Raw genomic sequence first — 72089 nt, 5'->3', positions numbered from 1 at the left:
CCTGAAAGGGAAGGTCTTAGACATTTACACTGTTGGTGAAACCCACGAGCACGGGCATGGTGCTGACGAACTTAGAAACATACTCAGGGCGAGCCGGGATTCGAACTCACAGTTAGGTTCCTGGCTAGGCTAAGAGCTACAACTGTGCAAAGCGAATTGCGACGCCTTACACCACTGGCCCCGAGTGCCCCCGAGTGCCCCCGAGTGCCTCCGGAGTTTCTCGAAAGGGTATTCAATAACAACCTACTTCGTCATACAGAAAGTCTAATTAACAATATTTCATTTGTATGAGTAACTCACTTAACCTCGAATTAGAATTAAGAATTAAGAAATCCCTTTAACAGTATGACATACAAAACACTCGTCATAGGCGCGGTGCTGTCACCTGTAGTATGAAATAGGGGTTTCCAGGATAGCGGGATGATGATTAAAGGGGGTTTCCAGGCTAACGAGATCTCTTAATGAGTTTTCCAATACGTTTTACTTAGACAGTTAGAAGTTTTCCAGACAAACAGGGTTCCTGAAAAAAGGTTTTCTCAAATAAAGGGGGTTTCAGATTGATGTTTTTGTTTACTGACTAAAGCGAATTCAACATCAAGGGGTTTCCTAATAACCCGATTTCACAGTAGGTGACTCATTCAGTTTAATCTGCATTGCAATAAATAAAAGCGACAAAACACTTTCCATATTAAATAGAAATCTCTGCCAAAAGCAGAGTCGATTGTACGATTCCGACGATATCTTGAGCATGTGTTTTTGAACCATGATCAAATAGTCATGATACCAGGTGACCGCGAAAAGGTGAGCGTATCCTGCCCAACACCCCTCACAAACACATGCAAAGGCAAGTCAATTGTTTACCTAAAGAAACACGAGAACATATGGTACAGGACAAAATAGGGAATTGCATCGGACATCATGTTTGTCACTGACGAGTCAAATTTCGAAATATATGTCCTCGATATATGTCTATCATAAAACTGTTTGAAAGCTTCGCAAGGTGTTGTAACATTGATCAAACAACTTCTGAGCAAGAGACGTGTGACGCTCTTTAAAATCTTGCTAGAAAGAGCGTGCTCAATTGTATCTCAAAAGTTGTGAAACGTAAACACCAAGGCTGGAGCTGCTGGAATATTGCTTAAAGGGGAAGTTGACTATTGGAAAGTTGAAGTCATCCCTCTTGCCATACAATCTTGTGGAGAGTGTTTTGTCACTCTGAAACATTATGAATAGATCTAAATATGAAACCGATGAGGCGGTCTCATTGGTCGGCTTTATTACTAGTTTAGGTCATAAAGTTTGTTGTTGTTGTTGTTGTTGTTGTTGTTGTTGTTGTTGTTGAACCCTGCAATATACCAGCAGTCTGTAAATAATCGAGTCTTGACCAGACAACCCAGTGACTACCGGAGGCGGACTCTTCAATGACAGATGCTTAAGGAATCATGACTCAAGATATAATAGATATCTCATTTATCCATCTACAGCGACCACAGATGAACTGTCCGTCCCAGCCCTTCACTACTGTAGTCGCTTGAATGACAAGAATGTCAATATTGGGAAACGTGTCAAGCTGTACATCCTGCAGAACCCCGTCAACACATACATTGGATAACACGTGGTGTTGCAATCCCTCCCTGACCAGGTTTTCCTTGTCACCCAGTCAGTGTATTTTGTAAAACTACAGATGAATGTGTTGTAGTTACCAAGGGAGGTTGGCGTAGGGCGTTCATCTTACAGCAGTCCAAGGCGGGGGTACTCTGTGACGTGAAGACACTGATGAGGTGTGGCTGGTAAGTGAACTTTCCTCGTGGGACCATTGACAGGGAGTGACAATGGGCAATATAGAAACAGGATCTGAGATAATATTAATGTTATCCTGTTGTGGCTGGTTTGACACGAAATATGCCTTTTCCGTTGTTTGCTGTTGGTCTGCAAGACTAAGTGCGCCATGAAACTATTGCGAGTGTGTGTCGTTCGCAGTTTTCGCAGTACTCTCCAGCTCGCAAAACCTTCCAGATGTACATCACCATCGAATAACCGCTTCTTTTTTGTTTCATCTTTAGCCACCATCAAACATGTGTATATACTTTCTTTTGTCCGTCAGTTTATACCTAGTGATTTAAGAGTATGTACCCATTGTACTTTGATCGAGTTTAAAGATGAATGTCATATGTTTTTTGCTGCAAATATAATGAAATAATAAGAAAACTATACCGAACGATAATGTTATGTACATCTGAATAAGGATAAATTATCTTAATCAATGGCAGGTACCACCTACAAGATAACTCGTAACCTTTTATGGTTTTCATCTTCACGTCATTAAGAAATTCACCTACGGCTACTTACGTACAGTTGAATGATTGACTTGCCTTTGCAAGTGTTTGTGACTTGAACGCCTGGTATTATCATTATTTGATAGTGATTCATAAATACGTGCTTGTGGCATAGTCAGTATCGTACAATGATATCTCCTTTCAGCTGAGATTTTTTATGAAATCGTGCATCACAAATGTACAGTTACGGAGAGGGCAACTTTGATTCGAAACAAAAAGGGCCAAAACATCTAACGAATGTAGAACGGAAGTCCCAGAGAGTCTCAATTGTCAACAACAACAATAACAACAACAGGAAAACAATTGGACCACACCTGGTTATGACTGTGAAGGTCACGGTGACCTCGTGGATCAATATCACGAATACATGATGATAATGTTTAAAAGCATGAGGCCTGGATCACACGTCCCGTTATACATCACTTAACGGAAAAGCTGCAGATGTTGCCATATTTGCCTATATAGATGGATTATGACACGTCGTACCCGAGCCAGTGTCACGTTGTGATCATGAAAATTCAAAGAAGGACCACCAACCCCAGGTGAGTGACTCACCCGTACCGGTACCCGTAACGTGACATGAATGGCTTCTACTAGCTTGCATAATATCCTACAATATAGAATTGAAATAAAAGGCAGACAGGGCTATAAACGGTATATTTTTCAAGTTTATAAAAATAAACTGACGTCCAAAAGAAACTTTACCAACTGGAAATATAAATTTCAGACAAAGTATAAATGTTTTTTCGATGAAGTCTATCTAAAACACATAACCTGAATACAACAATAGTGTATGCAGAAAATGTTAATCGTCTGATACATGTTTGAGAGAAAACACGCTAAAAAGTGAAAAACACGTGCACCACGGACAACTGCAAATGCACGTGCGGGTAAGGGTATAAAACGATTGCAACGGCAAGTCAGACATCCACTGTGATAAAAAAAAACACAAAAGAAATGCCACGACTCACAGTCGAACAACGTGAACGAGCCTTGGGTATAACAGACAGACAAAAGTTTATTCAATATTTTAGACCATATGACCTATAGTACAGTAGTGTGTTTTTTTGTATCAACATGGTACAGTCACGTGTAGGTATTATTAAGTTTACATATAATATTAACGTCTAATTTCAAAAATCTTCTTCAGGAATATTGACGGAGATGATATTGTATTAGCATTGCGGGAGTTTTTTCATCAGTTGTTCATCTTTGTACATAGTTGAAATCATAGGGAGGTATCTATTTCTAAGAAACTGATAATATTTACAAATGAGAAGTACATGAAACTCATCCTCAACATAGCCTTCTTTACAATAACGGCATAAACTACTTTCTTTATCTTGTACATTTTCCTTTCTGAGATAATTAACATTAAAATTATGTAATGATATACGTAATTTACACAAAGATCTTCTCAAAGTTCTATCCTGAAGTACAGATACATATATTTCAGGAACAAGTAAAGATTTAATTTTCCTATAATGGCATAAAAACCTTGAGGATGATATTTGTCAGTGCCAATCTTGTGAAAATATATCAAGTAATCTTTGCTTAAGCATGAAGATAAATAATTTATCATTTCCAACATCTTGAGATATCCATGCAAGAAAAAAACCAGACATACAAAGAATATTCCTGATATCAGACACCCATAAACAATATTTACCCTTTTCATCCAAGGCTTTTAACATATTATAACAATGAAGAGGAAATCTATTTGAATTCATACGAAGTAGCTTTATCCAATATTTAACTGCCCGTAGCTGTGATGAAACAAAAAAACTGGTACGACCAGTTTCTCCTAGAATGGCTTTGTTAGAGGCATATTTACCGACACTTAAAAAACGTTTTAAGTACATTGCATGAATTTTTTATATGGATTCATTATAATGACATCCCCATATTTCTGAACCATACAGAAGAATTGGTGCTATTATTCTGTCAAAAATGTCCGAAACAACTCGGAAAGATATAAATTTGTTTTCTTTATAAACTCTACAGACAGGAATCAAGGCTTTAGATGCTTGCAGAGCCAACTGCTTACATGCAGTTGACCAGTGCAGCGAGATTTGCTGATAAACCAGTTTTAGGATATGTAACATGTTAATGGAATTCAGGCACGCGCCAAGAAGTCAAACCAAACAATGTTACCAAGTTTATTGTGGTAACATATCGCTCGGCTATGAACAGTTACCCCTATCGAATAATGGGTTGTGTTTCATTTGGTTATAATAATAACTATTTTTTTGAATGTGAAGTTTACAAGATATACGGCTAGGACGAGAGTTCGGTCACATGACGTTCTTCACGTGACCTTTATTCTTGAAATGGCGTAAACACTTACTACTTCCACATTCCTGGGGAAAAACCCTTGGAATTCCCTGGTACGAATTCACACAGAAGCGTGGTTGCATGCCTGTTTAAGGATACCCTCGCTACAACCCATCCCAGAGAAAAAACAAACGAAAAAAACATCCAAACTATCGTAGTGACAATCTACAGCAATCTATGAATCACCTTAGTATCTATTTGACACATCTTTACAATCACCTTTCAACGATCGCCCAATTGATCAGTGATGACAAAGACTTGAAATAGCCACAGGTTAATTAACAACTTCGGAAATATCTCCCGTCACGTGTATCGTGTCGGCCATTTTGACGTATTGTACTTGATGTAAATGTATTACGACGCTCTGTCATTGTAATTCTCATCTAATGAGGATATTTTTTGGAATATATTTCTTGTAAACATACTACAACATGGGTGGGGGACTATTTTATTCCGGGATGGCCTATTAAAGTTAGCAGTAAGTCAAGGCACCATGCGTGTATATGATCTGTTATTATATGTGTTTAAATTACGGTTTGGGGCGTTAGTAAAAATACACTGACGCACTATTCAAATCAATTGGATAATTGAATATGCTTTCTTTTACATATTACATAACAGCAATGCACAACATTTGAACAGTTGCAGTAACACACTACGGTAATCGCATTAAACACTATTTTCAACTGTATATCCAATGGGTGTTCGGGAAAAGGTGAGCGTATCCTGCCACACAAGTGGCACCCGTCACAAACACATGCAAGGACAAGTCAATTGTTCACCTGAACAAAGCACGGAAGGAAACACACAATGATGCCCGTCCTCACTTTTACCGAGCATGTAAATTATATTGTCCGTCAAAAACATGGACGAGTATAAACAATATGTTCATTCACGTAATACATGTCATATATTTTGACAAAATGTATTGACTCGGAGCATTATTGTTAATCACAACGTATAGACTCGGCATGCAGTTGAACTCATCACCCATCCCATTATTGATAATCCTTCTTGAAGATCTATGAAATCAGAAGCTGCAACACTTTATCTTTTAATTGGCATGTCAGACTTCTATTTCATAACTCAGTTTTATTTGCACGGATCACAACAAGCAAAAGGTGTCAAAATTAACAAAAGCGCGACAATTGGCCATTTGTCGCATTGTCGCGTGTTTGCATTGTCGCTCTTTGAATAATCCTTTTCTGTATTTTACAAAAGGGCGACGATGCCGTAACGCGACATTTTCAAGGTCAAAATATGTCTCGTTGTCGCATTGTCGCCTCATCACAAATGTGTATAAAAGGCGTAAAGTTTAGTTAATGCTACAGTTAGGAAGCGATAACCAAGTTACATCTGTCGTAGAAGTTCAACCTGATACATGTAAGTCTTGAAATGAAAACACAAGTCCGTCCGCGAGTCCATAACGTTTTATTGTGAGCTCTTCTCTAAAAGTGCTTAGTCTTCGATTCACAGTTCCAAACACGTAGTACCTCATCAACAATCCACATACCTCTAGTGCAGTTGTCTTCGAGAAGATCATACTCTTGACCGCATTAGACAACTGACGAGTGCACGCCTGACCTGTGACCTCGTTGCAACCCTCGTGAGGTGTTTGCCGAAGGGAGAGGGATAGGAAATGTGTGCTCCAGCCCAGCGCAGAGCTCGCGACACACTGTATACTGAATGTTGTATACAGTATATTGCAGTTGATATACTGTATACTGCATGTGATACTTATTAGCGGAAATGTTACAACTTTCAAGATTCAAGATTCAATTTGCATTTATTTCATATACAACAGACCGCCGTCATATATCACTGGAATACTGCTGAGAGCGGCGTTAAAACAATTTGTTTTCATAATGGAGCGCTGCATTCATTTAAAATAGAACCGTAAACATATGTAGTACCAACTCACTCACTCTGTTTCGAATAATCAGCAGAAAAAATATTATTTACCAGGTCTTTAGGAAGAGATATCAGATTTTTATAAGCAGTCACATAGGGATGATAAAGGACCCCTCGCTGACTAGGTTCTTGTTTACTTAAGAGCAGAGTTGGCCATGTTAGATGATATAACCAAAATCCAGGAGCTCCGGCGGGGGGCAATCTGGTCTTGTTAGTGCATGGTATGAGCTGTGGCGTTGACCCAAGAGAATAATGTAAAAAATGAGACCAACTCAAATCTATAACGATTGGGAAAGTCTAGATTTCCAGAGCCCTAGCCTGAAATTAAGAATTGTTCTAGGCTCCATTTTAATTGTATTATGTTCATTTTGTAGACATGGATGGACCAACCAGGGGAGAAATTGATGGAATATTAATATCACATGTTACCACTGATCCAGTTAAATTCATCACACAGTAATATATTAGTATTTGACATTACGGCATTTGATTATTAGGGCATGATCATGTACATGTTCATTGTAGTAATGTGCACACCAGTCAACTTGATTATAATTTTTATTATAGTGTAGCGCGGCATCAACGATTACTTTATGATATCCTCACTTGTCAATGGACGACAATTCGAAATTCTTATAAATAGCTTCAATAGGGACAGCGCCGGTGTCAGTACAATTTTCCTAGTTAAAAATATGTCTCTACAAAATATAATCTGAAGCAGACAAGAACAATATTTTTTTCTTAATGCTTACTTTCATGGATAGAATTGAGGCAATCTAGGCTTGCCAAATCGTTCTAGACTTGAGCTGGATTCCTTTTAAATTTAGACGAACGGGCGTCAGTATAGCATGAAGAACTGGGACATCCTGAATCAGTGTGATCGGATATGTTCAGTTTCGGTTTGGGACTGTTTGCTGAATAGAACAAGGGCTCACGAACAAGGGCACAATGTAGAGATTAAATCATTACCACCTCTCTTTATATCAGATATGTTATTGTGATTTGAAATCTCTTTTGGATAATTGCGAGTTATGTATACTCTGTATTCTTCAATACTACTGAAGGGCATATCTGAAAAATGGGACTTATCGACAAATATTTCTTTCTTAAATACTACCCGTTACAGGCATTCTGATCATTATATTATACTTTGTACAGTTTAAAAGTCAAATAATGGCAAATTGTGTATCTTTCTACATTTTGAATTAATTATAATTTCTACAATAAAACCTTAGCATCAGATAGTGATATAAACGAATATGATCTATACTGTGATAAATGAATTATCAATTTCGTATTATGAATTTGATAAACAGAAATATGATAGTAAAACAAATTATTTTAATCTGTTCGTGTGAGTAGGTAACGAGAGATCTAGGCAACTCATTAACGTAGCCATTTGTGAAAAATGAAATATTAAAAGTTTAGGGGGTTGAACATGTACATTGAATGACAGGGAAGAAAGCAACGCAATAATTAAAATTATGAATCAAATTATGTTATAAATATAACAGAATATATAGAAATATAATTTTAATTTCTCATTGTTGGAAGGTGTTTAATAATATATTTTGTTTGTTTATTGTTTAACGCCGCACTCAGCAATATACCAGCTACATGTATATGACGGTGGTTCGTAAATAATCCAGTCTGGACCAGACAATCCAGTTATCATCACCAAGAGCACCGATCTACGCAATTGGGATACGATGACATGCATCAACCAAGTCAGCGAGCCTAACCACCCGATCATGTCAGTCGTCTTCGAACAAGCATGGGTTGTTGAAGGCCTATTCTAACCCGGATCTTTACGGGTAATGTTTTTAATAATAAGGTACAATGAAATTCTGTATATGTCCATAATAAGTGTGTATAAGTAAATGGATAATATATCGATAGCCGCCAATTTAACGGCTGCATATGGTTCTTTGATTAACTCTTTTACAAGTCTATATTTCAAGACATGTATTTGATATTCATAATAACTCCACAATAGCTACACAATGGCGACAAAACGGTACCAGCATCACATATCTATATAATTACTTTTAAGTTAAATCATGTATCTAAATAGTAAATTAGAAGGATTAAAAATATACACTTCTGACATTTTTCGGGTTTTTTTCGTTTGGAGAGAGAAGTAGTGACAGTGGTGACTGGTATCTGATGGGTGCAAACAGGTGTCGAGTGACTGTCTCAGATGGCTCTAATTTCGTAGCTCTAAAGATCATGACGGCGATACAGACCGTGATGCAGTTTGTCTCACAGTCCCAGAACCATATTATTGTCCCTTCCGCCCAGGCCTTACTGCAATGCTATAGCCCCAAATGAAACAAGCCTAGATGTTCCACGATTTCAGGCTGAAATTTCCATCTCACTTGGGCTCCTTTTAAATTTAAATATAGTTTCTCGTTTTAACCAAAATAATGTATTTTCAGGGACTAAACGTTTGTCTAACCGTGAAGTACAACTATCCAAAAGATCCCATGCATGTCTATATTTCTTCAGACAGCCTCTCCATGTTCCTATCTATATGTATCAAAAGACAAATGAATTAAATATTACACCACTGGTGAATAGGTTATATGCGCATGTAAGCGTCGATCTACAATATCCTTTGCGCAAAATACATATATACTGATGAATGAACGTAGTAATACTACGCAAATATATGCCCAGATGTATACATAAGTTTCATCTCGTGATCTTTATTCGTGCTTTTAGCTCTTTTTCTACATTAGATTTTGAGGTGTTACATCACACCAGAAAGCCAGGTCCAAATTCAAGTCATAATTTCATGGTCCGTCTTGTATGTTGGAAACCAATATCGCAACATGGCTGAATATTGCTAAACGTGGTATTCACCCGATTACTCACATAATTATTCCATTTTCTTCGTGCACGTTCTACAATCATCTACGATCACTATCTATAAGGAGGTATATCTATATTCATCCAAATGTACATACATATATGTCCACATACCTATGTATTAAGCAAGTCACACATTCTTCCTTAAAAGATAAATGCTAAGCATTTCCTCTGTATGTATTTATATATGTAAAAATCGTTTTTATGACTACAGTGATTTTTGCAAGGCTACTCTCATAAATGTCATGACGCATTTGAGGCCAGGGTTCTTCTATACACGCATTAATGTGCTGACTTATTATTGCGTTAATTTCATGATTTACAGTATTCATGAGGAACATTTCACGTGGGACCAACAGAGGGAAATATGACTATCGACTATTTTTTTTATATTTAGCTAGCTCAAACGATCTATTGGTTTGATTTATTGTTATGGTATCCACAAAATAAGTAGGATCCGTTTTTCCGTTTTTGTTGTTCTTTGTGTAACGCCGCACGTAGCAATATTCCAGTTATATGACGGTGGTGTGTAAATAATCGAATCTGGACCAGACAATCCAGTGACTTATATCACGACCACCGATCCACACAATTGAGATACGATGACATGCATCAACCAAGTCAGCGAGCCTGACCACCCGATCCCTTTAGTCGCCTCTTACGACAAGCATAGTCGCCTATAACGGCAAGCATGGGTTGCTGTAAATCTATTCGGAACCGGATCTTCAAAGGTCAAGTGGGATTCAACTGATATGTTAAGATGAAATAAAACTGAATTATATGTGCTGTTTACATATCAAAGTTTGCCAAATTGTTACAAAATGTTTGGCCACAGCAAGGCTACGTATTCACAACTTATTGTGGTAGGCACAGTATAACTCATGAGTCTGGACTGAGGGAGGGCCGTATGCCTCCTTGTGTGTCACCTGCTTGGCAATATGGGACGGGAAAACTGCAGGGGGTGAGGGCAGTTAAGTTGATGGTACAGACATATAACAGAGATCATTTTACAAATGTGAAACCTCATTCCTCAAAGGAAGAGGCGAAAGCTGAAACTTGGTGAGATTTACAGAACAAAGGCAGTTATTTCTAGTTTTTTACTGACTCTCGAGGATACATTAAATAAAAATTCGTGTGTGCGACACTAACTTTGGGTCACAATCTTTCTGTCTTCTTTCATTTGTCATCTGAAATACCATCCCTTCGTGCACTTGTGCTTCCTGCTCAAGTTACCAAACACATCCTGTTTACGTACACCTGCAAGATATATATTACGCCGAGGAGAATTTACGATCATACGTTGATACGTCTAACTGCTGGCCTTGTACGCAATGTGATATTTCTTATCGCCAGGGATCACAGGTGTGATACCAGTCTCCCTCAAGGAGACGTCTGATTAAACTCTTTGCTTCGTCAATGCTTCGTCTAGCCCAAACCGGTAACTGGTACCACTAGCAACGATACAATGGCGTACAAAGACTTACAATGAGTCAAGCATCCGTCACTCGATTTCCATTTTGATTGATTGTTTGATTGATAGATTGATAGATTGATAGATTGATAGATTGTTACATTGTGAGTGAGTGAGTGAGTGAGTGAGTGAGTGAGTGCCTGTTTCACTGGTATGTCCGGATCTGGGTAGGGGTCACCGGCTTAGCGTCACCGATCTAGATATATCTGTGCAGGAATAGGTCATCCATGCGGATAGCGTAATCTCGATTAATGTATTCAGGAACCTTTCGTGAACATTTATTGAAAATGCTACCGAAGAATCAAACAACTTTAAGATTTGACTTCTGTGGTGGAATCATTCTAATATTTCACATAACCGTTAACGTACTTCTTGAATGTTGTCACGCCATTCATTCAGACAGATCTCGAAGATATGTTAATATTTATGCGAGGACAGCGGATTAGATATCGCGAGGCCGGTCCACAATCCGTAAAAGCCTGTGATATGCCATGAATAGCCCATTGCATCTCCTGTACAAAGACTTTCTTTTGTACGTGTTGTCACAGAGCCACAAACTTAGGTCAATGGATCAGATAAAAGCAGGACTGCTGGAATCGGTTGAGGTGAACTTCCCATGACATAAACTCCTACTTGACAACCGCTTTCAGAAAGTGCCGCCATTCATGTACACAGCCCTGTGGATGAATGAACGACCTAGCGAGGCCAGTAGCGCCACCTAGTGAGATATAATGGAAGAAGAACAACCGAGAGTTGAATCTTGACATACTCCGGTGCCATCTGCAGAACCTTGTTAGCAATGGCACAGTGATTTATGAGAGTTTAAGTGAGTCGGATTTTACGCCGCCTTAGCAATATTACAGCAGTATCACGGTGGGGGATTCCCACATTGTGCCTATGATATGCAGAGAATCGAACCTGGACTTTCGGCGCGAGGAGCGAACGCTTTTACCACCACAGCAAAAAAAGTGTAGGTTTCCGTCTTCCGGAAACCTTCCGGAAACCTTCCGGATACCTTCCCATTTTGGATCCGGCCCGGATACCTTCCGGAAACCTTCCGGAAACCTTCCAAAAAAAATGTCAAAATTTGGGGGGTGCATTTTGTTCACTTAAGTGTGAAACACATAAAAAAAGTAACTTGAAAATACCAAGCAATTTGAAGGTTGTTGAAGGCATCTGGAAGGTTTCCGGAAGGTTTCCGGATGCAAATTTTCTTCATGACTTGCTTCTGGTAAATAATGTTAGCCTGTACATTACAGGTACCTGTTGTAATATTCTGTGTTATTTTAATGGTAAATATCCTCCTAAAACATTTTTGGAGAAGAAAATTGTTCAATTTCATATTTTGTCCTTTTCGGATGTTAATGGTATTTAATGAACAAACATCAGTTCTTGTATAATGATATCGTTAAATTTCATGCCCAGACTTCCAGTTTGTACTGAGAAAAAGAAAAAGTCATTGACAATGTGCTCACTTGGGCCTTTGGTCCTAGTGAGATGATAATAAGACTATTTGTAACGGTACATGTACTTGTTATATCCAAAATACTAACTTCATTGACATTTGCCTCACCCTAGTTTTATGGTACTACAGTAAGCTCTTCCTCAGTTACTGTGAATTATTATATTAAAAGGGATTGACAGTTAATTTGACACTGGAGTTGTAACCACTGCACATATATGTGTATTCAAATAAAATAACAACGATGTGCTTAATACTTCACAAATATCTCCAGAAATAGGCATTTTAGTTATAATTGCAGAAATACTTTATGAATGACCCCTTCACTGTTGCCTTGATCTTACACTTCAACCCCTCATGAGATATCACTTTTGAGTGTGAATTTGACCTTCAATATCAGTGATAAATATTTCAAAAACATTTCAAAGAGCTATCCAGCACATAAACCAAATATGCAGTCCTTTGGTAGAATTCAACATATCATTGACCAAAATATGGAAGTAATGTAACCAGTATATGTATAAGGGTTACTAAGACTTCTGTAGAAAAGGCAATTTAAGGGAAAATGTAGTATATATAGATTACACACGACCTTTTTCAAACTTCGACCCCTGCCCAAAGGAAGAGTTAGACCACAAACAAACTTTTTGTCTGGTTGTGACTTTAACCTTTGACATAACAGATCAATGTGTCATCAGACGTTTTCAGAGCAAAGGAAACATGTGTTATTTATCTTGAGATGCCCAAGCAATGCATGGTTTCATAAGATAAGTGTGGCTATTAAACTGAGGCAAAATCATGAAACATCCCCATTTACACAGCTGGCAAATGAAACATAAGCAACAATCAAATTATCAATTTCTTTTATTCATATGCCTATAGTATATCGCACATTGAACAGTGTTCACATGATGGTTCCTGATGCAGTATGCAATTTCATCCTATTCTTCAATACTCATAACAGAGTGTGATAACTGTTCGCTTGACAGTACCTACGGATTATGTTCACCAGTTCAGATAACTTACTTTCCCTCAATCCTCCTTTTCTTTCTATATTGCCATGGATGAACAGGAACCAGGATGAGGGGATACCAGTTGGACTCTATCTCTGCTGCATTGTGTTAGTAGAATTGTGAACTTTCCATTTGGTGTTTGGGTCCACATTTAAAGACAATAAGTCCCATTTATCATTCCTTTCAAGTGTTTACAAGAATTTCCTGAATGTCCTGGAAGAATTACACTCCAGCTTGGCATTGGTTGGTCTTCTCACATTAGCCAGACCAGCCTTTGTGTGTCCCAGTACCATTTGGCATACAATTTCTCGGTCGGCCTCAATTGAAATAACAGGACCCTCATCATCGCTGTCTGCAAATCACCTCTGATATCTGAAGGGGTGCAGCCTCTGTTTAGGACTCCCTTGTCTGGTCCTTCCTGACTGTCAACCTGGAGTACTCATCCAGGGATCTCAAGCAGGACTTCAGTTTCTGCAGCATTATGTAAAAAGATTTTAGCAATCAAAAAGAATTGTTGCCACATGTACTTACAGATAGAAGGCAGCAAAATCACTTAAGTTGTCATATGTGAGTCTTGTTATATGCTAAACATTTAAGATAATCACATCTCAAATCTCAACCAGACAAACCAGTGACTAATGTTATGAACTCGGTCCAGACAAACCGATGATAACTATTATGGACAATATCCCACATCACTGTGGTATGATTACATGTGATCAATGAGCCTACTCAATCACAACCTTATCTATTAATTAGGCTTGGAATGCTGGGAATCTTTTTAAGAGATGTCATTTAGTGATTGTTTCAACTCATCAACATGGAAAAATATATATTCACAATCCTTGTCATATAGCCAAACTATTGCTGGATGCAGTGTTAAATAAATGATTTGGCTTTAACACTGCTTTGAACAGTATTCCAGATATATCACCGCATGTTAGTTTGATGTGGGAAGAAAGTCCTAAGTGATGCAGGTCTTTGATGAATCCCACGAGTATGTGTATAATGCTGACAAACCTAGCAACATAATCGGGGAGAACCAGGATTTGAACCCATGACTATAGGTTTCTGCTATGCCCAAGAGATGCAACTCTGCACAGAAAATTGTAGTGCCTTAGATAATAGGACATCCGTGCCTACAGCGATAAGGAACAAACTGAAGACATATTTGCAAAATAACCATATGAACCAAACAGAATAATTTCAAAATATTTACCACTCACTGTTGCTCTTCTATGGTCTTTCTTTGCATTGATGCTGCACGGATGACTGTCTCTTTTATTCATCCGGACATTCTACAAACATAAGTAGCATTCACATCACAGAAATGTCCAAACTGTACATGTTGTACATTTGATTCAAATGAAAAGACCCCGGTTGTGATTCCGACTTAGAACTACCCTAATCATAATAATTCATGTCAAACATTCAGAGATGACATTTATCCCCATATTTAACAAATGTTAAAACAATATTTTGACCACAAAGTCAGGGTCATTCAACACATACATTACATAGGAAATAACTTGTTCGACAATGCAGAGAGATCCTCACCGAGGTGAATATCATTCCATGAATTATTGCCACATTTTCTTGAAATGCAGATTAATGCAATGCAGTATTTACTTTTATTTCTAGGCTATTTGTTTGGCTTTTCCATGGCACTGTTTTGACAGAGATCTAACCTTGATATGACACTTTGTTCAGAAATGATATAAATAAGAGAATACTTTATTATTCCCGAGAAAATTTGGGTTACATTGTAAAAGCACAGAGAAACAAGTATAAGATTCATGATTTAAGTTAAATACACTCGACCCGTGAAGATTCCGGGGTAGACTAGGTCTTCAGCAACCCATGCTTGCCGTAAAAGGCCATTATGCTTGTCGTAAAAGGTGACTAACGGGATCGGGTGGTCAGACTCTCTGACTTGGTTGATGCATGTCATTGATCTAAATTCCGTGGCTCGATGCTCATGATATGAATCACTGGGTTGTCTGGTCCAGACTTGATTATTTACAGACCACCGTCATATAGCTGAGTGCGGCGTTAAACAACAAACCAACCTAAATACACTCATACATACAAACACAACATCCAAACACCAGGGTTAGAAATTGGCACTAGTCATTTTGACATTTTAAAGGTTTTGCTATATGCTATCATTTTAGGACTAGTGGACTGAAAGTGTTAGTTTCTACCGCTGCAAACACTAATCAACTAATGAATTGAGTGGTCAGACTAGGTTGTCATCATACTCTGAGGGCATGGATCTTTGCTGAAAATAACAAACACTAGATTGCCTGGTCCATGTTCAATTATTTACAGGCTGCCATCACAGAGCTGGACTATTGTGAGTGTGATGTTTCACATTACATTGAAATATACCATGATGAATACATGTAGTTTGTATTTATCACAAACAAAAATACTCACTCAATACTTGGTATCCTCCCTGAGGATGTCTGTGAACCTGCCCACAAACCCTGAACATGCTGAAACAGAAAACAACTAACTTGTCTTTATCCTTTCAATGTTTCAGTGTGAATTTGTTAAAGATTGATAAGCTGTCATTATTCATTGTAATCCATATCTCACTTTCAGGTGGTTCAGGTGGCAACACATGATTGGAATTGAATGCCACGTTTTGTTTGACATGTACTTTGCCAGATTTATACCCTTGGTAACTAACCCTCATCATCAAATCCCAGCGTTATGTTGAGAATAAGGACACGACCCATAAAAGTCCTGCACCTGTAGCTCTTATGCAAGCCCAAATAGAAATACCATGTCACAACAAACACTTGATCATAATAATAACAAAGGGTTTCCGAAAACAACAAAACTAAAAGGCCCTTGACGTTTACAGTAGTAACATGGAGATCAGGAAAATATCTAAATCAATCCATTCCATAAGATCTCTGTATAGAAATCATGGAACATTATGTCTCGAAGCCCTGCTACGTACCTGGCATCTGCAAGCTGCTCTTCCTTCCTTCGGCTGTCAATCGAGTTTTCGAAATACTTGACGTCCTCGTTGTGGATGGCTCAGGTGGATTTCGACCGGGATTTCCGAGTTAGAGGTGATTGAGAACAATGTATCGATACACGAGGTAAGCATATCGCAATCAAGCATCACGGTGTACATCGATTACACGAGGTTTGAGTGTTTGTTTACATTTGTGTTCCAAAATGGCGCCCTCGGCCATACAGGGAGTTATGGGTAGACTTGCTTGTCCCGGAATAACACGAGTTGGTCACGAATGACGAGCGGTCATTTCTGCAGCAGTTACGGAAAGAGACGAGGTTGGCCGATTACAGTTCATACAGGCCATATTGGGAGCCGCGGGGATTTCGACAGTGTGTATTAGGAAGTATACCTATGTGGTGTATGGAATATGCGTTTGCCTACCATGCCAGGCAGTGTGACAAGGGATATCCCAGCGGATGTAATATTCCTACAGCAGAAATGTTTCACAACCTCGATTGCAGGGAGCTGAAGATGTGACATATTCAGACAGAGACCATAATACATAGACTGTTATATGGTCTCTGATTCAGGTAAGGAATATGTTAATAATATTGATCACGTATTAAAGTTATTTATCTTCTGTAAGCCACTTATTCTGTTTTATATATGTTAGTAAATGTGTGTGATTTAATTTTTGTAGGATAAGCAATCTACCTAACTTATGTTAATCCTTGCTAATGTATATGATGTAGAAATATGTTTGCTTACTTATATTCCTTTATCTAGATACTGTATAGTGACTCATTTTTTTAGTTCATACCGTACCGACTAAACTTACTTTTGCAGGTGTGAATAATCAAGAACAAATTAAATGACAGGAGTTTTGCAACAGTGAACATTGTGAAGTGGAAGATAAGACATTTGAAAGGTATGGATATTTTCACTTGAACTTGTTGAAGAATACCGTGATGACAACTTTATCATGTTGGGAATTTTGGCGGTGGGGTAGCCTAGTGGTTGAAGTGCTGGAGACCAAGGTTCGATTCTTGTCATGGGTACAATGTGTGAAGTCTATGTCAGGTTCCCTTGCTGTGGTATTGCTAAAAACAGCGTAAAACCATACCCACTCATTTGGGGATTCCGGGTTGGAATTGGTCCCCATCAACCTATGCTAGTTGTAAGAGAGGGTTATACTATAAAGGGAAATAGTACCTCGCCTACTATTGCCTGGTGAAAACAGCACCTTGTTTTTTTTACCTTGGGTCTGAATATGCCCGAATACATGAAATTAAACTTGCATGGTCACTTGTAAACAAATAACTGAGAAATGTTCAAAAAGGTTTACATTAAAAACTAGCATCTACTTGCCGACTCTGATTTGGAGATGCAACTCAACTTATTGTGAAAATATAATATGCTTTGATTTCTTTGAAGTAAAATAAATGCAATTAAACTTGCAAACACAAATAATTGTTAAATGTTAGTCACCTAAAAATAGTTAAGATTAGAAATTAGCCTCTGCTCAAATTTACTCATGATTCTGATTGGGAGGTGCAACTAAACTTATCATTGAAAGATCACATGCTTTGAAGTTTTAAGTAGCTTTACTCAGATTAGCTCAATGTCAAGCTGAACCTGAGTCTGGCGAAAATGTCAAGAAACTGGACAACAGGTATACTATATATGTCATATTTATTTTAGTAAGTAGGAAATAAATAGTAATTTTATAGAAATTTCATTTATATATATTTCGGCCAGGAATCAACATGTCTCTCCAGATAACAGACAACAATTAGTAGCCCTTTTTGTCAAATCAAGGTGCTGTTTTCGTTGGAGAAATCAGTGACATTTTGCTGAGGTGCCGTTTTAGCCTCACCCATAAGAGATAACCTAATAGATCAGGTGATCAGGCTCAGTGACCTGGTTCATGGCATCTGACAGTGACCATCTAACAGTGTGGATTGATGTTCACAATATCAATCACTGGATTGTCTAGAATTTTGGGCCTACCTTTAGAATACAGTACCTAACTTTTCAAACAGGTCACAGTACCCTGTGATGTAATTCGTAGTATTCTGTTGCCTGGCACACTGGCAAAACAATGCCTTGTGATGTCAGGGGTCATTGGATGTGCATATATATGCTCTTTTCAGTGGTCTATCGTCTCCACACGCTATGTTGTTGCATGAGTTTAAATTATTTGTTTACTAAATATTGTTTTAAACATTTATATGTGAACTGGATGGGTAAACAAGCAAGAACTTATTTGAATACCGCTCCAGAATTAGAATACAATATGATATGACAAAAGTACAGTCAAGGAATACAATTATATACATGTTCTTATTATAGAAACTACGTTGTCGGCGCTGTCAGGTCGCATTTTTAGTTGTAATAGTGTACTGCAATATACGGCAAGGAATAGTATTATAAATTTAAGATGCTATGTACAATCACAAAACCTATTGGATAGCTGAATGTAGTCTTCTACTGATTTAAGAATTTCTAAGTTTATTTTTGACGTCCTTTCAGGATTACCTAATAGAATTGAATTTAGATCATATCCCTTAACATAATAGTACATATTCTGTCTTAAATCATTGTAATTTGGACATATGAGAAAGAAGTGAAGTGCATCTTCAGTGTGATGGCCACAGCTACATGCAGGATTATCTTATAAATATTGCCTGCGGATGCACATTTTATAACAAGTGCTTGTTTATTTTCTATATACTTTTATTTCATTTTTTACTTATTACAGTGGTTAAAATGATTATAAATATAAATTGAAACTAATAATGTGCAATAAGCGGGTTATAGCTGAAACGACACCTTAGCAAAACAGCACTGACTGGCGAAATACTCGCCGAAAGCGAAAACGGCAATTGTTACTTGACGAAAATGACACCTTATTTTTTTTTTTACCTTGGTAAAATAAATGAAATTAAACTAGGATTGATAACTTGCAAAGACCAATAATTGTGAAATGTTAAAACAAGTTTACAATAGAAATTAGCCTCTACTCCAACTTATCCTATACCCGACTCAATTTATTGTGATAACATGCTTTGAAGTAAAATATATGGAATTAAACACACATCGTCTCATACAAACACAAATGCATGTAGTTGTTAAACGTTGAAACAAGTTTACCTTCGAAATTAGTCCCCTACTCTAATTTACTCACCGACTCTGATTGGCAGACACAGCTCACTTGTTGTGAATGTATTTTTCACTTTAAAGTTTAAAGTACTCAATGTCAAGCTGAAACTGTATTTAAGAATCCTAACATGGTGCAATTTTTCACAATGGCCTTTCGATGTGTCATTTGAACATGTTGAAAGGTTTTACAAGGGATATTTGTAACCCAATACTTTCTGTAACGGGCGACAATGCTCGTCTAAAGAGTTGACTAACGCCATCAGGTGGCGATCAGGCTCGGTGACTTGGTTGATGCATGTCATTGATCCCAATTGTGTGGGTCGATGCTCATGATGTCAATCACTGGACTGTCTGGTCCAGACTCGATTATTTACATATAGCCGGAATATTGCTTGAGTGCGGCATAAAACAACAAACCAAATCATAAGTGTGGGATGAATGATTTGAAATTAGCAAGTTTAATGTGACCTTCAATCACTACAACCTGTTCTGTTCTTTGATTCAGTGAAAATTTGCATCATGATAGTTTCAACTGTAGATACAGTTAATCTGTTTGTTGTACAGTTTCTGTATATCAATATATATGTTGTTCAAATAAGCTTTGCCTCTTCACCAACCCTATTCCTCTTTTGGAAAAAATAGTGTCTAATAATTCAAACACCATCACCATCATCCTAGTGAACACAACAAAGAAATGCACATCAAAAACGTCATTATTATTATTTCTGATCTCTGATAAATGAGAAAAAAACTGTTATCCAGCAAGATACATTTCCTTGGTCCCAAGAAGCATGTGACATAGTAAACTGACTCGATAAGTTGAATAGCAGTTGTAAAGTCACAAGCCGTCACTACTCAATTAAGTAATTAACAGACAATTGCAAGTACTAATACCCACCCGACACTAATTGCCCTGTTAATCCCTAGTCCACAATGAGTTGACATTGAGTTCATTTTGCTAATTAGCTGTTTTTAGAGTAGCAAGGTAATAAACATCAAAGGTGGGGCGGGCTTTGATCATGTGTTCTGTAGAAGAGATGATGTCACTTGTTTTATGTTTATTTAGGATTAGCTACATCCTTTGATGCTACCAAGGCAGCCCTTGAGATTATCAGACAGTTTGGCTAGACACAAACTGATGTCTCCCTTGTAGCACACTATGTGTCAGACACAGACTTTGACCACTCTGTGCAGATGCATATCAATGCATAAAGAATATTGGGTAGATGATTCAACAATGCCACACAAGTCAAAGTTGGGTTTCACTGTATTTAGAAACAGACGATGGATCCAAAACTTTATAACAGTAATTATGATTAATTTAAACTTTGCCAGGCCAATATTTGGCAGATTTGCATGTTATTGTTAATCTTCATTTAGTTAATTTTCAAAAAAGATAGGATGAATGATAAAATATGATAATGAGTCATGAATATTTGAATTCAGATCAGAACAAACAGGGAAGGTCACCCCAAAATGTGAGAGTCTCTAGGAGAGACTTGACAAAATGGACAATAAAATATAAAGTGCTTTGCATTTTCTTTCAGGGAGGGTTGTGTCAAAAATGAATGAGAACATACCGGTAATACATGACCGGCCCCTTTAATGTAATATACATAGTTTTTAGTTGATGGTTCAGGTTGTACTTTTCAGTTGAATTTCTTATCACTGTCTATGATGGACTACCAATTAACGGTAGATATTTAATATCCATAATAACTTAGATAAATGCTTCTACAGTCTCATCCTAATTTGTCAAAATTTGAATTTCGATATAGCTTCCATTAATGAATTAATGAATTTGGTGAGAATATCTATTGTCTGAATGCCTAATATACTTTCTTTTGTATTTGGTGTGCAAGGGTAGCCTAGTGGGTGAAACAGTCTCTGAAACCCGGGTTCAATTCACCACATGGGTACAATGTGTGAAACCCATAGCTGGAATATTGCTAACAAGCTCCATGAAACTATACCAACTCACTCGCTCATTATGTTGTATTTTGAGATCACTTACATGACATGTGTTTTGATAATTATGAATAGTTGCATTTATGTATTTATGTATAAGAACCTATGTAACTTAGTTTTGCATAGTCTTGTTTACCCTTCCTTACATTTTGATGTAAATGCAAACATTCAAGCAAAATTCAGGTGTGGTATTGTTTTAGAAGACCGGATACATTTTTGTATTTTCTGAACACTTTTCTGTTTGCAATGGCTTATTTACATGTTCAAAGATTGGTTAAATATCAGTTGCAAGATAAATTGTCAATACCTCACTGTTTGAGAAAACAACTTTAAACATTTGTAAATATGTGTGTGTTTCATAACTTTTGACTAACAAGTTTCTAAAGATGTTATGAAATGTTTCAGGTACCTGGATTTCACAATCTGACACCAGCTACATTTAAGAAGATCTTGCTCACACAATTCAGACAAGGGACTCGCCGGAAGATGAACAGTACTCCTGATAACAACCAACAGATTCACCTCAGAAAGTGATGATTCTGAATGAATAATGCCACATCAGTGTTACTGTAGGTGGTTTTATTATGACACTAATGAAGTCTGAATGAATTTATGCCAAAGCACTGTGACTATGTCCAGGTTGTGTACACCGATGCTGACCATACAAATCTGAATGACTTTTGTGGTTTACTGCAGAAACATAATTGACTTTAGATATTCTTCTTCAATAAAATTCTTCTGAGATTTGACTAATTTGTTTATTTAGAAAATGGCATTGAAGCGTCTGTTCTGTAAGGCCTTGCAACTTGCAAGCCCCACTGGTTACTTTATGCTAGTTCCTCTTCTTGCTTGATCAAATTTCAATTTGTGATATATACCAATGAAATGCCATATAATCAATAAATAAGATTTTTTTCCAAAAACATGATTTGTTTTGCTTCATTACCATAAAGATATATAATACTGATCAGCCATAACATAGGTGCTGAACAAATATGAAATGTACTAATGCCCTGAATGTTTTCCTACTATAAATACTTAACAAAAGTTGTAGTTCCACCTTAGTAGACAAATGACATTGATATTTTTTCTGTACTTTATTTAGGTGTTTTCTATGGATGCCATTAGTCTTATGCACCAATTTGGGACAATTGTATTCTGTTTTATATTCCCATGAAACTACACTGTCCCGATATAACAAGTACTGATACCGTTCCAAACTAATCTGTTAATCTCACCAGGGCCAAATGCCAAAGCACATAGCCAATGACTTTCCATTTTTTTCTGAGTGAAAATGCTGTTTTGCCACTTTTAGCAATATTGCAACAATATCATGGTGGACCCATGTCGCAAAACAACTTGTGAACAACGCATGCCCACATATCTCAGTTTGAGGAGGATATTTACCATTAAAATAACACAGAATATTACAACAGGTACCGGTAACTTTTTCTTTTTCTCAGTACAAACTGGAAGTCTGGACATGAAATTTAACGATATCATTATACAAGAACTGATGTTTGTTCATTAAATACCATTAACATCCGAAAAGGACAAAATATGAAATTGAACAATTTTCTTCTCCAAAAATGTTTTAGGAGGATATTTACCATTAAAATAACACAGAATATTACAACAGGTACCTGTAATGCACAGGCTAACATTATTTACCAGAAGCAAGTCATGAAGAAAATTTGCATCCGGATACCTTCCGGAAACCTTCCGGAAACCTTCCGGAAACCTTCCAGATGCCTTCAACAACCTTCAAATTGCTAGGTATTTTCAAGTTACTTTTTTTATGTGTTTCACACTTAAGTGAACAAAATGCACCCCCCAAATTTTGACATTTTTTTTGGAAGGTTTCCGGAAGGTTTCCGGAAGGTATCCGGGCCGGATCCAAAATGGGAAGGTATCCGGAAGGTTTCCGGAAGGTTTCCGGAAGACGGAAACCTACACTTTTTTTGCTGTGCACTAGGCAACGCAAGCGGCCTTGATCATATGATCAACCTAATGTGTGTTTTTTTTCAGATGTTAAAGTTTGCAATCACAGATAATATTTATCACCACTGTAAAATGCAAGGATATCAGCATATCATCACCATCACCATCATCATCATCATCATCATCGTCGTCACCATCATTATCATCACCACCACCATCAGCATCAGCATCGCCACCGGTATCGTTATCACAGGTATATACGGTACTCCACACAGAGATTAACGAAGGGCATCTATTTGATCAGGGGTTAGTTAAATATCTATAACAACTGCGTGTCAGTACATCCAGTTTCTGTCAGTGCAGAAAAATACCAAGTCGGTCAGCTGTGAACACGGATCTTCAGCATCGGACATCAGCTGTCCTTGACACGCACATTTCAGCGCATTTGAATGGATTTAACAACAAGTAAGGTCATCTTGAGCGGGACGGTTTTCGTAGGCAATAGATGGATTAGCATATGAACTATGATTCTCTTTAGGTAGAAAAAGATCCACGATGTTCGACCTGGTAGAAGTGTGTAATTAAACCGCACAGCATTGGTCTTTGATTGACTGTGGCGTCAAAACAAACTCATTCATGTACTTGATCTGAATGTTCATCTTAATCGTAATGGATAGTCACGGAGCCGTGATCCAGAGAACAGGGTGTCATTAGATAAAATGAAGTAATAATAGGATTACCAGAAAAACGGGGTATAACACCCAAGCCAATAACTTCCCCTCAGGAACACCAGAGTAAGTCAGTACAAGATTGAAAACTGCCCCATAAGTATGTATGACAGGCTAGTCGGGCATTGCTACTTGTATATGTGAAAACAAAGTTATTAAAATTAATAGCAAAACTGATGAAAGTTACCAATAAACGTGTATAAGTGTTATATCGTCACTGCAAAAATAATGAGTGTTGTCTTTAGTATTAACATTCAAATACGTGATATCTGTATTAACGATATTGTCTACGTTCCACCGGTGAGTAAGCGTTAGCCTTACTATCTCGTAGTATAAATGTTGCAAGAAATTGTATTTCTGATGACATCACGATACAGTTTTTTACGATGCATCACGTCTGCACCAGCGCTTGATAACAGCCTTGTGTTTGGGTGTTTCAGTAGTTTAAACTGCTGTTCTTGATGTTCTTGAATCAACTTTGATACTATGAACAATATAAGGTTATATGAGAGTATGACTCTAGAATGGTAACTTTCGTTAATGTATATCTGATATAAATAAATATATATATATATAATAGGATGACATAAATAGAACAATGAGTAGTATGTCCAGATTAGTGTATAAGCAACATTTAAAAGTAGATAAAAGAACAAAATCGTCCGGAATACAATGTATAATTCTGGTGCACTTCGATGTGACTATATAGCATACAATAAGCTTTCGGGTCCCGTTTGGGTCGGTTCGGGTGGCAGCTTAGATATCCATAGAGTAGGTTCATCTCGGAATCTCCCATATAACTAGGGCTCCTCTTCAATTTAAATGGAGTTACTTGTTTCTTTCAAAACTATACAGTTTTAGAGACTAAGCATTAGTCTGAATAGATATCACCAGTTTGGAATTTGAAACTAATCTGTTTACAGTAACAGAACACTGTTTAAGTGTCATGTACAAATGAGAAAGTGGAATCCCGTCAATTAGGCGGACGAACCTTAAAACTATTAATAAACATTAAAATAAGCAATATCGGGAAAAAGTATATGCATAGACTATCTGGCAATAAACACCAAGATCACCGTCTAAAAAAATAAGTTTTAAAAGCCGGTTGATATTCTTTTGCGTATTTGACGAGTATATGACTTTCGAAAGTATAAATCCTTTTCCTATACTCAGACGTTCCTGAGCCTTGCGCTTTCCTAATTATTTTGACTAAAATTATTACCGTTATCATTGTATTTGTTAATGGGAAATACGCTCCGATCAAGTACGTGCCATAAATTAAAGCGACATTGTACGATTCCGAACTCATCACGAGACTGTGTTTATGAATCAGTGTCAAATAGTGGTGACATATAGTGGAAACATACGCGAAATCGCGCATGCACAGAACGGAAAATTTGGACAAGGCATTAAGCAATCCGCATGCGCATACGAATGATTTCAGTACTTCCGCTAAGCGCTTCGAGTACAGAGTCAAACTCGGGCCTGTAATCTGACACGCGAGAACTGACCAATGAAATCTGAGAAGTAGGAATACCGGTAGACGCTGTTGCTTGATTGACAATGCCAATCAAGAAAGAGAGGAGCTTGATGATATCGTTCTCTCCCAGTAAATTCCGATGTCAAATAACGATGTTATTTGGACGGAAAAACGATGGTTTGAAAGCGTCCACATAACGTCGTTTTTTCCGTCCAATGACCATATACGGAAAAAAACCGACGTTTTCGTGTTTGCGGTGTATGTAGAGAAATAATCATTCCTATAGTCCAGGAATCTGGAAAAAACACCAGTATCTAGAATTTTATTAAAAAGCTGCCTAAGAAAAGGGTTTAAGAAATTTGCTATACTTTTCAGATATTCAGGGGGTATACTATCCTCACTGGCTGCTTTACCCACTTTTAACCCATTTAAAGCTAGTTTAATTTCATTTTCAGTAATTTCACCTGATAAGAGCTGGTCAGTAAAAGGCATATAATTACAATGTTGACATGAATGGGAATCTAAAAATTCCTGAACTGATTTATCAAATTCATTCATTCTACTTTCTCTGCTAAAACATATTCTTCATATGCTGGTATTCTGTCTATAGAAGCCTATAGTTAGGAACAGGAGTGAGGGTAATACCAACAGTGTTCTATGTAGCTTGCTTACTTTGTAACTCTGACGTGAACACAAGTTCCATACTACATAGAACCGGCAAGTGGTCAGACTCGGTTCTGTTAAGAACCACCAAATCAATAACCCTAGAGAAAACCTCAGATAATACAATAATGTAGTCAACTGTACTACACCCAGTATGGGAAAACAAAAGTAAAATCTCCATTTCTATCAGATGTAGATCTTCCATTTACAATATGGATACCTAATATTTTATATAGGTCTAGCAATGATCTACCAAAATTATTGATTTGTGTGTCGCATGACGCACGGGGTAAAATTATCAGATTTATAGTCTTTATTAATGGGTATATAGTCAGTCTCATCATTCATGATAAAATCCTCTTCACTTCCTGTTCTAGCATTGAAATCACCACATAAGATGAATGTACTCCCCTCCCCATAGTCATGGATTATTTGACAGAGCTGCTCTTCCAACTTGTCAATTCCAGTTCCATTTTCATTATCATAGACAGTAGAATATTCAGGATGGATATAGATGAATATCTAGAATAATTGCAGAGAATAGGCTGGGTTTGTCAATCTAAAAAAGGGCATTATCCCACTGGCAGTAAACTTGTTTATACTGTGACGATAGATATTTCTTTATGCATACAGCTATGACACCTGAAAACCGACCTTTAGTTGCAGATCTTTTGGCATTACAGACAAATACATCATACTCATTAAATAAGTTTTGCAAGATATCTAATGCATCAGTACACATTGTTTCTAAGAAACAGAAGATATTACACTGTTTGCAGAATGTTATGAACTCAGAATTCAAGCCATGGATGTTCCAGATACAAATACCAGTACTGCGGTTAGGATTCTCCAGGGTGACATTATTAGTAGCAGATGTGTTTGACAGCTCCTTTGATATACTGGGTTCAGTTTTAGATATACTGTCACTGTTTGTTGTTGTGTCAGGCGGATATGTATTTACCACTGGTAAGGAATCCGAGGATGTGTGGGAGGTAATATTGTGGCATCTCAAGTTCAATCACATTAAAGTCAGATTGAAAAGAGGAATTCCTGTAAGTACCGAAGTCATGACCGGAATCCTATTGAGTCGAATCAGACGCCACATGAGACGATTCAGAAAGTAGGTGAATATCTCGAGAGACCCATCCACGTTTTTGACCTATTTGTTTAATATTATGTTTTTCGCCGTCATAGACAAAAACTTTCCCGTCAATTACAAGTTTGTCATAAATGAGGAAAGCGGCCCTGCCTTCGTCTCGTGCTGGCTTCATAAAATCAAACAACTGTGATCTCGTATCACGAACTCTCTGCGTAAAGTCCTCGGACACTCTGAACTCTTTATTTCCTTAAAGGTATTTTTGGGCAGCATCAAAAACATCACATTTGTCTTTGAAAAAGGCAAACCTTACAATGAGAGGCCTAGACTTTGATTTGGAATGTAACCTAAGAGCACGCTCGATGTTCAGTGAAGAGGCATTATCCATATTGAGTGAAGTTTCCATAAAAGCTCTAACACATTGCTCACTCTCCTGCCAAGTCTCTCCCCGTTTATCTGGTAACCCATGAAAAATAAGATTAGACCTTCGAGATTGTGCTTCTGTCTGATTGTGTTTCTGCCTTGGGTATGGTACAGATGGGAGCCACCCACGCCCATATTGCACGAACCTTCGGTTGCTCCCGTGTTGCCGTTACCAACTTGATGCAACGTTACAAACAGACAGGACGGACCGCTGACAGGCCAAGAACAGGCAGACCCAGGGTGATCACGCCCCATGATGACCGGTACTTGCGTACCTTGCACCTCCGAAATCGCTTCCTGACAGTGACATCATCGGCGACAAATCCCTTAGGTCACAGGGTTAGTCGACAAACAGTGGCTCAGGGCTCATGGAACCAGAGCATTTAGACCATACAGAGGACAGCTATTGACAGCGCAACATCGACGTCTGCGATTGAGATGGGCCCGGATTGTACGACGATGGCAACGACGTGACTGGCAGAGGGTTGTCTTCACTGAGGAAAGTCGATTCTGTATGTTTAGGGCTGATGGAAGACAACATGTTTACCACCGAAGGGGTGAACGAACGGCGGCGTGTTGTGTGCAGGAGGTCGTACCATATGGTGGAGGGAGTGTCATGGTGTGGGGAGGGATCTGTGGGCAGGAGAGGACACCGCTGGTCATCGTTGACGGAAACTTGACAGCTCAGCGTTACATGGATAACAATCTTCGTCCAATTGTCCTACCATTTCTCCAACAGCAGCCACGTGGTGTCATTCATCAGCATGACAACGCTAGAGCCCATACAGCCAGAATTGTCACTAACTTCCTCGCAGCCAACAACGTCAACGCCCTGCCGTGGCCTGCACGCTCACCCGACATGTCCCCCATAGGACACCTCTGGGATTTGATGGATCGTCGTGTTCGACAACGACCACACTCTCCAGCCAACAGGCAAGAACTGATTTTGGCCCTCCAAGAAGTATGGCGTCAAATCCCACGTGACCTCATCAGACGACTGACTTTTTCTGTGCGTCGAAGAGTTTTTGCGTGTATTGAGGCATTTGGTGGTCACACACGCTACTAATGACGTGTTATTGAACGTGAGCGATTGCCTATTGTCCATGATTCTGAAAGCTCGAGTTTTGTACCACACCCAACTTTGGGGGCCTCTGACGTCATTCTCGGTCGCGGTATGATTGTCATTTTCAGTGTTGATTATGTTGATATATTGATCTTTTCAAAATGTTTTGTTTGTTAGCAAGAGTGATTTCAAACTCTGGTATATATATTGAAGGACGATGATTTTGATCGCACGCAATGGATAGTGAATATGAAACAAGTCTGTGGTTGGTATTGGCGTTTGTCATATGATGCCTGTTTTACATGAGATATGTTTAAAATAATGTAAGATATTCCAAAAGTAAATTTAGTATTTGCTAAATAAAAGCGACAAAACCCATTTCCGTATTGATAAGAAATCTCTGCTGAAAGAAGAGTCGATTGTACGATTCCGACTATTTGATGAGCATGTGTTTATAAAACACTATCAGTGATTATACCAGGTACTGGCGAAATCCTGCCCCGCCGGTAGCACCCGTCACAATCTCACGCAAAGGCAAGTCAAAAGTTCACCTGAAAAAACACGGGAAGACATGTTAGAAGTCAAGACAGAGAATTGCATCGGACATAAGTTTAGTTACAATGGAAATATAGCTCTACATGTCTTTTTGAATGCTTTACCAAGACCTTGAATAGTGAAACCCCGATCAGCTGATATTGATGTGATTAGTTGATATGGATGGGATGGCTGATACAAATGGGATGGCTGATATTGGTGGTAGATGGGATTGGCTGATATAGATGGGATTGGCTGATGTAGATGGGACTAGCTGATATTAATGGTATTGGCTGATATAGATGGGATTGACTGATTTTGATGGGATTGGCTGATATAGATGGGATTAGCTGATATAGATGGGACTAGCTGATATTGATGGTATTGGCTGGATATTGATGGGATTAGCTGATATAGATGGGATTAGCTGATATAGATGGGATTAGCTGATATTTATGGTATTGGCTGATACTGATGGCATTGGCTGATATAGATGGTATTGGCTGATATAGATGGGATTAGCTGATATTGATGGCATTGGCTGATATAGATTGTCTTGGCTGATATAGATGGGATTGGCTGATATAGATGGGATTAGCTGATATAGATGGGACTAGCTGATATAGATGAGATTGGATGGACATTGATTGGATTAGCTGATATAGATGGGATTAGCTGATATAGATGGGATTAGCTGATATTTATGGTATTGGCTGATATTGATGGTATTGGCTGATATAGATGGGATTAGCTGATATTGGTGGTATTGGCTGATATAGATGGTATTAGCTGTTATTGATGGTCTTGGCTTTTATTGATGGTATTGCTGACATTGATGGTATTGGCTGTTATTGATGGTATTGGCTGTTATTGATGGTATTGGCTGTTATTGATGGTATTGGCTGATCTTGGGTCATCTTGACCAGGCACTGCAGAAAGAGTGGGACAGACGCCCTTAAATCGCCATTGGGAGATTCATATGCACTATGGCTCGTCGGGTGAATGAAATGTTTGACAAATCGTGGCGGTATTACGCACTACACATCCAAAAACGTCAACTTTGAAATTTCACATCTTTCCTATCGTCCTACAAAATCGTTGGCGGTCACAACATCTACTGTCATACTTCATCACCGGTTGTCATGTGTTCCCAATTCGTTCATTATTATCATACAACTGTTACTAGAATATAAGACCTCTTAGAATTTGTGAACGTTTAAGATATTTCTGAGTATATACGAAACATACTCACCTCATGTTATTTTCAATTCCTTTTCATGACTTGTAGCACATGTTCCAGTGTTTTTTGTGTTTTTAATCCCGCACTCAGCAATGTTCCAGCTGCATGACCAGGGTCATGGTGACATCTCATTTAGTTCGGTCACTGATCATGACTGTCAGCATGCATAATGTACGGAGTTACGTCCCTTAGCCCGTCCAGGACAAGCAAATCGCGAGTGGCGAATCTCAAATCACAAGTAGGTAGTGGCAACGTCATAGTAATTACGAAAATACCATACATGTAAGTCATTATGTTTATTACAAAATATAATAGTAGAGGTGGTAGTAGTTGTTGTACCCGTAGTAGTAGGAGATGCTGTGGTCGCAGAAATAGTAGACTTGGTAGTAATAGGACGAGAAAGAGGAGTAAAACTTTGGAGTAGTGCTTGGAGTAGAAGTTGTAGTAACAGTAGCAGTAGGAGTAGTTGTAGCAATAGTAGTTGTAGGGGTGGGAGGAAGAAGTGTACAAGTTGTAGAAACAGTAGCAGATGAAGTAGAATATGTAGTAACAGCAGCAGCAGCAGTAGTAGTAGTTGTAGTATCAGTAGCAGTAGGAGTAGGTGTAGCAATAGTAGTTGTAGTGGTAGGAGAAAGAAGTTACAGTAACAACAGCAGTTGACAAGCGGGTGGTTACAACGTTACAGTAATATATAAAACACGACGTGTGGACTTCATTATGTGTATTACACAGTTAATGTGAAGCCAAGCTTGTTTACGTAAACAACCAGCATTTGAAGAATGTCGTGAAAGAGAAAATAGAAGGCATGGCATCGAAAAGAGATCTGGATAGATAACCTCATTTGCTTAGTCACTGGATCTCATTACAGGTATATCGAGTTGGTTTATCGTATCTCTTCACGAAGCAAGAACACTGAAGATGGAAATGATTGTTATCAGAACAAAGTGATGATAACTATACTGAAATGAAACTGCACCCGTTGTAGGTTTCGTATCAGATTCAGTAGCAGGTGTAGTGGCAGGTGTAGTAGCAGGTGTAGTAGCAGGTGTAGTAGCAGGTGTAGTAGCAGGTGAAGTAGGAGGTGAAGTAGGAGGTTCAGTGGTAGGTGAAGTAGCAGGTTCAGTAGCAGGTGTAGTAGCAGGTGTAGTAGCAGGTGTAGTAGCAGGTGAAGTAGGAGGTTCAGTGGTAGGTGAAGTAGCAGGTTCAGTAGGAGGTGTAGTAGCAGGTGTAGTAGGGGGTGTAGCAGCGATCCCCAACTCGCAATTACAGGATTCAAAGTCCAAGAGAAACTCCAGAGTCTTGGAGTTTGATCTTTCATAGAGGTAGCGCCGTCCGTGTTCCCACTCAGCTCCCTGGAAGCACGGATGTTCCCTCGCAGCCCTGACAGCAGGCACGCACTCCTGGAGACAGTCGCCCGTAGCAGCACAACTGCCGGTGACGTTGATGAAGATGGTGTCGAGTGGGTTTCCAACCGATTGAACATATAAGCCTGCCCAGTCACAGGTGCTGTTGTCAGGCTTGGAGACTGCGTCGGGGGCTGTAGGGGGTGCTGAGGGGGGTGCAACGTCTTCACACTCACACGACCGTAACTTCATGAGAAACGTGACCGTGCTCTTGACCCTTAACAGTTTATAGAGGTTATATTTCCATATATCGCCCTGGAAACATTTGTGCCGCTTTGTTGTCTGAATGGCGTTGTAACATGCCGGCGAACACTTCTCAAACAAGTTGCAATTGGTGTCCACAAGGCCATAAAGCTGCAATAATTCGGGGTCGGTTGAAATCGTCCTCCAAGCACAACCTTCGTACGTGTTCTCAGTGTAAAGCATGCAGTACGGAATGCTCTTGAAGTTGGTGAGGAATGGACTGTTGGAGTTCTGTTGAGGGTAGTAGGTGATGAAACTGTAGCACATCTCGTCGGACGTCGCAGCACCGAACATTGTTGTCGTAGACTTCTTGGAGGATGCGAACTCACAATGCGTCCTCAGCTCGTCACCAGGTCGGATCTCAATGGGGTCACTGAATCTGTGCATAAATCATTTACAATCAACAATATCATTTATATTGTGGTGACATGGTGGTGAAAATTGTATGACTGGATCATCGAAGATCAGTGGTGTTCACGGGGTGTTCGCGAAAGCAGTGTTTGGTATTTACGTCCATGTGTGCTTTAGCTTTATCCCCAACAGCGACTTACACTTACGGTCGACGCCTTAATTTAGAGTCAGTTGGCTTATCGGATCCTCATCATATCAGATAGGATTTCTTGTTATGTTTTTACACATTTTTCTAAAGATACCAGAATATAATCGCCTTGTGAAGTATATCCATTGACAACAGGCATGAGTTTGGTTCAACAGTAGTAAGTTATACCACGGCTAGTAAGTCCACATTAGTGAAACCTATGAGCACAACTCCGTACTTACAATTACAACATCTTAGGACTACCCTGATATATCAGTTATAATTATACACTAAATATAAATTATGTTTGCTAAAAGGAAAAGTACCAGATACTGTGAAGAAAGCCCGAAACTAACATTTCTCTTCTATTTTACTGATGTAACTGAGACCAGCAGCAGCCATATGGTCCGGTGAACGTTACGTATATGGAGGCTTAACTTGCACGTTAAAGGGGAAACTTCCTCTGAAACGAAGACTCGTTATTCCGGATAACTGTTAAACCGGACGAATAAATTGGCACTGTACAGTCTGCATTAAGGAGGTTTCATTTCACTGTTGTAAGTTTTTATACAAATTATCTGAAAGAGTTAAATTACTAGTTATATGTGTGATCACTTACTTGTGAAATAGTGGGTTGTCATAGTTATATTTAGGGTCACTTGCAACATCTCGGACTTTGACGCCATTCCTGTACAGCTCCAGAGATTGGGAGATTCCTGATGATTTACAAATTAGCACATAAATGAGTGAGTTGGGTTTAAAGCCATTTTGAACAGTGTATCAGATATATCAGATATATATATGTTCGCCTGATGTGGAGGGAAAGTCCCAAGTGATGCAGGTCTCAGACGTTTGCCACTTTGGTGAACCTCACGAGCATGGGTATGGTGCTGACAAACCTAGAAACATAATCTGCTCGAACTGGGACTCGAACCCACGATCATAGGTTCCTTGCACGCCAAATGGCCGCAACTCTGCACAGCGAATTGCAGCACCTTAAACGACTGGGCCACCACCCCTGCCCCCTATGGAGGTACATACAGAATGACAAACATCACAAATATTTATTAGTAGTTTCTGAAAGTACTACATAATATGTTCGTCAAAACAAATTACAAACAAATCTCTTGAAATATTTTGGAGATAAACCTTATGGGGTTTTTTCAATTTGGAGGTTTAAAACGTAGATTCGAGACACATAATTTTTATTCGAAACTGAGCCTGATACCACGACACATCACATGGTTGTAGCGAGGGGATTAGTGATGCGGTATCGGTGTAGCCGAATATATTCAGCTGTGAAGAGAGTTATCAGTGAAGATCGCGTTTATTCTGGTTATATGTTTACTTTACTTTTCAACATAACATTTGAACTACAGTAAACAACGGTTATAACGAACACGCTTATAACGAACTGACCGATATAACAAACTATTTTTTTAGTCCCGGCCATTTGTTGTATATATGCTGTATATATGCTTTTTACGAACTACGGTTATTACGAACTAATATAAGTCGTCCCTTTGAGTTCGTTATAACCGTAGTTTACTGTACTTCAGTGATATGCAGATATCTTGCATGTATTATACAAACGGAAATCCCCAGAGAAAAGGATGCGACCTTTGTAATGTTTTGTGGTAAAGTCCGCACCACTATTATGACATCATAAAGTTCTATCGTGTATTTCCTTTGGTGACCTGCTCTTTGCATGTACTCAATAACGGCTTGTCTCTTAAGCTTCTCCATTTTCCCATTTTCTCTCACTACTTCCCCGGTTGACTTCTCGAAAACAGTTACAGTTATCAGTCTGTACCGGGGTAGTGTGTCTTACAAGAGATGTTGTTCTTCATGCGCAGTGAATCCTCACATTACACAAACTGTTCTATTAAGCCTCATACTCCTTTTTAATATGGAGGCTTCTTTATCAATATTTGTGTTATTATTATTACATTGTGTTTGTTGCTGATAACGTTATTTTTATGATGGTCATCGTTCTTATCACTATTATTACACTAGTGCTGTTGTTGTAAACATTATCGTTATCAAGTCTTTGAAAGGCATTTAGAAGTGATAGAAAATAAGGAATTTATGGATGTCAACTTCTTTATTATGAGGAACACAACGTTTCGGAGTAGATGCTTACTCCTTCATCAGGCGATAAAGGATTAAGCATATACTCCGAAACATCGTGTTCCTCATTATAAAGAAGTCAACATCCATAAATTCTCTTTCTTATTATCATCATTGTTTATACTACTATATATTGGAGATGTTATTTTCATCCTTATCTGAAGCATTATTATTATCATTATTAAAACAGCACTTACCCAGGTAATGCATGTGGTTCAGGCTTGCTGTTACATAAATTGTCCCTGTGAAGGAACGGTTGGTACATGAACCGGGGGTTCTGGCCAGGGTCTTCACACTAGGTTCTCCAGGTGGGATCAGAAGGTTCTCTTGACCAGTTGTCAGAATACCTGCATCATAAGTTCGCAGGACCGGGGTGAAGTAGATCGTCATTCCTGATTGGTCGAAATAGTCACTCCTCTTTTCGGGATTGTTCCAATGCAGCTGTGAAAAGTGTGAATGAGTTAGAAAGAATGACACTTGACTGGTCTCCGGTCTCCCTGCACAAAAGCAGGCATTGGCCGAGTTCTTGTAGGCTGCGATTGGATGACCCTGAACATGGCATTCATTGGTTCTCAGTGTCGAATCGTTTGTCAGTTGTTAAATAGTGAAGTAAAATAGTTTTGGCCAAAATTAATATCAGCAGAGCAGTTTATGCTTTATCGCCCCAAGGAAAGATACATGTCTCCATGTTTACTTACATTCCATAATTAAGGACATTACGCATGCGCACATTTTACCGGATATGTCACAAAGCGCAAAGCTTCCGGTGCGAAACAGTTTACAATTTGTGTTTTTTGTTCTACCAACTTATGCTTCTCTAAAAGGTTGAATCGAAATATAAATATGAATACATTGGCGTAGCACAATATTGTTTTCAATGTTTTTATAGGCAAGGTTATATTACTTCTATTTGAAGTGAATTATTAGTATTTTCCCGGTAACGGGTATATATGTTCCCTTCTGAGAAGGCTTTGTTCTTTCAATAGGAGGACTGCATTGGCCAGGGATGAACTTAATACATTTCATCAATTATTATTTAAAAGGTTTCTAGTATCTGTTATTGTGTCTGAAATTTGTATTTTAGGTGATTGAAGTGGTTAAACTATGGTGGTAAACGACCTGGTCCACTTAGTGATTTAGCCGCAATGTTGTTCAAAGCAGCGTAATCTAAGCTCACTTACTCATTCAAGTATTGCATATAAATATCAGGAGGCCATCCTATCAACAGATGGCAGTAGCTGCAACTTACCTGAACAGCTAACTTCTTGAAGCCGTGTACCCCCATCCTGAATCCCACGGACTCGTGTATGCAGTCACCTGAACTGCCCAGTGTCCAGATACTTGTGACGGCCCGACAGCTCCCACCAGGAAGCATGCCGCAAGTAAAGGGAGCAAGGGATTCAGGTTCGTCTGAAAGAGGAGTAGACGGTCAAACCTCCTTCATGAAGAACCACCTGCATGGCCAGAGCGCCTGGACAGGAATGTCGGTGGTTTATTCACCCGGTCGCGTCATACCAACAGATGTTGAACAATTTAAAAAACTTTTGCGTGTGTCTGTGTGTGTGTGTGTGTGTGTGTGTGTGTGTGTGTGTGTGTGTGTGTGTGTGTGTGTGTGTGTGTGCGTGCGTGCGCGTGTGTATGTGTGTGTGCATGTGTCTGTCTGTATGTATGTGTGAATGTGTGTGTATGTGTCTGCCTGCCTGTGTGCGTGTGCCAGTGTGTGTATTTATGTGAATGTGTCTATCTATGTGTGTGTCTCTTTGAGTGGATATGTGTGTCTGTTTGTGTCTCTGTGAGTGTATGTGTGTCTGTATGTGTGTCTGTGTGTGTTTGTCTCTGTCTGTCTCTGTGAGTGTATGTGTGTGTGTGTGTCTGTGTGTGCGTCTGTGTGTGTATGTGAACGTGTGTGTATATGTGTGTGCTAATGTGTATGTATGTGTGTCTGTGTGTATGTTTATGTGTGCGCACGTGTGGATGTATGTGTGTCTCTGTGTGTGTCTCTTTGTGTGTGTCTGTTTGTTTTTCTGTGTTTGTCTTTGTGTTTGTGTGTGTATCTGTGTATCTATTTGTGTGTGTCTTTGTGTGTTTCTGTGTGTGTCTCTCTCTGAGTGTATGTATGTGTATCTCTGTGTGTCGCTATGTGTGTCTGTGTGTGTTTGTGTGTGTCTCTCTCTGTCTGTGCGTTCTCTGTGTGTTTCTCTTTGTGTATCTGAGTGTGTCTCTGTATGTGTCTCTCACTCTGTTTGTGTGTGTGTCTTTCTATGTGTGTTCGGTGTATCTATATGTGTCTTCGTCTCTGTGTGTGTATGCGTGTGTATGTTTGTGTGTGCCTGTGTGTGTCTCTTTGTGTGTGTCTGTGTTTCTGGGTGTGTTTCTCTGTATGTCTCTCTCTCTCGGTGTGTCTCTTTGTGTGTGCCTGTGTGTGTCTCTCTCTCTCTCTGTATCTGTGTCGCTATGAGTGTCTGTCTGTGTATGTGTGTGTGTGTGTCTCTGTGTGTGTCTCTATTTCTGTGTTTGTGTATGTGTCCTGCGTGTGTGTCGGTTTGTCTGTGTGCGTGTCTGTGTGTCTCTCTCTTTGTGTTTGTGTGTGTGTTCTGTGTGTGTTTCTGTATGTGTCTCTCTCTGTGTGCCTCTCTCTCTGTTTGTTTGTGTCTGTGTGTGGTCTGTGTGTGTATCTGTGTCCACATTTGTATGTAAGTGTGTCAGTGTGTGTATGTGTATGTCTGCGTGTTTGTGTGTCTGTGTTCGTGTCGTTATGTGTTTCTGCCTGTGTGCGTGTGCGTGTGAGTGTATTTCTGTGTCTGTCTGTGTACTTGTGTCTATGTGAGTGTGTGTGTGCAAATGTGTATGTATGTGTTTCTGTGTGTGTGTTTGTGTGCTTGTCTCTGTGTGTCTTTTTGTGTGTTTCTGTGTGTGTCTTTGTGTGTGTGTGTGTGTGTGTTTTTGTGTGTGTGTCTGTGTAAGCCTATGTGTGTTTCTGTGTGTATCTCTCTGTGTGTCACTCTCTTTGTTGGTGTGTGTATGTCTTTGTGAGTTCTGTGTGTGTCTCTGTGGGTGTGTATGTGTATGTACATGTGCATGCATGTGTGTCTCTGTGTGTGTGCCAGTGTGTGCTTGTCTATGTGTGTTTCTGGGTGTGTCTCTCTTTGTTTGTGTGTCTGTCTGTCTGTGTGTTTTATGTGTGTCTGTCTGTGTGTGTTCTGTGTGTGAACATTTGTATCTATGTGTGTCTGTGTGTTTCTGTGTGTGTGTCTGTGTGTTTCTCTATGCGTCTATGTGTGTGTGTGTATCTCTCTATGTGTTTGTGAGTGTGTCTGCGTGTGTTCTGTGTGTGTGTGTTCTGTGTGTATGTCTGTTTGAACACAAGTGTATGTAAGTGTGTCAGTGTGTGTATGGGTGTGTCTGCGTGCCTGTAAGTGTATCTTTATGTGTTTTATGTGTGTGTCTCTCTCTCTGTGTCTCTGTGTCTGTGTCTATGTGTTGATGTGTGTGTCTCTATGTGTTTCCCTGTGTGTGTTTCTGTGTGTGTGTTTCCCTCTGTGTGTGTGTGTGCGTACGTGCGTGCATGCATGCGTGCGTGCGTGCGTGCGTGCGTGCGTGTGTGTGTGCACGGTTTGGGATCGGAGTGGATGCAGCAGTTGGTAAACGTGGACTGGGGGTCTATCTGTCAAGGCATCTCCACATGCTATAGTTATTTGTCAAGGTTAGGTTGCTGGGATCTGTCAAACCCGCATTGTCACGGGTTGAATGTCTACAGTTTTCACTCTGATTACCTGGTTTACTTTACTGTTACCTTCAGTGCAGCCGAAGATGACGGCGTGGTGCATGATGTTGACGTTGTCGATGATGGGCTTGCTGGCAATGATGTGGTAGTCGGTGTCGTTGGGGATGGAGAAGATCTGACACATGTAGGTTGTTTCAGCTGGTGGCACGGCAGTCCTGGGTATCTTCAGATCCATGTTTCGCACGTCTAGATGGAAATTGGTCGCAATGTTACTCAATATGTTCCGAAATGTTGTAACCGGGTGCTCAGGTGTAAAATTGGGTGAGGAGAGGTATCTGTAACCGGGTGCTCAGATGTACAAGTGAGTAAGGGGAGGTATCTGTAACCGGGTGCTCAGATGTACAAGTGAGTAAGGGGAGGTATCTTTAACCGGGTGCTCAGATGTACAAGTGAGTAAGGGGAGGTATCTGTAACCGGGTGCACGGATGTACAAGTGAGTAAGGGGAGGTATCTGTAAACAGGTGCACGGATGTACAAGTGAGGAAGGGAAGGTATCTGTAACCGGGTGGTCGGATGTACAAGTGAGTAAGGGGAGGTATCTGTAACCGGGTGCACGGATGTTCAAGTTGGTAAGGGGAGGTATCTGTAACCGGGTGCACGGATGTACAAGTGAGTAAGTGTAGGTATCTGTAACCGGGTTCACGGATGTTCAAGTTGGTAAGGGGAGGTATCTGTAACCGGGTGGTCGGATGTACAAGTGAGGAAGGGGAGGTATCTGTAACTGGGTTCACGGATGTACAAGTGAGTAATGGGAGGTATCTGTAACCGGGTGCATGGATGTACAAGTGAGTAAGGGGAGGTATCTGTAACAGGGTGCACGGGTGTACAAGTGAGTAAGGGGAGGTATCTGTAACCGGGTTCACGGGTGTACAAGTGAGTAAGGGGAGGTATCTGTAACCGGGTGCACGGATGTACAAGTGAGTAAGGGGAGGTATCTGTAACCGGGTGCACGGACGTACAAGTGAGTAAGGGGAGGTATCTGTAACAGGGTGCACGGGTGTACAAGTGAGTAAGGGGAGGTATCTGTAACAGGGTGCACGGGTGTACAAGTGAGTAAGGGGAGGTATCTGTAACCGGGTGCACGGATGTACAAGTGAGTAAGGGGAGGTATCTGTAACCGGGTGCACGGACGTACAAGTGAGTAAGGGGAGGTATCTGTAACAGGGTGCACGGGTGTACAAGTGAGTAAGGGGAGGTATCTGTAACAGGGTGCACGGGTGTACAAGTGAGTAAGGGGAGGTATCTGTAACCGGGTGCACGGATGTACAAGTGAGTAAGGGGAGGTATCTGTAACAGGGTGCACGGGTGTACAAGTGAGTAAGGGGAGGTATCTGTAACCGGGTTCACGGGTGTACAAGTGAGTAAGGGGAGGTATCTGTAACCGGGTGCTCGGATGTACTAGTGAGTAAGGGGAGGTATCTGTAACCGGGTGCTCGGATGTACAAGTGAGTAAGGGGAGGTATCTGTAACCGGGTGCACGGGTGTACAAGTGAGTAAGGGGAGGTATCTGTAACCGGGTGCTCGGATGTACAAGTGAGTAAGGGGAGGTATCTGTAACTGGGTGCACGGATGTACAAGTGAGTAAGGGGAGGTATCTGTAACCCGGTGCATGGACGTACAAGTGAGTAAGGGGAGGTATCTGTAACCGGGTGCACGGACGTACAAGTGAGTAAGGGGAGGTATCTGTAACCGGGTGCACGGACGTACAAGTGAGTAAGGGGAGGTATCTGTAACTGGGTGCACGGACGTACAAGTGAGTAAGGGGAGGTATCTGTAACAGGGTGCACGGGTGTACAAGTGAGTAAGGGGAGGTATCTGTAACAGGGTGCACGGGTGTACAAGTGAGTAAGGGGAGGTATCTGTAACCGGGTGCACGGATGTACAAGTGAGTAAGGGGAGGTATCTGTAACCGGGTGCACGGACGTACAAGTGAGTAAGGGGAGGTATCTGTAACAGGGTGCACGGGTGTACAAGTGAGTAAGGGGAGGTATCTGTAACAGGGTGCACGGGTGTACAAGTGAGTAAGGGGAGGTATCTGTAACCGGGTGCACGGATGTACAAGTGAGTAAGGGGAGGTATCTGTAACCGGGTGCTCGGATGTACAAGTGAGTAAGGGGAGGTATCTGTAACCGGGTGCTCGGATGTACAAGTGAGTAAGAGGAGGTATCTGTAACCGGGTGGTCGGATGTACAAGTGAGTAAGGGGAGGTATCTCTAACCGGGTGCTCAGATGTACAAGTGAGTAAGGGGAGGAATCTGTAACCGGGTGCTCGGATGTACAAGTGAGTAAGAGGAGGTATCTGTAACCGGGTGCACGGATCTACAAGTGAGGAAGGGGAGGTATCTGTAACCGGGTGCTCGGATGTACAAGTGAGTAAGGGGAGGTATCTCTAACCGGGTGCTCAGATGTACAAGTGAGTAAGGGGAGGAATCTGTAACCGGGTGCTCAGATGTACAAGTGAGTAAGGGGAGGTATCTGTAACCCGGTGCAGGGATGTACAAGTGAGTAAGGGGAGGTATCTGTAACCGGGTGCTCAGATGTACAAGTGAGTAAGGGGAGGTATCTGTAACCGGGTGCTCAGATGTACAAGTGAGTAAGGGGAGGTATCTCTAACCGGGTGCTCAGATGTACAAGTGAGTAAGGGGAGGAATCTGTAACCGGGTGCTCGGACGTACAAGTGAGTAAGGGGAGGTATCTGTAACCGGGTGCTCGGATGTACAAGTGAGTAAGGGGAGGTATCTGTAACCCGGTGCTCGGATGTACAAGTGAGTAAGAGGAGGTATCTGTAACCGGGTGGTCGGATGTACAAGTGAGTAAGAGGAGGTATCTGTAACCCGGTGCTCGGATGTACAAGTGAGTAAGGGGAGGTATCTGTAACCGGGTTCACGGATGTACAAGTGAGTAAGGGGAGGTATCTGTAACCGGGTGCTCGGATGTACAAGTGAGTAAGGGGAGGTAACTGTAACCGGGTGCTCGGATGTACAAGTGAGTAAGGGGAGGTAACTGTAACCGGGTGCTCGGATGTACAAGTGAGTAAGAGGAGGTATCTGTAACCGGGTGCACGGATGTACAAGTGAGGAAGGGGAGGTATCTGTAACCGGGTGTTTGGATGTACAAGTGAGTAAGGGGAGGTATCTGTAACCGGGTGCTCAGATGTACAAGTGAGTAAGAGGAGGTATCTGTAACCGGGTGCACGGATGTTCAAGTGAGGAAGGGGAGGTATCTGTAACCGGGTGCACGGATGTACAAGTGAGGAAGGGGAGGTATCTGTAACCGGGTGCTCAGATGTACAAGTGAGGAAGGGGAGGTATCTGTAACCGGGTGCACGGATGTACAAGTGAGGAAGGGGAGGTATCTGTAACCGGGTGCGTGGATGTACAAGTGAGGAAGGGGAGGTATCTGTAACCGGGTTCACGGATGTACAAGTGAGGAAGGGGAGGTATCTGTAACCGGGTTCACGGATGTACAAGTGAGTAAGGGGAGGTATCTGTAACCGGGTTCACGGATGTACAAGTGAGGAAGGGGAGGTATCTGTAACCGGGTGCATGGATGTACAAGTGAGGAAGGGGAGGTATCTGTAACCGGGTTCACGGATGTACAAGTGAGGAAGGGGAGGTATCTGTAACCGGGTTCACGGATGTACAAGTGAGGAAGGGGAGGTATCTGTTACCGGGTTCACGGATGTACAAGTGAGGAAGGGGAGGTATCTGTAACCGGGTTCACGGATGTACAAGTGAGGAAGGGGAGGTATCTGTAACCGGGTGCATGGATGTACAAGTGAGGAAGGGGAGGTATCTGTAAACAGGTGCTCGGATGTACAAGTGAGGAAGGGGAGGTATCTGTAACCGGGTGCTCGGATGTACAAGTGAGGAAGGGGAGGTATCTGTAACCGGGTGCACGTATGTACAAGTGAGTAAGGGGAAGTATCTGTAAACAGGTGCTCGGATGTACAAGTGAGGAAGGGGAGGTATCTGTAACCGGGTTCACGGATGTACAAGTGAGGAAGGGAGGTATCTGTAACCGGGTTCACGGATGTACAAGTGAGGAAGGGGAGGTATCTGTAACCGGGTTCACGGATGTACAAGTGAGGAAGGGGAGGTATCTGTAAACAGGTGCATGGACGTACAAGTGAGGAAGGGGAGGTATCTGTAACCGGGTGCTCAGATGTACAAGTGAGTAAGGGGAGGTATCTGTAACCGGGTGTTTGGATGTACAAGTGAGGAAGGGAAGGTATCTGTAAACAGGTGCATGGATGTACAAGTGAGTAAGGAGAGGTATCTGTAACCGGGTGGTCAGATGTACAAGTGAGTAATGGGAGGTATCTGTAACAGGGTGCACGGGTGTACAAGTGAGTAAGGGGAGGTATCTGTAACCGGGTGCACGGATGTACAAGTGAGTAAGGGGAGGTATCTGTAACCGGGTGCACGGATGTACAAGTGAGTAATGGGAGGTATCTGTAACCGGGTGCTCGGATGTACAAGTGAGTAATGGGAGGTATCTGTAACCGGGTGGTCGGATGTACAAGTGAGTAAGGGGAGGTGTCTGTAACCGGGTGCTCAGATGTACAAGTGAGTAAGGGGAGGTATCTGTAACCGGGTGCACGGATGTACAAGTGAGTAAGGGGAGGTGTCTGTAACCGGGTGCTCAGATGTACAAGTGAGTAAGGGGAGGTATCTGTAACCGGGTGCACGGATGTACAAGTGAGTAAGGGGAGGTGTCTGTAACCGGGTGCTCAGATGTACAAGTGAGGAAGGGGAGGTATCTGTAACCGGGTGCTCAGATGTACAAGTGAGGAAGGGGAGGTATCTGTAACCGGGTGCTCAGATGTACAAGTGAGTAAGGGGAGGTGTCTGTAACCGGGTGCTCAGATGTACAAGTGAGTAAGGGAAGGAATCTGTAACCGGGTGCACGGGTGTACAAGTGAGTAAGGGGAGGTATCTGTAACCGGGTGGTCGGATGTACAAGTGAGTAAGAGGAGGTATCTGTAACCGGGTGGTCGGATGTACAAGTGAGTAAGGGGAGGTGTCTGTAACCGGGTGGTCGGATGTACAAGTGAGTAAGGGGAGGTGTCTGTAACCGGGTGCTCAGATGTACAAGTGAGTAAGGGGATGTGTCTGTAACCGGGTGCTCGGATGTACAAGTGAGTAAGGGGAGGTATCTGTAACCGGGTGCTCGGATGTACAAGTGAGTAAGGGAAGGAATCTGTAACCGGGTGCTCGGATGTACAAGTGAGTAAGAGGAGGTATCTGTAACCGGGTGGTCGGATGTACAAGTGAGTAAGGGGAGGTATCTGTAACCGGGTGCTCAGATGTACAAGTGAGTAAGGGGAGGTGTCTGTAACCGGGTGCTCAGATGTACAAGTGAGTAAGGGGAGGTATCTGTAACAGGGTGCACGGGTGTACAAGTGAGTAAGGGGAGGTATCTGTAACCGGGTGCTCGGATGTACAAGTGAGTAAGGGGAGGTATCTGTAACCGGGTGCACGGGTGTACAAGTGAGTAAGGGGAGGTATCTGTAACAGGGTGCTCAGATGTACAAGTGAGTAAGGGGAGGTATCTCTAACCGGGTGCTCAGATGTACAAGTGAGTAAGGGGAGGTGTCTGTAACCGGGTGCTCGGATGTACAAGTGAGTAAGGGGAGGTATCTGTAACCGGGTGCTCAGATGTACAAGTGAGTAAGGGGAGGTGTCTGTAACCGGGTGCTCCGATGTACAAGTGAGTAAGGAGAGGTATCTGTAACCGGGTGCTCGGATGTACAAGTGAGTAAGGGGAGGTGTCTGTAACCGGGTGCTCGGATGTACAAGTGAGTAAGGGGAGGTATCTGTAACCGGGTGCTCAGATGTACAAGTGAGTAAGGGGAGGTGTCTGTAACCGGGTGCTCGGATGTACAAGTGAGTAAGGGGAGGTATCTGTAACCGGGTGCTCCGATGTACAAGTGAGTAAGGGGAGGTATCTGTAACCGGGTGCTCAGATGTACAAGTGAGTAAGAGGAGGTATCTGTAACCGGGTGCTCAGATGTACAAGTGAGTAAGGGGAGGTATCTGTAACCGGGTGCTCAGATGTACAAGTGAGTAAGAGGAGGTATCTGTAACCGGGTGCTCAGATGTACAAGTGAGTAAGGGGAGGTATCTGTAACCGGGTGCTCAGATGTACAAGTGAGTAAGGGGAGGTATCTGTAACCGGGTGCTCGGATGTACAAGTGAGTAAGGGGAGGTATCTGTAACCGGGTGCTCAGATGTACAAGTGAGTAAGGAGAGGTATCTGTAACGGGGTGCTCAGATGTACAAGTGAGTAAGGGGAGGTATCTGTAACAGGGTGCACGGGTGTACAAGTGAGTAAGGGGAGGTATCTGTAACCGGGTGCTCAGATGTACAAGTGAGTAAGAGGAGGTATCTGTAACCGGGTGCTCAGATGTACAAGTGAGTAAGGGGAGGTATCTGTAACCGGGTGCTCAGATGTACAAGTGAGTAAGAGGAGGTATCTGTAACCGGGTGCTCAGATGTACAAGTGAGTAAGGGGAGGTATCTGTAACCGGGTGCTCAGATGTACAGTTGGGTGAGGAGAGGTATCTGTAACCGGGTGCACGGATGTACAAGTGAGGAAGGGGAGGTATCTGTAACCGGGTGCGTGGATGTACAAGTGAGGAAGGGGAGGTATCTGTAACCGGGTGCACGGATGTACAAGTGAGTAAGGGGAGGTATCTGTTACCGGGTGTTTGGATGTACAAGTGAGTAAGGGGAGGTATCTGTAACCGGGTGCTCAGATGTACAAGTGAGTAAGGGGAGGTGTCTGTAACCGGGTGCTCCGATGTACAAGTGAGTAAGGGGAGGTATCTGTAACCGGGTGCACGGATGTACAAGTGAGGAAGGGGAGGTATCTGTAACCGGGTGCTCGGATGTACAAGTGAGTAAGGGGAGGTATCTGTAACCGGGTGCTCAGATGTACAAGTGAGTAAGAGGAGGTATCTGTAACCGGGTGCACGGATGTACAAGTGAGGAAGGGGAGGTATCTGTAACCGGGTGCACGGATGTACAAGTGAGGAAGGGGAGGTATCTGTAACCGGGTGCGTGGATGTACAAGTGAGGAAGGGGAGGTATCTGTAACCGGGTGCACGGATGTACAAGTGAGTAAGGGGAGGTATCTGTAACCGGGTGTGTGGATGTACAAGTGAGTAAGGGGAGGTATCTGTAACCGGGTGCACGGGTATACAAGTGAGTAAGGGGATGTATCTGTAACCGGGTGCACGGGTGTACAAGTGAGTAAGGGGAGGTATCTGTAACCGGGTGCATGGATGTACAAGTGAGTAAGGGAAGGAATCTGTAACCGGGTGCACGGGTGTACAAGTGAGTAAGGGGATGTATCTGTAACCGGGTGCACTGATGTACAAGTGAGTAAGGGGAGGTATCTGTAACCGGGTGCACGGGTGTTCAAGTTGGTAAGGGAGGTATCTGTAACCTGGTGCTCGGATGTACAAGTGAGTAAGGGGAGGTATCTGTAACCGGGTGCGTGGATGTACAAGTGAGTAAGGGGATGTATCTGTAACCGGGTGCTCCGATGTACAAGATTGGGACTTGAAAAAAATAATTATGCTTCAGGTTGTTAAAAAAAGAAAATGCTTTCCGCAAAAAATCACATTGCTACAAGATGTATTTCTTAATCAAACATTCGGGGTTTACCGTTTTAGATATCTGATTTTATAGCTGTAGCTGAAATATATCTAATCTCAATACAAAAACCCAGGCAAGCCTTATCACCAAAATAACATGATGATGTACCACTTTTGTGAAACCCACGAGAACAGGTATGGTACAGACTGACCAGGTATACCAGCGGGGGTCGGAACGTTGGAACGAATCCACGAAAGCAGATTTTGGTAGGACCAAGGTACATAACCCTGTAGAACACTCCACTCAATGAAGCGGTTGTAAACTACGAATATCATAATCTGTTTAAAAATATATAGCTGGCATCGGTGAAGCAATAACACCTCTCTGTGGAATGGGGTCCACAGTCAGTCTAAAGCATGTCATATTATGGGTCATAATAATCATCGCATCAACTTAACAACAAATGGGTGGAATGGACATTACTTGTCCCTTCCAGAGTGGGGTGGTATGTACTCGAGCGGGTATCCACACACAAATATAGACTTGATTCCCCGCCATACAGTGGGAAGGATACGTACTGACGTCATTGATGCCATTGCAGGTGAAGTCCGAAGACTGACAGGCCGTCAGTACCCAACTCTCGTCTCTGGCCAGACACTTGGGGTCGTTCCAGGGGTCACACACACCTGGGGTACGGAGATTTAACATTTGAAACAACTTAATGGTGTACGTTAAAGTATGTTTATAATGTTTTCATTTTCGAAATTTTGGGGGAAATTTAACATCGAATCGCACCCTTTTCTCAATGCTTATGATGTTTATGTTAAGTGATTCGGGATTCAAGGGTGAGCAATGAGAGTTACAAATTGGATAGTATTCGGGATTCAAGGTAGGCTTCAACCCCATTAACTAGGTCATGTGACACATCTCACACTCACCTGGGTGGGATAGCGTTGAACCGGTGGGGTTTGTCATTCCCTGTGACCAGGTACAGTTGGGGTCGCCCAGTTCCTGACCATTGGTCAATCCGTCACTGTCCGAATCTTTCTCACACAACGCTCTTGTCCATTCCTGGGGTGACAAAAAACGTTTTTACTGGGTGTTTTATTGCTTGGATTACAAATGAACCCATCCAAACTGACGTAAATTCTTATAATTTCATACTTTGTAGTTTATTGGTCTCGCCCAATAAACAAGGTTTGCTTAAATTCAAAGTCCTCTTGTTTCGCGGAAGAACATTGCAACAAGGTTATTTTGTCGGTATTTGCCGGCTCTCGGTCACATACGTTTCCCCACTCCCCACGATATTTGGGATTAAAATCTTTAAAATAGGTAAGAGGAAAGTGAAAAAAATATAAACATGACTAGACGTACCGAGGCGAGGTCAACCATCAAATGTGGATGTATATATGACGTCAAATAAGTTTGTTAAGCGGTGCATTTCGAGTCGAACGGGAGCATGAGGATGAAATTCATACTTGAAAATGAAGTTTATGGAACAGTTATGGAAAATACTCGACGTATAAACCCTCCCATGGCATTAGCAATTGGGAATATCACTGATTTATGAATGTGTTGGTTGTGTTTGGATAATCGCTAACGATGTGGAATGGACCAGTGGGTATTGAACGGGGTGCTCTGAAACTTGTGTGTTTTGTGTCAGAGTGTGTTATATTTGGCGTTTGTGATTTGTCGCGCGTGCTGTAATAGTTTACTTGGCTGGTGTTTCTTGTCACCTGAGATGGACCTACTGTATGACCTGATGCCAGCATCATTTCCGTGCCCCGTCACTCATGTGCCGCCGCTTCTCGGCCTAGAATGCACGGAGAAAGTCGGCCAACTCAGAAACCGGAATAGTAATTCCGTCTACGGGTATTTTCTCGTCCCCGATGACCAATCGATAAAACAGGTAGGCAGGTTTTTTGTTCTTTTGATTTAAGTTTCTTTCCTTACCTATTTTTTTAAAAAAGCAAGATTAATTTTATTTGCTGATTTGCTGTGTCTTGGTTTCTCAAAATCTTGGAGGTGTTTTTTTCCGATACGATTGTGAATCGGGTTTTAGTTTGGGATTGATCAGGGGCAGTCGCTTTGATCTGTGTCGGCGGCCACATCTGAGCAGGGAAGATCTAGTCTACAACATTGTTTTCATATGCAATTGTTTTGGTGCTAGATTCATGTCATTTCCGAAAACAAGGAGTGGAAGTCAATATCGCTCAATAAATCAATTTCGTTCACCTTAGTAATTTTACAGAATTGATTTTCTTCACTTGCGTTTTTAGTATTGATAGAAGGCAATTCCATATCCAAATCACCGTAAGGACAATCCATTTTGTTTCATGTAGCAGCTAGACGACATCAAACACCAGATGAAATGTTACAAGACCAGGCAAAAATACTAAATCAATTATATTGCTGAAAACAGCAGGGATTAAAAAGAAAATGGAAAGAAACGAGTTGACCGTAAACACCGATCGAGTATTCGGGGAAATCCGGAAAGTAGTTTCACACAAAAATGTTTACATCGTGTGAACTTTTCTGTCCGTTCACAGGTGTATGAACGCCAAATATCAGATCACGTGACTACCCATTTAGCCAATCAGCATTAAAGAAACAGTGTAAACTTTAAAGTATGAAATTATTTGTATTAGGATGTCTGAATTTTTTTTTTATATCTGTGTGTATTTCCCGGCCGAACCATGGGTGCCTGATGCGTTGTGTGTGTTTTGTATGTTTAATGTACACATCGAGTTTCCTAAGACCCGCCAGAGGCAAACCGTGTCTACCTCGCAAAAACAAACATGTCATGGAAATCAAATGAAGCTGTGCTGAAATATAATCTGTACGTCACTATGGGTAGATAAAATGGTTGTGTGGTATGTTGTGACTATCATACATGCCTTAGGGGCTTTCGATTTAATATCATCCCCCACCCACCTATGATCCCCACCCACCCCAACCAGCCCCACCCAACCCAACCCAACCCCATCCCCAATATCAAATGGTCGGACTTTATCCACAACTTGCACTCACCCTGCCATTGTCTGCAAAATCCTGTCCGAAGGTGTTCCTGACCCCGCCCCCCGCCATCAGCTTGTGCCCCACCCCTGCCCACGTCTCCCCGGGCTTGCAGGGGCTGGGGACATTGTGACCGTTGGGTATTTTATTTCGGTAGGGAGCGTACCCTGAGCCCGTGTGCAGCAGCGTCACGAAGAACAGTGCCCATCTGCAAACAGGAAACACAGTAAAATGTACGAGGGATGGCTGACAAGTTCTAAGCCTAAGTGGGATATCTCAATCGGATTGAAACAAACTTTTGCCACCAACAAGTACAATCATTTAGTGAATCATAGACATAAGAACTGCAACTGTGTTATTATTGTCTTTGAACCAGACCATCTTGTGAACCTACCCATTGAAATCACCAGAAATTGACAAAACTGGCTATAGGGCAGTCATCAAGTACCTGAAACTGAAAGGGCTAACTCCAACACAGATACATGCTGACATGGTCTCCACTTTAGCGGATGATGCCCCTTCCTTTTCCAATGTAAAGAAGTGGGCTGCGGAATTCAGGTGTGGCAGAGAGAGCCTTGACGATGACCCGCGTCCAGGAAGGCCTTCAACAGCAACCATTCCGGAAAACATTACCCGGGTGCATGACATGGTGATGGCTGATCGACGATTGGCCACTCGATATATTGCCAGTGTTGTGGGCATCTCTCATGAGAGGGTTGAGCACATTATCACGAACGAGTTAGGAATGACAAAAGTTTCTGCAAGATGGGTGCCAAAGCTCTTGACAGCGGATCAGAAACGTGTCAGATTCCTGATTTATGCCGTTTTGAAGCAGATCCCGATGATTTTTTGGCCCGATTTGTAACCATTGATGAGATCTGGATTCGTCACTTTCAACCAGAAACCAAAATTCAGTCTAAACAATGGAAGCATCCTTAATCACAAGCGCCCCCCCCCCCCCCCCCCCAAAAAAAAAAAAAGCCAAGTCGGTTCCTTCTGCTGGAAAAGTGATGGCTTCAGTCTTTTGGGATTCCAAGGGTATTCTGCTGATTGACTATCTTGAAAAAGGCCAGACTATCAATGAAAGATATTATGCTTACCCACTGAGACAGTTGCCTGAAACTATCAAAGCTAAGCGACGGGGAATGCTCACTAAGGGAGTCCTGTTCCACCAAGACAATGCTCCTGTTCACAAATCGGTGGTTGCCATGTCAGCGATCCATGATTGTGGCTTCGAACTCATTGACCATCCCCCTTATTCTCCGGATTTGGCCCCGTCAGAGTTCCACCTGTTTCCCAAAATGAAAAAGGAAGTAGCCAGTCGCCATTTTCCTAGTAATGATGACGTCATTTCCGCTGTGAATGATTTGTTTAGGGTGGCTGAAGAAACCTTCTTCTTGACAGGCATCCAGGCCTTGCAGCATCGCTGACAAAAGTGTGTAAACCTGGAAGGGGACTATGTGGAGAAATAAATGAAATCCATCGACTTGGTACGGGTCTTTCACAGTTAGGCTTAGAATTTTTCAGCCAGCCCTCGTATATCATGTATAGCTAGGTTAATCATATATCGTTAGTCATGGGACACCGTTTGCGACACTTTTATGTGAACACTATGCATGTGGACGAAGCAGTACTAAAGTGCCTGTTAAATATTGACCTATGGTTAAGCATAGAGAGGGAGAGATCTGTGATAGAGAGGGAGAGATTCGTGATAGAGAGGGAGATATCCATGATAAAGAGGGAAAGATCTGTGATAGAGAGGACGAGATCCAATATAGTGAGGGAGAGATCCGTGATAGAGAGGGAAAGATCCGTGATAGAGAGGGAGAGATCTGTGATAGGGAGGGAGAGATCTGTGATAGAGAGGGAGAGATCCGTGATAGAGAGGGAGAGATCCGTGATACAGAGGGAGGGATCCGTGACAGAGAGGAAGAGATCTGTGATAGAGAGGGAGAGATCTGTGATAGAGTGGTAGAGATCCGTGATAGAGAGGTAAAGATCTGTGATAGAGAGGGAGAGATCTGTGATAGAGAGGGAGAGATCTGTGATAGGGAGGTAGAGATCCGTGATAGAGAGGGAAAGATCCGTGATAGAGAGGGAGAGATCTGTGATAGAGAGGGAGAGATCTGTGATAGAGAGGGAGAGATCCGTGATAGAGAGGAAGAGATCCGTGATAGAGAGGAAGAGATCCGTGATAGAGAGAGAGAGATCCGTGATAGAGAGAGAGAGATCCGTGATAGAGAGAGAGAGATCCGTGATAGAGAGGAAGAGATCCATGATAGAGAAGGTGAGATCTGTGATAGAGAGGGAGAGATCTGTGATAGAGAGGGAGAGATCTGTGATAGAGAGGGAGAGATCCGTGATAGAGAGGGAGAGATCCGTGATAGAGAGGGAGAGATCCGTCATAGAGAGGGAGAGATCCGTGATAGAGAGGTAGAGATCCGTGAGAGAGGTAGAGATCCGTGATAGAGAGGGAAAGATCCGTGATAGAGAGGTAGAGATCCGTGATAGAGAGGTAGAGATCTGCGACAGAGAGGGAGAGATATGTGGTAGAGAGGGCGAGATCCGTGATAGAGAGGGAGAGATCCGTGATAGAGAGGGAGAGATCCGTGATAGAGAGGTAAAGATCCATGATAGAGAGGGAGAGATCTGTGATAGAGAGAGAGAGATCTGTGATAGAGAGGGAGCCATTTATGATAGGAAGGGAGAGATCCGTGATAGTGAGCGATAGTGCCAGATAATGCCTGGGCCATGATGACATAAAAACGGTAAAACAACGGGGCCGACGATCTCGTCGCGGAAGCGCTCTTCATTTAGATTTCCCTCTACCACTATCAAACGGGTCCTCTGTCTTGCTGTATCTGAGGCGGCAGCGTACGGCTTGTGAAGGTATTCGTCGAAGGCCAGGGATGCTTCTTGCAGTCACTGTTGCTGGCTGGAATCGATTTCGTAGGTATGTTGTTCGAATCCAGTTGTCTTGTCGATTATTGGTTACGCGTGGCCTGCCACTCCGAGGATGGTCTCTGACTGCATTCGTCTGTTGCCAACGTTGCCATAAACGCCAAATGGTGTTTCTGTGGACGTTAGATTGTACTTGCAACACCACGTTGACTCGATCCTGCTTCAAGCATATCAATGGCTCGCAAACGCTCATTTTCGGACAGGCGTGGCATTTCGTAAAGTTGAATAATTGCGTAATTTTGTTGCTTTTCTGAGTGGTTGTTGTCAGCACGATGCTAAACAATGCATATGGAATCCCGTTAACGCACATGTTTTTATACCCATTCTAGGGTAGTGAAAGGCATGGGGCTTGCATAAAAGTCAACTTTTGCATGGAATGCATGCTTTTCTACAGCAGTTGCGTTTTTGTGATTTGATTCCATACATGTACCACAATATTGAAAACCAAACTTTACTTGTTTGAAAAATACACTAAAATATTGGTGTCACAGGAACTTTTGTTGTTGAGTATAGTAATAATGATAATAATCCGTCAATGACATACATTGAGCGGCATTCACTTGCTTACTATGTACGCTGAGAAGTCAGAGTGACAAGCAGTTTTTTCATCCATTGTCCGGATAGGGATATGTGTGTGTGTCACGGAACGTTTGTTGTGGAATGCGCTGTAGAAAGTCACAGTCTAAGCTGGGGTCGAGGACGAGGAGGCTGTCACAGGTCACCAACTGTGTAAGGCCATACTATTAGAGCCGAGGACTGTTTGCATAGTTCGTTGTAACAAGACTCTTTTCAACTAGTCTTGAAAAAAATAAGACGGGCATATAAAGTGGGGGCAAAGATGGGTCGATTTCAGAATTCGTCAAAAGTTCAAACAATACGTGACATATAATTAATCCTTCATGTCAGTTTTCACATTTGAGGTGAAGAAAGCGTTTGGCCTCAAACATTATTTTTTCAAAACATCACAAATCTCGCTTCTTCTTAAATGGACACCGATTTTCTTGACCGAAGAAAATGCATGCCATAGATACCTTTTCGTCGAAGTTGATTTTCTATTTTTGTGTTCACATACAGGTAGAGCCTTAATAAATAGTCCATTATTATATAATATCATTCACTAATATATTTCACGATCGTTGTGTATGAATATGGCCGCAGTGGTGCTATTAATTTTGTTGTTCCTTAAATGTCGGCCATGACAAAATCATTCTTAAACTCTCGGCAGGGTTTATACAGGTTGCTTCATCTGAAACGTCAACCATGACGCAATTAGACGTAAACTCCCCGCAGGGTGTTCGTTATGATCAAGATTATGTTCCAGACGTGTCCCCCAACCGGGAGTTTGGATGTGAAGTGATGTGACTACAGGTGCTGGCTGACCAGACTGTTTGACCACTCCTCGTATTAATAGATGATACATAAACTAGGGCGCAAGTTTACGACCTGTGGCTACATTGTTTTTACGGAAAAGGATGCCGATGGCCACTACAATGCAATTTAGTGAGCGGTTTGGGGTTAACGTCGCCGTTGACGTTGCTCCAGTCACGACCTGTGAGACTCCAGGTGACACACTTCGAGGGTGTATAACACATTGGCACAAGGTGAGTATGGTGATGTCAATGGGTCAACAGCGGACCTTGAATTCGAGCCCATGATCTGCGGATCCTGCCACAGCCAAGAGGCTTTATGTGATAAAGATAAGGAATTGAAGACTTCGAGAAAGGCATATGCAAATGTACTGAACTGTAAGTTTTACTTCTGATACGAATGAGGATATCTTAATTACAGACAATTCTGATGGAGGTATGACTTCCCGTTGAAATAATGAAATTGAAAATGGTCTATATTTCTTATATATACTTTTTCGTTGAGTGGGCAAGAGCTCGAGGCTTTATTACCCAGAGAGCTTAGCAGAAGATACGAGGGATCCTATGTCGTACAGACGCATCACACAAGCAGGGTGATATTAATTGTACCGTGGTGTGCTCAATAACAGATTATGTAAGTATCCTGAACTTCATGACCTTTTATTAGACTCTCTAAATGGCTTTAGAAGAGGACGGTCATTAGTAGAACATATATCAACCCTGACATATGCATGTATACTCGTAATCGAGATCTGGAAAAGTAACAAGCAATCGACCTTCATTGCCTGAGGAAAGCCTTGAGGTGAGGTGAGGTGAGGTGAAGTTGGGTTTAACGTCCCGTCCAAGATTATTGCACTTATATAGCGACGTGCATGCACGTGTGTGTGGGGGTGGCTACTTGTACTAGTCCGGACTGATGCCGATTTATAGTGCTAGCCCACTGAGATACCATACCGCAGTTTAACATGAATACCCCACTCAGACACAGTATACTGACTCCAAACCGACCAGTCCTTGTTTGAGCCCCTTAATGCCGAGCGCCAGACAGGGTAACAACAAGTACCATCTTTTCACGTCTTTTGGTAAGACGCGGCCGGGGATCGAACCCCAGACCTTTCGCTCTCCAGGCGGACGCTCCACCACTAGACCACGGAGGCGGTCAGGAACGCCTGTGATTGGCATATATCCTGGGGAAAACAGCGAAGCATCGGGATTAGTGGCAGAATAGTTTCTTCTCTTGTGTCGCTATATGAAGATCTTCAGGGCTGCGTGCTGCTCAGCGGACACTATACAGCTTGGTTTGAAATCAAGTGTGGACTAAAACAGGGATGTCTCCTATCTCCCTTCTTTTTAATGTGAACGTTATTGATCTAATCACAACGATAAATGAGATGTCACTGGAGTAGCTGTCGACGACGAATGTGTCAGTATACTTGCTTATGTGGACGACGTGGTCATCATCGCCGACATTGAAGATAACAGGAACCTGCTGCTGGACCGTTTGAACACAAGGTGCCACCGAAATATAATGTCAGTTAACAAAGTCAAAGATCATCCATTTCTGAAAGCCGTCAATTAGTGGCAGAAATACAAGTGTTTTCAAGTATGGATCCATGACTACAGATAACGTGACCAGCTACAGCTACCCCGGCCTCCTCCTAACAGAACTCCCGTCAGGATCAAGGGTACAGTAGGTCTTCAGCATCCCTTGCTTGCCGTAAAAGGCGACTATGCTTGTCGTAAGAGGAACTAACGGGATCGAGTGGCCAGGCTCGCTTACTTGGTTGATGCATGTAATCGTATTCCAATTACATAGATCGATGATCATAATGTTAATCACTGGATTGTCTGGTCCAGACGCGATTATTAGCTGACCGTCGTCATACAGCTTGAATACTGATGATTGCGGCAGAAAACAACAACCAAACTAATATGGCTGAAATACTGTTCAACGTTAACCGCTTCCACTCCCGTCTACGCACTGGTACATACAATAGCGCTCCTGGTTATACAATAGCGGTACACAACAAACTAACATACTAACATAACAAACAAACTAAATTTGTAAATAGAAGCTAAAGTTGTAAATATTGCATTCAAACAGAGATATTGAAATAGATTTGTTGGAGAAAACACATTAGATCTCAGGGGGCGGTCGGGTAGCCTAGTGGTTAAAGCGTTCGCTCGTCACGCCAAAGACCCGGGTTCGGTTCCGGACATGGGTACAATGTGTGAAGCCCATTTCTGGTGTCCCTCGCCGTGATATTGCTGGAATATTGCTAAAAGCGGCGTAAAACCATACTCACTCACTCACTCACTCATTAGATCTCACATTCCATCAATCGCGATATGGCTGCAATATCGCCGATGCGATGAAAAATTTAACTCACTTCACTCACATTCCATCTCTGCCGTATCAAACTTGTTACTTGAACAAGACTACCCTGGATAGAATATAAAGCCTGCGTGTCAGTTTTCAGTGTCGTGGCGAAGACGCAATGTGTAAATAGCAGCTAAAGTTGTACATATTTCATTCAAACAACGGGGCACGGGTGGCCCAGTCGTCTAAGGCGCCGCGATTCGCTGTACAGAGTTGTGTCCCTTGGGCACGCCAGAAACCTAGGATTGTGGGATCGAATCGCCCCGATTATGTTTCTAGGTGTGTCAGCACCATACCCGTGCTCGTGGGTTTCACCAAAGTGGTAAACGTCTGAGACCTGCATCACTTCGGGCTTTCCTCCCACATTAAGCTGACACGCCGTGATATGACTGGAATAATGTTAAAAGCGGCGTTAAACCCAACTCACTCACTCTCTCATTCAAACAACGATACAGAAATAGATCTGTAGGAGAAATATGCGTTGTTCTTATCATTCCATCTCTGCTATTAGAAACTTGTTCCATATCAAATATCTTAAATTTATACAACAATGCTCAACATCTGATAACTTTGTAAGTCGACGATTTAAAAAAACTGTAAATACTATAATTACTGATGTCTGGATTGATAACATTCCCCCAACAACTAACCATAACGAAACTAACTGCCTCTACAAGTACTTTGTAGGGCACACATATACACCGTGCATATTTTAAAGTATTGGATGGTATCCGATTGTTAAACATGGGAATCAACATACACCGAGATGGTTTGAAACAACGAATACAAAGCATTCTTTAAAAGCAGCAGTCTCATTCACATAACGCGTATCGTGAAAATCAGCCTGTAATTTTAACACCTTTGTTATCCGCAAGGCCCTAAATATAATTCATATCATTAGAGGTTATGGTCCTGGCATACCCTTTCATTGTAATGTAATTGAAGAATGACTTGAAGTTTTTATTGTTGTACAGTAAACTACGGTTATAACGAACTCAAAGGGACCGCTAATTTTAGTTCGTAATGACCGTAGTTCGTTATAAGCATGTATACAGCATATATGCAACAAATGGCGGAGACTAGAAAATAAGTTCGTTATAACGGTCAGTTCGTAATAAGCGTGTTTGTTATAAACGTAGTAAACTGTAAATAGTTATTCTGTCATCCCGGCTAGATGTCACGTTATGTGTGATAAAATAACCATAATCAGTACTTTGTTTGTTTGTTTAATGCCGCACACAGCCAAACTGTAGAAGTTTTACACCATGAATAAATGTCTTTGTTTCGACATACTCCCACTTCACATCATGCGTAAAGACAATACAGTTATTATGAGCAATTCCACAGCCGTAGGATACGATTATCTGCACTCATCAAAGCATGACCACCTGACCCTCCGATCCAGTTGACCCCGAGGCCTCTTATGACAAGAAAACGACTAATTAGACCCAGACCCCACCATACATGTAGTCGATACGCACGTTCAAAAAGTTGGTTGGTTGGTTTGTTGTTTAACGCCGCACTCAGCAATATTCCAGCTATATGACGGCGGTCTGTAAATAATCGAGTCTGGACCAGACAATCAAGTGATTAATATCATGAGCATCGATCCGCGCAATTGGGATCGATGACATGCATCAACCAAGTCAGCGAGCCTGACCACCCGATCCCGTTAGTCGCCTTTTACGACAAGCACAGTCACCTTTTACGGCAAGCATGGGTTGCTGAAGACCTATTCTATCCCGGAATCTTCACGGGTCCGTTCATAAAGCGGGGACACCTCGGTTTGCCGGCACCTATTGTTCTGGGTTAAAAATTACCCAACCATTACTGACAAGTGTACAATAGAGGGATTATGAGGATTAAAAAGGGATTTAAAAGAGGGCAACATGACTTTCGTTATTTTATTTCTCATGTACATACAGAACATTATAAATCATACATGTGTCATACATACAAACTTAAAAATAAACTTAAAGTCAGAAATTAAATTAATTATTTACACTTCACATACATTTTAACTCACAAACCAATAAATCTTGCCACAGAATCAGCATATTCTGTTGGTGACTTGAGCCCTGCCAACAACTTATTTTCATTCTGAATACGCTATCCACATTGCGGTACTTCCTCCTCTTTCCTATCCTTTAGATAAACATCTAAATTGCCGGCACATTTAATCTCTTATCATAACATTCAGGGTTCCGGCAAACCGAGGTTAAACCCCAAAAAGCAAAGGTTCATATGACGTCGTATGTTCAGTAAGAACGAGCTCCCTTCTATGTTTGTTCAATAGATGCTGATTATTGATCAACCGTGACTATCAATAGCATATGTGCTTAGTGAACCCGCGGCGTACAATCCATAAATACACCACAATAAAAAATCCTGTCGTGCTGATCCAGTGATAGAATCAGTTTACACGTTTATCACATTTACGCGTTAAACTTTGAACGGTAAAACAGTAAAGGTAACACATATCAGTCGGAACCTACCTGTACGAGGTGACAGCCATCGCCAACATGTTGTAGGTCCTCAGCTTCAACCAGTTCTAATGACCCACGACAATGGGCCCGAGAGAGCATGTAAAGAAACGCAGTCACGCGGCTCGTGACCACGTGATCGAAGGCTACATAAAAACCTCAGTAACTTTCTTCTTTTCACATTACGCAACTCCAGATTTGAAAGCGAGGCTCGGAGGGCATAAGTTGAAGCCAGGATCGTATGTTTTTTTAAACTATACATTTATATACCCCAGGTATCTAGGTGCTAGTATCTGCTCAAATGCGGTTTAATTTGTTCCCAGACCAGTGGCTCTGTTTGCATTCCAGTAACCAAGCTGCCCGGGGGCGCTAGAAGGTTACTACATCCACCTCACATATTGGATACCCCCACCCCTGGGGCGCTACAAAGTTTCTACATCCACCTCACACATTGGATACCCATTCCCCACAGGGTGAACAGAGGCACATTCGAACTAGGTCACTTATCTTATCTTATGTTTTGACACGGACGAGTGGGTTCTTTTGAGTGCATAGGGAGTATGTACTGTACACTAGGGGTAGCGACCAGCATCAGAATCAGTTTATTCTCAAAAACCACAAAAGGTGGTACAAGAGGATATTACAATGAATAAATTATGTATATGTACAAAAAGCAGATAAGATGGCAGTTAATAAATAACATGTGATTACCTAGCATTTTTAATACTAATGGACATTTTTACAATAAATCTCGATAAATTCTTTAGATCCTGTGTGTTTGTTGTTGATAAGAGTTTTACAAATTTTATAATATTTGGCCATTCAGTATGATATGATGAGAGAAACTTTGGACTCTCTCTTTTAAAAAAATACATCTGAATAAGTAGTGAAATTCATCAGCAATAGATGGAGAATTACATAATTTACAGGTTCTATTTTCCTTTGGAATATTTTTCCATCGGCCAGTCTCATTAGGAAAATTATGATTACAGGTTCGAAATCGTAGTATTGTAATTGCTATTCGTTTTGGCAATAGAAGATATTTATCGGGAACCGGAGGGTCCTTTAAATGTTTATAATATAATCCTCTAGAACTAGAATTAACGTCACTTTTCCATTTCTGAAAAAAATGATCTTTAAGTATTTGCTCTACTTCTGACACTAGCCACTTTGTTGTGCAAATTGACGGGTTGTTAAATACATAAGATAATCCAACACTGTCTAATATATCCATAACACATCCAACCCAGGGATTTGTTGATGCAATAGTCTTGTTCCTATTAATTGACAAATATTGATACTTTTGACAACACTGTACAATTCTGTAAACATTGTTGGCCCCAAGGCTGAATAACAACGCGGACACTAGCAAGATACGATCTCAGCGCCTGACACTTTTCACCGCCCCAAAAGGTGTGTCTTGCCATTCAGTCGTGATTTCAAATTCCAATGTCCAGAACAACCTGAGAGTGGTAGTAGGACAGTCGCAGATGACTACCGACGCACTGCAAATCCTACACTGTGTGGTGAATAATGTCCTGTATCCCAGCCTTTCACTCAGCTATTCATTCAGTGGCTTCAGTCAAGCGTGAGTGCGAATAACCTCAATATTAGGCGAGTTGTATGAGAGCCAGTTGGGTCTTTGCCAATTGGGAAGTCTTAACCTTTGACTCAAGATAAAAGTAAGTAAGTCAGTAAATTCATATGATATATTGTTTTTTATAACTCATCCGTGTAGCGATCATCATTTTATTAACAATACAACTTTATTAAACATAGTGTAATCGTGAGTGAGTGAGTTGGGTTTAACGCCGCTTTTAACAGTATTCCAGTTATATCGAGGCGTGTCAGCTTAATGTGGGAGGAAAGCCCGAAGTGGTTGCTTGTTGCAAACCGCGCTCTCCTCTCCTAATGTTGAAGAATATATTTTGCTTCTCTACTTGTTTTATTAACTAATGGACGATAACCTGGAACCAATCCAATGATAAATGAAATGAAATGTCAAGAATGCACTTGTGATAAATGTGAAATGTCTTTTATCTATTGATTCCTTTCGAACTAAAGGTTCTCTGTCACAAACTGTATCTAATGCAACTCCTCATTGCAGCTATAACGGTCTTATCTGTTACCATTTTCTTAAAAAATTTGAGGTGCCTTTTTAATCTTATGACACTAGCAACTACCAGTGTCTCGCTAAACAGTAAAACAGCTTGGTAGGATACTGGTTGATATTGGTGCAGATGTTTGCGGTATGGTCATGGACCTTCCAACAAGATCTCAATGTGATTAGTGAGTGAGTGAGTGAGTAGTATGGTTTTACGCCGCTTTTAGCAATATTCCAGCAATATCACGGCGGGGGACACGAGAAATGGGCTTCACACATTGTACCCATGTCGGGAATCGAACCCGGGTCTTCAGCGTGACGAGCTAACGCTTTAACCACTAAGCTACCCGACCGTCCCCAATGTGATTAGAGGACAGTGGAGTACACACTGGGTGGCTTCGTTTGGGGGAGGGGGCACGGGTGGCCCAGTCGTCTAAGGCGTCGCGATTCGCTGTGCAGAGTTGTGTCACTCGGGCACGCCAGAAACCTATGATTGCGGGTTCGAATCCCGGTACGCCCCAATTATGTTTCTAAGTTCGTCAGCACCATACCCGTGCTCGTGGGTTTCACCAAAGTGGTAAACGTCTGGGACCTGCATCACTTCGGGCTTTCCTTTCCTCCCACATTAAGCTGACGCGCCGCGATATAACTGGAGTACTGTTAAAAGCGGTGTTAAACCCAACTCACTCACTCACTCACTCACTCTTTTTGGGGATGTAACAGTTTCTTGAAGTTTCCTCTTTTTCAAGTAACTGAGGTTGGTGTGGAGAAAAATTGCATAAAACATAATTTTTGTCACTTATGCGTCCAATTTGGAAATGTCCTCCGTATGTCTACTAGATGTTTTACTGAGGCCTTGAGACCCGTGAAGATTCCGGGGTAGATTAGGTCTTCAGAAACCCATGCTTGCCGTAAAAGGTGACTATGCTTGTCGTAAAAGTCGACTAACGGGATCGGGTGGTCAGGCTCGCAGATTTGGTTGATGCATGTCATCGATCCCAATTGCGTGGATCGATGCTCATGATATCAATCACTGGACTGTCTGGTCCAGACTCGATTATTTACAGACCGCCGTCATATAGCTGGAATATTGCTGAGTGCGGCGTTAAACAACAAACCAACCAACCAACTGAAGCCATGAATGTTGTAGGCTAGGCATGAGATGTAAGAATATTGCCCCAAAAGAAGGGAATGTTTGCAATTGTACAGTTGGATCGATATCCAATCTTGAAGAGGCGGTCTCACTGGTCTCTAGTTCAGCTGAGCAAACTCACACTTTGTAACACACATGTAAGAAATTGGCCTTCAACACATAAATACTTACCTGTTTATGCATTTCTACCAAAGACACAATCATTGAGAAAACATAACTCAATTATTTTAATATTTATTTCCAACAAAAATTCAAAGAGTTTTTCTTGAATGCATCAGCGGCCTTGCACTCTTGGAATATGCGGTATCCCTTTTTGATAAAAGAGAGACGACTGTAAGTATAGGTGACCAGCTGATTGGTCAGTCAAGGATGATGGTAACAACACGTGAGTGTCGACAGATCTGTTGATTGGTCAATCACGGATGATGGAAATGACACGTGAGTGTCGAGAGATCTGCTGATTGGTCAATCAAGGATGATGGTAACAACACGTGAGTGTCGAGAGATCTGCTGATTGGTCAATCACGGATGATGGCAATGACACGTGGGGGAGGACTGATCTGCTGATTGGTTAATCTGTCACTACAGACACTGTCAGCCTGGACGTCATAGCTTACAAGCAAACTGAAACAATGAAGGTATAGTTATATATATTAATTGATTAGTAATGGATACACAACAAACTAATCAGTATTGGTGAAAGTTCTCCCATAAAGGTCAATTAAATATATTATAATCAAACTGATACAATAATAATTATTTCATATGAACACTCACTCCGAGTTTGGCCAGATCATGTTCACTGTGTCCATTGAAAACAGCAACGCAGTAATTGGTCCTGCGACAGGCATAACTTTGAGGTCGATAAGGGTTGGATGTGTTTTCGCATCATGTATATCTCGGACCTGCTTCAGCATCTTCTCTTTTGTCAACACGTATATCACGTGACCTGTAACAAGAGCATCGCCTATTGAAGACAGACTTAGATCAACAAATACCTCTTATTACAGGCCCACGATTATTAATAGTCTTGGTTTTCGGATTTATTTATGAATACATTTTGTTTGTTTGATGTTTAACGCCGCACTCAGCAATATTCCAGCTTTATAACGGCGGTTTGTAAATAATCGAGTCTGGACCAGAACATGCAGTGATTGACTTCCAGAGCATTGATCCACGCAGTTGGGACACGATGACATGCATCAACCAAGTCAGAGAGCCCGACCACTCGATCCCGTTAGTCGCCTATTGCGACAAGCATCGTCTACTGTTACGGCAAGCATGGGTTGCTGAAGACCTATTCTACCCCGTACCCTCACAGGTCTTATGAATACAAAGGTCAATTTTCAGTTACCTTTGTTCGAGAGAACGTGATTTGAATGGGGTGCCATGTGTTTTGTTATGAACAATTTATGTGTGGCGAATAGTTTGTTTGTTATTTAACGCCCCACTGAACAATATTCTATGTTCTGTAATTAATCGAGTCTGGGGGAGACAATCCAGTGATTCACATCATGCGCATGGATCTACGCAACTGGGGTATGATGACATACATCAACAGAGTCATCGAATCTGACCTGATCCCGTTAGTTGTCTCTCACAACACCATGGATTGCTGAAGATCAATTCTAACCCGATCTCCACCGTGACCCGTGAGGACCCGGGGTAAAATATCTGTCCCCAGCATCCCAATTGCTGGACATTGGGCAACCTGTTTGCCGTAAGTTGCGTCCCTGTGTCGTTAGCGAAAGGGAGTCTTGTGGTTGAGTCCAACGTCCCACTTTAACCCTAAATTTATCTGAATGGCTCGGCTGATGCTAAAACGTTGGTAGCCAGCCAATCCACACCTTGCTCAACCATACCATACTCTGCTGTAGGTTCTAGTCTTGTTTCATCTACATCCCTAATGTGTGAGTGAGTGAGTGAGTGAGTGAGGTTTTACGCCGCTTTTAGCAATATTCCAGCAATATCACGGCGGGGGACACCTGTAATGGGCTTCACACATTGTACCCATGTCGGGAATCGAACCCGAGCGAACGCTTTAACCCCTAGGCTACCCGACCGCCCCCATCATGTGTCAGACTGAGGGCACATGGGTGATGTCAGACCAGCCCGTCAAGACCAGGTCAACATCATCTTCAGGAACTCTGACTCAAACTCAAATTGCTGATGAGACTGCCAGTCCACCTGAGCTAGCCGCTGTGAGGTGACATGGGGTTTAAAGTCGCGTCCAAGATAATTGCACTTATATAGCGACGTGCATGCACGTGTGTGTGTGTGTGTGTGTGTGTGGGTGTGTCTGATTGTACTAGTCCGGTGGCGATGAGAAAGAAATGATTTGGTAGAGGCGTACACGTGGTCAGTTCAAACAGGCACTGCCTGCACGAGAGGCACGTAACTGACCTAGCTTTTGGACGTAACCATGAAAATGCAGGGGGGCTTGGGGGGCTTTTTTTATTTTAAGAAGCTGGAAACATGATTCAAGCAAGTTCCCACATAGGATCGAAGAAGAAGAGAGAAATGCAAAGTGTGAGATAGGATAAGTTTTAAAATTATGTTTTTGTTTCCAGTAAATACAGCATACATGTATGTGTATTTGTTTTCAGATAATACAGTATATGAGTTTTTGTTTTCAATTAATACTCATATAGGTCTTTTTGTTTCCAGTTAATACAGTATATGTGTTGTTTTCAGATAATACAGTATGTGATTTTGTTTTCAGATCATATAGTATATGTGATTGTGTTTCCTGTAAATGCAGTATATGTGGTTTCTTTTCAGATTATACAGTATATGTGTTTTTTGTCTTCAGATAATACAGTATATGTGAATATGTTTTCAGATCATATAGTATATGTGTTTGTGTTTCCTGTAAATGCCGTATATGTGGTTTGTTTTCAGATTATACAGTATATGTGTTTTTTGTCTTCAGATAATACAGTATATGTGAATATGTTTTCAGATCATATAGTATATGTGTTTGTGTTTCCTGTTAATGCAGTATAAGTGGTTTGTTTTCAGATTATACAATATATGTGAATATGTTTTCAGACCATATAGTATATATGTTTGTGTTTCCTGTTAATACAGAATATGTGCTTACCAATCGAATCTATGGTGAAGGTGAAATGGTAAGAATATATTCTTATGGGATCCATCGCATCATCGTCCCTGCTGGCAAACCGAGATCGTCTTATGTGTGTTTGTTTCTCCTCACTCCAGAAAATGAGGCTGAAACAAGATCATTCCGATTTTTAAAATGACAAATGATGTCACATGAACTCTAATGGAAAAAAATGAAAGACAACACAAAGAAAAAAAGGATGGTGTTACTGTCAGCCACACTTCAAATCTACAGTAGTCCACAGCAAGTCAAGTGCCGATAAATCCTTGATATGCACACTTTACTAAAGTAGGGTAACTTCTTTGATAGGCATTTAGAAGTTGGAGTACTAAGTAAGGATAAGAGTTTATGGATGAACAACTTCTTTATTACAATTAAGAGCGACGTTTCGGTGTAGGTTCTAACGCCGTTATCAAGTAAGTGGTTATCCTTACTTAAAGTAGGGTATATTTGAAAATATCAGATGATTACAGAAATACAAAGAGGTCTCGAGTGATAGTTTTGGATGAATACCAGAATGGAAGGTTTTGGTTTGGTTTGTTCTTTTACGCCGCACTCAGCAATATTCCAGCTACATGACTCGATTATTTACAGACCGCCATCTTTTAGCTTGAATATTGCAAAGTGCGAATATACAGATGAAATGAACCTATGTTAATCTGAATGCAAGTTTTGTTTGTTTTGTTTGGTTGTTGTGACACACGAAATCAATAAGCACGGGTGTGGTGGCAGTGACAAAAATGGGATTCCAATCCATGGGACACATGCAACGGTTTCTGTCACCCGCAAGGGGCGCAACTCTAAACACCAAATTGCGTCACCTCACACGACTGTGTCACCCGTTCCCACATAATAGCACTACCTTTTTCCTTCCAGCGTATCTATGGCCGCCTCGGTGGGGGCTTCCTTAAAGATCTTCACAGGTTCAGGAACTGTTAGTTTCAGGTTTTTAAATCTGATGCGATTGATCCTTTTGCCAGAAGAAATGAACAAGGCATTATTGTGAAACTGCACTCCTCGAATATTTCCCCCTGAAATGTAATTCCACTGTTACTGACATTTTGCAATAATCTGTGCACATACTATTCAGAAGAAAGCAAGGGCTGCCCGATTCGTTCATATTACTAGTATAGGTCATGCCATCAAAGATGTGTTATAGTAATAGAATCGGTGGTCCTTAACATCTAGAGTGAGTATGGTTTTACGCCGCTTTTAGCAATATTCCAGCAATATCACGGCGGGGGACACCAGAAATTGGCTTCACACATTGTACCCATGTCGGGAATCGAACCCGGGTCTTCGGCGTGACGAGCGAACGCTTTAACCACCAGGCTACCCGACCGCCCCCTGAGATCTAATGTTTTTTCTCCAAAAATTCTATTTCAATATCTCTGTTTGAATGAAATATTTACAACTTTAGCTTCTATTTACTGTGAGTGAGTGAGTGAGTGAGTGAGTGAGTGAGTGAGTGAGTGAGGCCCCTATGAGCATTACGTCAGTCATGTTATAGGATGTCAGCTTTATGAGGGACAAGAGTGATTAAGGTCTCCTCGAGTTCACCACGAGCTGTGGATTGTTAGTTTCTGGCGTCTTATCTCTAAATGGTATGTATACCGACTTGACCATGTGTTTGTCCGTGTGCGTGAAGAAGGGGGAGACTTCCCGACCCAATCCTCTAGAATATCAAATGACTGAACGGTCCCTCCCTAACTATTTATTCATAATAAACCTTGCAGAGTGATTCCAAACAAGAGAAAAGGGACCTTATGGGTGCTAGGATACAATTGTGCTGTGACGTCCTAACGTTTGACGTCAACTTACTTCCGTAAAAATCACCATGTGTGCGGACAGTTAAAAAAGTATTGTACTTGTCTCTCGTTTGTTCGTAACGTAATTGTTCGTAATGTAGCGCGGGAAGTCCCTACGGTGACTGGTCAAATTGTTCCATACGTAAAAATATCCTGCAACAGCAATCACCAGTACCAAAATGCTACGCTAATTTTAAATAAATATATATATACTTTAGTTGCAGCTTTTACTATATATATATATATATATATATATATATATATATATATATATATATATATATATATGTCTGCAACTAAAGTAACACGATATTGGAATATATTATTCCTGATAAAACAAAAATTTCAGATACAACTTCTTCGACCATTGAAGGAAAGTTAGAGAAAGTTCCACTTTGAAGCTTAACAACGTCAGTAGTCTTGTTTTCATAAAATAATTCTGACTGTTCCCAAATCATGAAAGGTTCATGCTTTAAGTCTTGTCTTTTTATCATTGCGTATCGAGTTGCGAAGCGTATCTTGACCAGAATATCGAGATGCGTATCGTATCGTGACCTTCCTGTATCGTTGCAGCCCTACTACTTTCAATTAATTAGACTTAATATGTAAACACTGCAATTATTACATAAATAGTAATAAGCCTGAAATGTGGAATTTGCAGAACATGAGTCCAAATGTTTGATGACATGGTGCTCTGTAATAAATATGAATTGACGATTATTAAATGCATGTCTGTGGTCCTACTATACTGTAGTTGTAAAATATAGTAAGAAGTCAAACTGTGATTTTTCACCAATAATGTACCTATTCTCATGGTTGCTCACATTTTTTAATAGTCAGTAAGCGAAACAAAATCAACGCCAGGCCACACACTTACAGTTTGGAGGAATGGCCGAACACGTCAGTTGTCCTTGGAGCATTCCATAACATAAAGTAGGTGGTCTTGCTAGAAGAAGGATGACAGTTTGCGAGGAACGATGACATAACAGAGAACCTGTCTCCCACCGACTCGGATGCCCAGCAGCAGATATTTCAAGATGCCACCTCCAAGTGTCTCCAGTGCTGATGTCAGTGATCAGTACATGGGACTTCCCTCTTCCGTATTTCCCACTTCTTGCCCATGTCCCTGGTGAAGCAGGGACACTTAGGATACGTGCGTTTGCTTTAGTTGGAGCCCTGAATCTTCCTGTCTTCCCAGAGGCTGTCCTGAGCGCCTCAGACGAAATTCCTAGAAACATATTAAGCACTAAAGTACTCACGGAAATGAAAAAAAACTGTTTTTCTCAATTTAAAAATCGACACAAAGTGTTACGTAGCTGTAAATACGAAATAACAAAACAACTGGAAAAGTACTAGTCTGGATTTGCTAGTTTGATCTCAGTGAACAATACAAAATGTACTTTACAGGAGTTTATTTGTCGGCACTTTCAGCATTCAAAAATAAAACTAAGTCCAAATTGACATAGCAGAAACAGACTATAGGCATTACGCACCTGTTCTCACCTGTCGTCAAGGTGTCATAGGTCACCTTGATCTACTTACACCTGGTTATGCCCTGTTTCACAATAGTCTGTTTTATTCACATTTTTACACACTTTTACGTGTAAAAAGGCATAAAAAACATTTGATACGCTGTATTTGTGCCAAGGCCCAATTAGTACTCATTTAGTTGTTTGAATATTTAATCTTGTATATTAACTGCAATAATTTAAGATCTGAGGTCGAAAAAACAGTTTTTTTTCATTTCCGTTAGTACTTTAACAATCTGTGTCTTGTGTAGGATTTTCTCGCCAATATAAGTATCATGGGGAACATTGCTGAAGAAATAAACGACGAGTGGGAGTTGTTTATCGTACAATGTAACACTGCTGAGAGAGTAAACCATGAAGGACGCAGCCCCGAGTGGTTTATTCTCCCTGCAGTGTTTAATTGTACGATAAACAACGACTACAAGTCGTTTATTTCTCACATGAGATAGCAACATTATGTACAGTCTCTTTGATGACGTCGCTAAAATGTACAAGCTTTAAAAATATTTATCCAAATCTTTATAATGATGACTCCCTGGCCAGAATCCGACCTCGAAAAGGTCGGACAAGGTTCGTTAAGTTTGGTATTTGGCGCAAATTCGCAGTCGATCATCTGGAGCTTTTCTCCTAATACCGATTGTCATATCTCTCCCACTTCTGGATGCTATCGTTCGGCCACTGCGTTTATCTGCGTACCCCAGATACATCGATGGGGAACAATTAACTAGACACTTCCCTCTCAACGTCCCAAATAACGTCGTCCAATATATGACGTCATCAAGTTGCGGGGTATGTCCGAATCTCCAGAAGTGACGTCATGATAGAACACTCAGTGTTTCATCGTGAAATATACCACGCTTCGTTCTTCATTGTTCTTTGCGATTTATCGCGTGTCTGTCTTTTATAGGGGGTTATACTGAGAGAGTGAGTGTAGACGTTATAGTGAAAATGCTACCTTTAACAGATTTATAACCAATGTAAGATGAATAGCAAGCCCACTGTGACTGACATTGACCACTTTGGGTGAAATCCACAGGCACTTTGCTAACAGACCAAATTTTGATCTTGACGAATCTAGAATTCGAATCAGATCGCTTAGGTGAGGTGAGTTGAGATGGGTTTCACAAGATTATTGTACTTATACAGCGACGTACATGCACATGTGTGTGGCTGCTTGTACTAGTTCGGACTGATGCCGATTTTATAGTGCTAGCCCACTGAGATACCATGCCACAGTTAAACATGAATACCCCATTCAGGCACAGTATACCGACTCCGAGCACCTTCCCGAGGCAAGAGAGTTAACTGACCTAAAAGTCCAGTTTCCACCCTTGCCTAACTAGGCTGGAATTCCTTGGCTCGATCGTAGCGCTAACAGTGGCTGTTACGAGTAATGTCCCTTCTATGCCTCTCCTATTGACCAATCCGATTCCATCCCTTGCATTTGTTTCAAACTAAATGGCGGCGCCCAGTCAAGACGATCTGATCGATTATCAAGATCTATATTGTGATAAAACGGATCATATATCGCGAAGTACATCAAATCACGCGAGCACCTTGATTAAAAACATGAAAAGATTTGGAATAATATCTGTTGACAATGAGCTGGCGGTGCACATGTTTTGCAAATCCTGCAATCGACCGAAATCTGCACGATTGTTTACGAACCGGATTTCTTGGCCCTCCAAAAAGAATGGCGTCAAATCCCACGTGACCTCATCAGACGACTGACTTTTTCTGTGCGTCGAAGATTTTTTTTTCGTGTATTGAGGCATTTGGTGGTCACACACGGTGGTGATGACTTCTTATTGAACGTGAGCGATTGTTTATGTACTCTGCCTATTGTCCATGATTCTGAAAGCTCGAGTTTTGTACCACACCCAACTTTGGGGGGCTCTGACGTCATTCTCGGTCGGAATGATTGTCATTTTCAGTGTTGATTATGTTGATATATTGATCTTCTCAATACACTTTACTTCATGCATGTATGGTTTGTTGTTTTTGAGCAAGAGTGATTTCAAACTCTGGTAAAGTTTCTTTTGGATGTCAGTTTATATTATGTACACAAGTCTGTGCAAAGGCTGTTATGACATGTATAAACAAATAATCTAGATAATCTGAACAATGTTTTGTTTTGTTTGTTGTTTAACACCACACTCAGCGCTATTCCAGCTATATGACGGCAGTCTGCAAATAATCAAGCCTGGAACAGACATTCCAGTGATTGACATCATGAAAATCGATCCACGCAATTGGGACACGATGACATGCATCAACCAAGTTAGCGAGCCTTACTACCCGATCCCTTTAGTCGCCTCTTACGACAAGCATAGTCGCCGTTTACGGCAAGCATGGGTTGCTGAAGACCCATTCTATCCCAGATCTTCACGGGTCATCTGAACAATGAAACATAGACATGAAACATGATAGCCCCTGAGTACCTGAATTCCGTTTCCAGATATAACCAACTTCTGCTTTTATCTTCACCAATGTGCTACACATTTTCCCGTCTTTTACTGCTTTTATACCAACACATCTGTCTTCTATCAAACACCGTCCAGCACACAGGATAAGCTGAGCTATGTTCGCAGGGGTCATACGGGGTTTCCCTGATTCGGAACTGAAGACGCTCGAACGAAACTGGACAATACCAGTGCGACCTGTTGTCTTCCATCGACATGTTCCATAACTCCAACGGACCTTGAGTAGGATGAGGACAGCCCAAACAATCTGCAACTTCATTGGACTTACTTTCTGGAAAAAGAACCGAAAGAGAAGCCACTAGTCTCTAATGTACAACGTCAACTCCAGAGAATAACAAGACTTGATTATCCACCGAAACAGATTCAATTGGGCGCAATAGGCAAGATAGCGATGAAAATTATGTGGATTTATCACTGAAAATCACACGCCATGTTGTACAAGTCGTTAGCAAAATGCTGGAAGTATTAACTGAGTAACAGCAAGGAAAGAGTAACCTGAATCTATTTCTACTAAACATGAGTATCTTAGATTCTGCGTAACACGAACCGTTTCTAAACACGGCATGTTTCTCTGTTCAGTGACCCTGCTGATTCAATATAATAATGCCATTGTGTAAAGTATAAATATTAATACAACAATTCCAACTTTGCAATTTTGATTTTTCAATTCCCAGTCGTGGATGTATTTCTATCTTACAATGTAAGCGTTAAACAACAAACAAACAAAACAAACATATTTAGATGCAGCCAGAACCAGAAAGAGTGAAACACATTTATCCCAAAGACTTATGACAAGTGATGTCTTCAACTTTCAACTAGTCAACTATCGTAGAATGGAATCTAGTCTATGACGCATGCACTTTGTTAAACTAGAACATGGTACAACTTCTTTCGTTCTTTGTTGTTTAACGCCGCACTCAGCAATATTCTAGCTATATGACAGTAGTCTGCAAATAATCAAGTCTGGAACAGACAATCCAGGGGTTGACATCATGAGGATCGATCCACGCAATTTGGATACGATGACATGCCTCAACCAAGTCAGTGAGCCTGACCACCCGATCCCGTTTGGCGCCTCTTACGACAAGCATACATGTAGCCGCCTTTCACGGCATGCACGGGTTGCTGAAGACCTATTCTACCTCGGATCTTAACGGTTTGAGAATAATATCATATTCCCAAATCTTACGGAATCCCCAAAACGCCATTTCAAGAACTCTGCGATCATTTTATAGTTTGAGTCTTCAAAGGTCTCATATTTATGTAAATTTTAGTTCAAACCCCGTTTGTGAAAGGATATCCTTTATCTA

General features: G+C 41.3%; 1 protein-coding gene and 1 long non-coding RNA gene across 4 annotated transcripts; both read right to left on the bottom strand.

The window, feature by feature from the left end:
* Window positions 1-13269: 13269 nt before the first annotated feature.
* On the bottom strand, window positions 13270-16602 carry LOC139459318 (uncharacterized). Of its 3 annotated transcripts, XR_011652687.1 has the most exons (4): window positions 16370-16602; window positions 15838-15896; window positions 14618-14696; window positions 13270-13869 (listed from the first exon to the last, which is right to left on the bottom strand). It is a non-coding gene; the product is annotated as an uncharacterized lncRNA (long non-coding RNA). The 3 variants fall into 3 exon arrangements; XR_011652686.1 differs by lacking the exon at window positions 16370-16602 and having other exon boundaries at window positions 13271-13869; window positions 15838-16097; XR_011652688.1 differs by lacking the exon at window positions 16370-16602 and having other exon boundaries at window positions 13271-13869; window positions 14625-14696; window positions 15838-16097.
* A 14349-nt stretch (window positions 16603-30951) lies between these two features.
* On the bottom strand, window positions 30952-58694 carry LOC139459905 (uncharacterized). Its single transcript, XM_071241629.1, has 9 exons — window positions 58591-58694; window positions 49403-49595; window positions 47311-47443; window positions 46951-47058; window positions 38778-38954; window positions 36234-36394; window positions 35182-35425; window positions 33474-33570; window positions 30952-32695 (listed from the first exon to the last, which is right to left on the bottom strand). The coding sequence occupies exons 1-9, from the start codon at window positions 58617-58619 to the stop codon at window positions 31567-31569; spliced, it is 2271 nt and encodes a 756-aa protein (XP_071097730.1). The 5' UTR covers window positions 58620-58694; the 3' UTR covers window positions 30952-31566.
* Window positions 58695-72089: the final 13395 nt, after the last annotated feature.

This window comes from Haliotis cracherodii, unplaced genomic scaffold, assembly GCF_022045235.1.
Source record: "Haliotis cracherodii isolate W230 unplaced genomic scaffold, xgHalCrac1.p SCAF_13, whole genome shotgun sequence".
In the NCBI taxonomy this organism is placed as follows: Eukaryota; Metazoa; Mollusca; class Gastropoda; order Lepetellida; family Haliotidae; genus Haliotis; species Haliotis cracherodii.
This window is presented reverse-complemented; position numbering and strand designations above follow the sequence as displayed.

What these genes read in the sequence shown, in the direction of transcription:
- LOC139459905 (XM_071241629.1), bottom strand. Translation starts at nt 58,619, where the DNA reads ATGTTGGCGATGGCTGTCACCTCGTACAG. An exon ending in ATGGCTGTCACCTCGTACAG is followed by an intron (nt 49,596 to 58,590) that starts GTAGGTTCCGAC and finishes TCCTGTTTGCAG; the next exon opens with ATGGGCACTGTTCTTCGTGA. An exon ending in GACAACCCACTATTTCACAA is followed by an intron (nt 32,696 to 33,473) that starts GTAAGTGATCAC and finishes ATTTATGCACAG; the next exon opens with ATTCAGTGACCCCATTGAGA.